General features: G+C 40.9%; 2 protein-coding genes across 2 annotated transcripts; one reads left to right on the plus strand and one right to left on the minus strand.

The window, feature by feature from the left end:
- Positions 1-11,380: 11,380 nt before the first annotated feature.
- Positions 11,381-11,845, minus strand: LOC145127497 (uncharacterized). Its single transcript, XM_079062685.1, has one exon. It carries the CDS (start codon positions 11,843-11,845, stop codon positions 11,381-11,383), a length of 465 nt encoding a protein of 154 aa, XP_078918811.1.
- Positions 11,846-28,731: 16,886 nt separating this feature from the next.
- LOC145127498 (reticulon-like protein B8) lies at positions 28,732-32,748 on the plus strand. The gene is made up of 10 exons (XM_079062686.1): positions 28,732-28,912; positions 29,092-29,272; positions 29,344-29,485; positions 29,582-29,651; positions 30,786-30,802; positions 31,203-31,352; positions 31,448-31,498; positions 31,567-31,637; positions 32,400-32,478; positions 32,563-32,748. The coding sequence occupies exons 1-10, from the start codon at positions 28,732-28,734 to the stop codon at positions 32,746-32,748; spliced, it is 1,128 nt and encodes a 375-aa protein (XP_078918812.1).
- Positions 32,749-72,089: the final 39,341 nt, after the last annotated feature.

Genomic DNA, 72,089 nt, shown 5'->3' on the forward strand with positions numbered 1-72,089 from the left:
ACCATGCAACTCGTCGAGTCCCTTCAGTCCATTTCTCATTCAGATGATTTTAAGCTACCCCAAAGCTCCATATTGCTGATCTAACCTCCTAGGGCATGGTTTCCACGTAAAGTTTCAAACTTTACGTACATGCATGTCCTAAATGCCAAAACCAAGCTAAGGGAAAGGTTTAAACCAATAAGAAGAGCCAAAGCTTGCTAAATCTGATAACTTTATGACTATAGGGACTTAGAGGAGTCCAAATCTGAAGTTACAACTTCAGATCTTGCCCAATATCCGAAATAACCCACAACCAACTAGAAAATGGCCCTAAACCTTTACATGAGGAGATCTAGCTAAAGATAAGTCAAGGTAATGACTTGTTACCTTCAAAATGATAACAAAGATGAAGTAGAGTCAGATCCACAAGCTTCTCTTTGCTCCAAGCTCCTTAGACTTCAAACTGTCTTCACAAAACCACCTTCCAATCTTCTTTACACACAAAATGGAGAGTATTTTAGATTAAGGTTTTCTGAGCTCAAGAGGGACGGTAAGGGAGGCTGAGGGAGGCTAATGACCCTTTAAATAGGGTGCAAAACCCTGGAAATTAGGGTTTCATTATCCAGCTCCTACTCGTCGAGTTGGGGTCCTCCAACTCGTCGAGTAGACCCCTTAAATGCATGCGGTTTGAATTGTTTCTACACAATGAGTTGGGGCATCCAACTCCTCGAGTAGGTCTAAGAACTTGACTAAAACTTTAAACCTTATACCTGGGAGTCGGGATTTTACAATTCTCCCCCACTTGAACTAGACTTCGTCGTCGAAGTCTGCTGCGATAAACAACTCGGGATAATGCTCCCGCATCTCAGCCTCCGACTCCTACGTCCACTCGGATCCCCTCCGGTGCTGTCACTGTACCTTTACCAAAGGTACTTCCTTGTTACGTAGAACCTTTACCCTCTTTTCAAGAATGAACACTGGCCTTTCCACATAATTCAGACGCTCGTCGACCTGTATATCGTCTAATGATACCACTGCCTCCTCATCTGATATGCACTTTCGCAACTGTGACCCATGGAAAGTGTTGTGGACCTGAATAAGCTCCTTCGGAAGATCCAATCTATATGCCACCTTGCCAACCCTGGCAATGATCCTGAATGGCCCAATGCATCGGGGATCCTATTTCCCCCTCTTCCTAAAGCGAATCACACCCTTCCAGGGTGAGACCTTCAGTAGTACCATGTCTCCCACCTGAAACTCCAGCTCAGATCGGCGCCTGTCGTCGTAGCTCTTCTGCCGACTTTGAGCGGTCTGCAGCCGCTGTCTGATCTACTGAATCCTCTCGGTAGTCTGCAAAACTACCTCTGTCCGTCCCATCACCCTGTGATCGATATCACCCCAACAGACTGGGGTGCGACATCTCCGTCCATACAATAGCTCATATGGTGGGGCACCAATACTGGAATGAAATTTGTTGTTGTAGGATAACTCTGAAAGGGGTAGGTAGGAGTCCCATCTCCCACCGAAGTCAATAACGCAGACTCTCAGCATATCCTCGAGAGTCTGTATGGTCCGCTCATTCTGGCCATCTGTCTGTGGATGATAGGTTGTACTGAAGTACAGTCGTGTGCCCAGTTCCTCGTGGAACTTCTGCCACAAACGGGAGGTGAACCGAACATCGCGGTCTGATACAATAGAGATCGGCACCCCATGGCAAGCAACGATCTCGCGGATATACACGTCGGCTAGCTTCTCGGCCGATGAACTCTCCCATATCACTAGAAAGTTAGCACTCTTGGTTAATCGATCCACGATGACCCTAATAGCGTCGAAGCCCTTTGCTGTTCTCGGCAGTTTGGTGATAAAATCCATCGTGATCTGCTCTCATTTCCACATGGGTACCTCTAGAGGCTGCAGATTGCTATGCGGTCTCTGTTGCTCGGCCTTGACCATCCTGCAGGTCAGGCACCTCTCCACATACCAATCGATTTCCTGCTTCATGCACATCCACCAATAACTCAATCGCAAATCCCGATACATCTTGGTGGCCCCCGGGTGAATAGAGAAGCAAGACTTATGAGCCTCCTACAGAAAAATCTGTCTGACCCCACCAGACATCGGAACCCAGACCCGACCGCAACATGTCAATAATCCCCGGCTATCCTGCACAAACCGGGTGTTCTCACCCCTTAATGCTCTCACGCTTCCAGTTCTCCTGACACATACCCTCTGCATGAGCTTCCCTGATCAAGCTCACAAGTATAGAATCCACTGATATCCTCATACATGTAACTGGGTTAGAAGATCCAGCTGACTTGCGGCTCAGAGCGTCCGCAACCACGTTTGCTTTACCTGGGTGGTAAAGGATCTCACAGTCGTAGTCCTTGACTACATCCAGCCACCTGCGCTATCTCATGTTTAGGTTCGTCTGATCCATGATGTGTCTCAGGCCCTTGTGGTCCACGTATATGGTACAACGGACCCCATAGAGGTAATGTCTCCAAATCTTGAGAGCGGATACCACCGCTCCCAACTCCATATCATGAGTAGGGTATCTCGTCTCGTGCAGCTTCAGCTGCCGCGACGCGTAGGCTATCACCCGTCCTCTCTGCATGAGGACCGCTCCCAGTCCCGTGATGGATGCATCACAGAACACTACAAAATCCTCAACTCCCTCCGGGAGAGTCAAGACTGGAGCCTCGCATAGTCGTTGTCTGAGGGTCTCAAACGCCCTCTGCTGCTTGGGGCCCCACCGAAAATCCACCCCTTCCTCGTCAGACGAGTGAGGGGTACTGAAATATTAGAGAAATCCTGTATGAATCTCCGGTAGTACCTTGCCAATCCTAAGAAGCTCCTGATATCCGAGGGAGATTTCGGAACCTCCCACTGCATAACCGCCTCGATTTTGGCCGGATTGACCAAAATCCCCTCCTGGTTAACGGGATGTCCAAGGAAGTGAACCTCTCGCAACCAAAACTCACACTTCGAGAACTTGGCATATAGCCGTTCTTGTCTCAAGATTCCCAATAGCTCCTGTAGATTCTCCTCATGCTGCTCTCGGGTCTTGGAGTACACCAAGATATCGTCGATGAACACGATGACCGAGCGGTCGAGCATCGGTCTGCAAACCCGATTCATCAGGTCCATAAATACTACCGGCGCGTTGGTGAGCCCAAACGGCATCACCACGAATTCGTAATGTCCATAACGAGTCCGGAACGCGGTCTTCTCCACGTCCTCCTCTCTAACCCTGACAGGATGGTACTCGGGCCTCAGGTCTATCTTGGAGAACCAAGATGCTCCCTGCAACTGATCGAAAAGACCATCTTTCCTCGGGAGTGGATAACGGTTCTTCACCGTCAACTTGTTCAACTCCCGGTAGTCAATGCACATCCGGTGTTAACCATCCTTCTTCATGACGAAGAGAATCGGCGCTCCCCACGGAGAACTGCTAGGACGAATGAACTGCTTGCCCAGTAGTTCCTACAGCTGTGATGACAGCTCCTGCATCTCTGGTGGTGCCAATCGGTACGACGCCTTGGCGATAGGGGCCGCACCTGGCACTAAGTCAATCCTAAACTCGACCTGCCTCTCTAGAGGCACTCCGGGTAACTCCTCCGGAAACACGTCAGCAAACTCCCTGACTACTAGAACTGTAAGTCCCCAATCTGCTTGTGTATCAATCAGATCCGTTTGATGGTGCGGAATCCCAATCAAACGGATGATGCCAGATCAATAGAAGAAGAAGGAGAAGAAGAAGACGATGAATCTTGTATGAATTGATAAGAATGTAGATCCAGATATAAGAGATTCACACACACAATACTTCTCTCTAGTTTCTCTCTCTAGAATATGCTCTCCTTCTCTCTAGCCTTTTCCTCCCACTTCTCTAGCCTCACACTCCCTCTCTCTAGCCTTGCACTCCCTCACTTCACATGCACTCCTCACTATATATATAGTAGACATGGGCCGTGAATGGGTATACGACCGTAAACCTGTTCACGACCGTAAACACAGCCGTAAACTCATATACAGCCGTAAACACCAAGCTGTTTACGGTCCAAGACATACAAATACAATTGTCTAGAAAAGCAAAGTATAAACCATAATTTAGACCCAACAGGAACCTTTGATACTGAAACCTGATCCCTGACCCGCGTATCCACCATATACGCTAGATAACCCGCACAACCGTGCTGAATGTACTGTCGAGCCCTGGCAGCTGAACAAAACCCTGATCCCAATATGGTGCCCTCGCTGTAGACAATCAGCTCTCCCCCACTTGGGGTTTGAACTACCTCTCGCTGACCCTCGCAGTCGATCATGGCACCAAAGCGACTAAGCCAATCCATACCCATGATCACACACACACGTCCCGCATGGGAATCGGAATCAAGTATATTGGGAAAGAAACCCCGAAGATCTCCAACACAAAATCCCAATAGACTGAAGAAGCAGAAATCCTGTGTTCGTTGGTGATAGAGACTCGCAACAGACACTCTAAATCTCCTACTAACACACCGAACTCCCTACTAATGGTCTGAGAAACAAACGAACGAGTCGCCCCCCGAGTCAAATAATACCAAAGTAGGTAAGGAGTTCACTAAAAACGTACATAATCACAGGTACAAACATATAAGCATAAAACAGATATAATCAGTAAGATAAGGGATAGAAACATACCAACAACCACGTCTGGTGCTGCCCTAGCCTCCTCTGCTGTAGCCGGCGCTGGAGCCTGCGCCGGTGTGTCTGCGAGCTGTGGACACCTGGTCTTTACGTGACCAACCTAATGGCAATGATAGAAGATCCTCATATCCTGAACCGGGGCTGTCTAGCGACAATCCCTCATAAAATGCCCCTCCTTGCCGCATTTGTGGCACACACTGCTTGATCTACAAACCCCCCGAGTGACCCTTCCCGAACTTTCCACAAGTGCATCCCTTCTGTCCTCCTGTCCTGGAATCAACGGTCTTAGACCGCTTTAGCGCCGGCTGTGACTGTGCCGGGGCCTGCCTCTGCTCTCTCAGCTGTAACTCAATCTCAAGCTCCCGCAGCCTAACGGACTCCTGTAACTCCAACAAAGTATCACATCGCTGGGTAGCAACAAATTGATGGATGTCAGTCTTGAGCATGATCAGATAACGTGTCATCTGAGCCTGCTCAGAAGCAAACTTCGGGCAGAACATCGCCCTCTCCGTGAACATGCGTGTGATCTCCGTCACTGTCTCACCATCCTGTCTCAACTCCAAGAACTCCTGAGCTAACCGTTCCCGCTCGACCTGTGAAATGTAGCACGCGCGGAACATATCCCTGAACTGCTCCCAAGTAACCACAACTCTCTGATCATCAGTGTAAGACCCACTCATCAACCTCCACCAGTCCTTTTCCCCGGACCTCAGCAGGTTCAGGGCACATTTGACCTTCTGGTCAGTAGGACATGAGCACGTGAAGAAACAACCCTCCACATCAGACAACCACCTTATGGCTCTGATCGGATCCTGAGTCCCATCAAATGTAGGGAGCTTCATATTATCGAAGTCCCGGTACTGAAAAGCCCGACCATCTCCTCCCCATGCTGTCGTAACAGCTGATGTAGCTGCTGCGACAGCCGTCTCAGCAAGGGCTGCATAGCGCTCATCGAAATACTCAACCATGGTGGTCTTAATAGACCCAAACATCTATGGCAGTTGTGACCGGAACAGAGTACCAACCTCATCATGCAGGATCTCTCGAATCTTGGCGTCAAGCTCATCCGACCTCATCTAACCAATGACCTCGGGCACTGCCGGTCCCTCCTGACCCCCATCTCCTGATCCTGATCCGGATCCAGTCACAAAGTGTCTCGTAACCACCATACTAAAAATATACTAGGAAAATATCAGATAATCCGCATAAATAACGGGGAACCAACTCCCAACTAAACCCTAGGGGTTGTGACTTCCTTGCTACGCGTATGGGTCCTGTGCTTTCAGTAGTACGGGCCCATACTACCTTCCACACCTACCCATATTTGTCTCAAGTATCATCACAACACCCTAACAATATACATAAACATAGAGAGCGCTCAATCTTCACTCCTAGAGGAATGCTAAACATCTCATACTGGCCTACCGACCTCGCACAACCCACCCATGAAACTTCCACCAACCCTGCAACACTTGTGTATGCTAGCCATACATAACGCTGGACCCTATAGACTTTCAAATACCTGATCCTACCCTGAGCCCTTCACCAAAAAAGAAGAGGAAATAAGGCCAAACCAAACATTCTCAGGCTATAAGATCTTAATTATGTACGGCCGTGATGCATACACTAAGCAACTACAGTCATGATGTCAATTTCATATAAGGAAAACCCTAGGCTATCAGGCATCATACAATCAGGCAATTCTATCATGCAATTGCTGAAGATCCCTAGCCTAGTACTAGCATGCTGTTCTAACATATCACAAAATCAAAAAACCTGTAAGGTATTCTAGGGTCTATTCGCGAGCTCTGTCTGATCGTACACTTGCATCTTCCTTTATATTTTTGAAAACCATTTGAAAAAATCATTTTAAAATCTGGTCCTTAGTTTGAGACTGGAGACACACGAGTGTTTCCTCCAATTCACTCAAACCAAGGCTCTGATACCAACTTGTAACACCCATAAAAATCAAGCCAAATTTGAACATTTTAAAACATTTCAAAACCAATGATTATTACAAAACTTGTTTTCAAAATAGTATAGTGTCAGAGTATCCCAAAATCAAATCATGAAAACATAAGGAGGTGTACGATCACGCCTTCGCCTTCCCGCGATCATCAGAAGTACCTGAAACAAAATCAACAACTGTAAGCCCAAAGCTTAGTGAGTTCCCCTAAAATGCCAACGCCATACAGTCATAATCATATCATATAAACAACGAGAATGCATAATGAGCCATCAGCCTGACTGGACCGCCTTGCAGGCCTTTAGTCTATCTGGACCGCTCTCCGAGCCTTCGACACGTCTGGACCGCCTCTCAGGGCCTTCAGCCTATCCAGACCGCTCGCCGGGCCTTCGGCCTGACTAATATGCCCTCCCGGGTCTGCAGTCTATACGGTCCGCCCAGGTTATGTTGGCCTTTAGCACAAAGCAGGTCCGCCTCAACCCAACCCCAATCAAACAATCATGTGCACATAAATATCATACGCTAGCATGTATATAACAGTCAAACCGATCTAACAGATCACTAATCATAGCAACATCCTATAACCAGGATACCGACCTAACCGGTCACTAACATAACATTATCCTATATACCAGGATACCGACCTAACCGGTCACTAACATAACATTATCCTATATACTAGGATACCGACCTAACCGGTCACTAACATAACATTATCTTATATACCAGGATACCGACCTAACCAGGTCACTAAGCATATCACCATCCTAACTACCAGGATGTAAATTAATAAGCATATCATGCAATAAACCCGGATACAAATCCGAAAAGGGCCGGCATTGGTGCCTTCGACCCTGTTAGTATAGTGAGGACAACTCACCTTACAAGTAGCTCGGAATGATAATGTCAAACTTCTCCAAATACAACTCCAACTCCAACACCTACATCCACCAATGATCCACTTCCATAAATTCCCAAATTACTAAAATACCCCCAGAAGTCAAACTGGTCAACCCTTGGTCAAGTTCAAAGTCAATGGTCAAGGTCAACAGACCATGTTGACCCCACTCGTCGAGTGCAGTTCACTGACTCGTTGAGTCGTTGAGTCCTTCCAGAACTTGAGAAATCGTGAAAACCCTAGTTGACCCGCCGAGTTTCCAGACAACTCGTCTAGTCCATGCGTGTCCAAATGTCGGGAAAACCCTAACTGACTCGTCGATTCGTCTTACTGACTCGTCGAGTCCATGCAGAAACCAACAACGACCAATCTTCATCGGACTCGTCGAGTTGACCATGCAACTCGTTGAGTCCCTTCAGTCCATTTCTCATTCAGATGTTTTTAGGCTACCCCAAAGCTCCATCTTGCAGATCTAACCTCCTAGGGCATGGTTTCCACGTAAAGTTGCAAACTTTACGTACATGCATGTCCTAAATGCCAAAACCAAGCTAAGGGAAAGGTTTAAACCAAGAAGAACAGCCAAAGCTTGATAAATCTGATAACTTTATGACTATAGGGACTTAGAGGAGTCCATATCTGAAGTTACAACTTCAGATCATGCCCAATACCCGAAATAACCCACAACCAAGTAGAAATTGGCCCTAAACCTTTACATGAGGAAATCTAGTTAAAGATAAGTCAAGGTAACAACTTGTTACCTTTGAAATGATGCCAAGATGAGGTAGAGTCAGATCTACAAGCTTCTCTTTGCTCCAAGCTCCTTAGACTTCAAGCCTTTTCCACAAAAACCACCTTCCAAGCTTCTTTACACACAAAAACGGAGAGTATTCGAGATTAGGGTTTTATGAGCTCAAGAGGGACGGGCGGTAAGGGAGGCTGAGGGAGGCTAATGACCCTTTAAATAGGGTGCAAAACCTTGTAAATTAGGGTTTCATTGTCCAGCTCATACTCGTCGAGTTGGGGTCCTCCAACTCGTCGAGTAGACCCTTTAAATGCACGTGGTCCGAATTGTTTATACATGACGAGTTAGGGCATCCAACCCCAATCAAACACATCACTAGTTAGGTTTTCAAACCTTAACTCTTTTTGGATTGATTCCACCATGGGAGTCACTTTCTAAGTTTGATTAAAGCATCTAAACACTCTCATCTACATCGCAGTCAAGCTATAGGTTGATCAATTCAACCAACCTACACAAAATAACAATTTCACCGAAAGTAGGGAAATCAAACCTTAATGGAGAGAGAGGATGAAAATCCTTATCAAACTCCATCTCTAGCTTTTCTTGCCTTCATTTCAACACTAAAATTGCCAACATTTAGCTCTCAATAGATTTGGGGTGTTTAGATTCGGAAATGAGGCTCTAATAGGTTAAAACCTGTATTTAATCTTTGATGCTGCACCGCGGTGTGAGCTCTTTATCTGTGGTCAGCCTCTTGCTGAGTCGCGATGCCTTTGTCCCTTAGCATCCTAGTTTGGCCACCGCGCTGCGGCACCCATATACCACGCCACATGGAAAAGTACATTGCCTTTCTCTTAAGACGAGAAGAACTTCGTTTAAATCCTTATCATCACTCACCGCTCCGTGGTGAGATAGCAAAGTGCATTGTTGATTCCATTCCAGCTTTAGGGACAACTTTTCCCCCAATTTCTAACACACATATCTTCTTCTTTCTAACTCGTTTTCAATGAATTTTATATCCGTACGAAGGTGGAATATACTTTACAAATTTGTTAAGTCATTTATCACTGGTTTAATATGGTTCTTAATCTATTAAGTCACAAAGTAGGCCCAAAAAGCATAAAAATACACATTTTACCCTTTCAGCCAAAATAATATTCTCATGCATTCTTTCTCTTGAACTTACTTATCTAAACTCGTCTTAGTGACTTAAACTTATCTTGACCATTTTCATGAAGTCACAATTTCATAATCTCATCTTTTTATCTTTACTGACCAAACTGTCCTTTTGGTCAATATAGTCAAAAGTCAACTTTCTCTAAATTTTAGGTTTTTGTAACAACTACTCCCATTCTACCACTATAAATTTATAAAACTGGGGTGTTAAATGATAACATAACTTACTCTACATGGCCGAGAAGCAGATCAACAAAGTCGTTATGTTTTGGCACATTTGGTCGAGTAACACAAAAAGGGTGTCATACTAGCTAAGGCAAGCTCAATAACACAAGGGAGGTATGCTGCAAAGGATACGTCATAAATCTCATTCTTTTGTTTCATTAATAAAACTAGATTGTATTTCGTACACTTCATTTAAGTTGCGAAAGGAGGCAACATTCTACACTTAGGTGCTGTTTGTTTTTTGTAAAAAACCTCTTCAGACCTCTTATTGATGCGTGGTGCAGCACACGCGCAACACTTTAAATCTCGAAGCTGTTTCTTTTTTAGAAGTTTTCTGAGTAAAAAAACTCTGCGCGTGTTCTGTTTGGCGCATCACTTGTATTGCCTCTTCCAGTCTCTTTCAACCTCTTGTTATTCTTTTTTCTTGCTAAAATTTTGATTATATGTTGCTGAAATATTTTTTACCTTTTTTCGTTTTTTTTGTTTATTCTTGTTGAATTTTTTTTTCCATTTTTTTATATTAAATAATGATAATTTCTTGATGAAATATCATTATTTTTTGCTAAAATATCTTTATTTTTTTTTGTTAAAATATCATTATTTTTTTGCTGAAATATTATAAATTCTTGCTGAAATGTCATACATTATTAATTTTTCGGTATTAAAAAACTATTTCGGTTTATAAAATCAGTGTATTTTATTTTTTTAATATCTGCAGCAGCATGCAGATGTTAAAAAAACAAACACGTTTCTTATTACAGTTGGCAGCCGTTTGGTCCACCTCTTCTACTGCAGAGGGTTGCAGAGGTGGTCCGCAGACTTCATGAATTCTTGCTTCAAAAAAACAAACAACACCTTAGATTGCTTCCAACACTAGACCAGTTTCTACGCAAACAATTCCCACCCTACCGCTTACCATTTCGAAAAATTCTTACATGACCGATTTACACTCGAACAATTTCTACTACCTGGCCGGCCAATTTCCACTTGGAGATATATTTATTGGAAAATTATTTCTAGTCTTGACATATATACGGTGGTGCCATATTCTAAAAGAAAGAACGGATAATATCCTCAAAATGTCTCACATTATAATTACTATCGTCAAATTCATCTTTTAGTCGCCATAAATATCAAACCAAAATAGTCTTACTTAAATGCAAAATCCATGTCATAATCACACCGAATTTGATGTTATATACCGACATAAGTGACCTTGTTTAAATGATTTTATTGAGAAAAGAGAAGTGACTTTCTCTAAGAAACGACCAATGCCCTTGTGTTTATTTAATTATTAGTCAATTATCCTCTTTAAGAAAAGAGAAAGAAAGTATTAGTAATTGGTTCTTGCTGTTAGAAACATGAAACATAAAAAGAAAATAAGGATAAAAAGAGAGGTGGTCGGCAGATCGCGGAGGAGTGTAAGGAGAAAGAAGAAAGGAAAACAGGTGCCCACCACCGGTGCACCGACCTTGAGCCCACTTGAAAATTTCCTTAGATACGCCATTGATAATATTGCATAATTATCGATTATAATTAACACTAAAGATTACAACTTTTTGTAACGACCATTTGTGACACGAACATATATAAACCAACTCCTTTTTTTCGACCACTACAATAACATATTTAACTTCCATATCCAAAAAAAAAAGAAAAAAGAAAAAAGAAGAAAAAAACTATTTTCCAGTGCCACGTGTGAAAATCATCCGAGCTTTTTCAAAGCCAACTGGAAATCCACCTTGTGATTTCGCCTAGCATTTCTCTTACTTTTACGCCGGTCACTAAACGACGCCGTGCTCTCCTTCTCCTTCTTTTCCGCTGACCTTTTAAGCGCCTTGCTGGCTTGAATAGCGAGCAAACAGAGTTCATGTAAAGAAAGTAGTCCCGTTGAGATTGAGATCGGAAGAATGAAGTAGAGTTGACCCGGCTGGAGTTCTTCAGTTCCGGGGACCCGAGGCACGTGACAGTCGACGTTCATCTCCTCGGAGTTGCAGAGGAACAAGGTGTCTGGGTGGCCGGAGAGAACTTCACTAGCCTTGATCGGTTCTTCGAATTCTTTCAGGCTCCCATCGACTGAGTTGATCACCTTTATTGTTGGTGTTAACTCATAGGTGATCAACAATTGACCTTGAGTTTTTGTAGACTGAGTCGATGCACAGATACCCATGTCGATCGATGATTATGTTTTTCTGTATTGTTTTGGTTCAGTATTTCTCTTTCCCGGCCGATCGATTAAATCAGCATCGGCAGTGGAATTAAGATCAGGATCACGTGAGTGAAACTGGTTGTGACTTGTGAGTTCTACAGGGAAAGTGTAGGGGGTATATATACAAGGGGATAGAGCGTGTGTCTGTGTGTTGGAGACTTGGAATAGCAAGTGATTTCTATTTTGGATTGGTAATTTGTTATTGGACGTAATAAATATTATAATATTGGAAATAAAAGTATTCTTTGATTTATAAGACTGAAAAAATGAAGTCTGAGTCAACAAAATGACCGAAAACAGATAGAAAATTAATTATGTTTGGGAGTACGGTTATGTAGATTCGGGTTTTAAGTATGACCAGTAAATATAGTGTTTAATTATGTTTCGGAGTACGCCTATGTAGATTCGGGTTTTAAGTAGGACTAGTAAATATAGTGTTCTCTTGGGTTCATATGGGGTTAACTATTAAAATGTTTATCTGTTTAATTTTTGTAGTATGCCGTGTCAATATGTTATTTAATTGAGTTAAAATATCTTATCCAAGCCCATTTATTTCATATTGGGTTAAAGAGTTTAGGGTTTATACCCTGTGAATGTGTCGTGTATGGAGTTGAAACACTAAATGAGTTAAAAAGAGTTTGACTCTAATCTTACCTATTTAACTTTTGTGTCGTATCGTGTCACACGTTACTTAGGTGCTCATAGTGGTGGTACTTTGGGGTGACTGGGCGGTGGTAACGCCGGTGAGACCATTTGTAACGCCCAAGTTTTTAATACAAATTACACCTAAATTTTTTATTTTCAAATCATAATTCATTACAAATCCGATGTACAATCGTATCACAAATCAGTGCAACTAGTTATCAAGAGGATCTTATAAGAATCTAGTATAAGATTCCAAGTAGGGGGCAACCAACTCCTATAAATTAGTTATAAAACTAAATATATCATCTTTTTTTTTCTCAATCATACATTCATAATGTGTCTTTCAAACATTCAACATACTCATAAGACATTACTGACACTAAGTCTGCCATTTATTATCCATACTTGACTTACAGTCGCTTTAGCTACTATTAATTCCAATAACCTATCTTGGTAGTAATTAATACTACATAAACTATTAATTCATCCAATAATGGTATTACAGTCACTAAGACTACCATCACTCTTCCGCAACAAATCCTTCAAATAAAGCGTTACAGCCACCTAGTCCGCCATTGACTAGTATTTCTCCACTGATGATATGACAACCACTAATGCTACCATCATAAACTAATAATTCTAATCATTACCACGGTTATGCTACTTTAGAACTTCTAACTACCCATTACCAATTTCTATTTCTTAAAAATATACAAGAATAACGTTCAGACATTAAGTCTGCCATTACCTTGTATTATCCAATATCAATCTACAATTATAGCGTTCCAAACACTAAGTCCGCTATTGACCTGTAATTCTCCGATACTAACTACGATTCTGACCTCAAGCTCTTTACCACTTCCCAATCCATCACTTGTTCAAGCCTAATTGGATAATATATCAAGTACATTAGAACTTGTCTAAATTCACCATTATATCAACCACAACGATCAATTACCTGATCAATAACTAAATCCGGTAACCATTTGTTACCAAACTAATCAAGTTTCCAAATACAATCACCTAAAAGACTTAACCACGTAAACCATTAGCACAATCGACAATCTCAGTAAACTAAGGTATATAACTCTAACCGATCAAATTAAACATTTAACTAATCACCAGGTTTGTAATAGCACCATATCACGAATTCTCGTAATACATACTCGGGTCTAACACCCCTCTACAAAATCTTACATGAAAGTATTTATGTAATGACAAGATAAAAGATACCTCTACAATCTCATAACTCAACCCTCGTATCCATGTATGCTAGTATGACTCTACGGTAACAATTCTCCGGAAACACCTCCTGAGGCTCTCCCCCGATCGTGTGTGCCAAAACTCCACAAACGACACAAAACACATATATTTATACTAGGGCTAAACTGCGTCGCGATAGTCAAGTGGTCGCGTCGCGACCACGTTCTTTTATGAAAGAAAGTCGCTTGTCGTACTCTTTCGCCACGTGTCTCGCACAATCACCATGTGTCTCACTGACTTACTTCACTCTACGTCATGATGAGAACTATTTCGCGCCACGGTGAACCACAACTGACAATTTGACTTTACTTTCATTGACTTTCTCAAAATAGCAACGTACTTTTATCCCAACTTCAAACGGTAATGACTTCATACAAACTCTGTTTTTGACGATCTTTATATCCACAAAATCGTCTCAGAGTAAACTATCACTTTCTTTCACTAATTTCTTACTATTCTTACACAATAATACATATTATGAAAAACATGTGTTACAATCTCTCCCCTCCTTAAGAAGATTCCATCCTCGGAATCTCGTCAACATGCTATGACTAGGTTGTAACAACATAATCTATTACCCCCTTACATTCAAATGTAAGTATAATCACTTCTATACCGATAATTACTATAATCTCTAACATGCTTACAACATCCGACGTACCTTTCTTTATTCTTACTCTACTATCATACATGTTAACCAATGGTATTGCAGTCACTAAGACTACCATGATCAACAATTTTCAACGTAGTGGTATTTCAGTTACTAAGACTACCACTCAATCCAAAAATTCGTATCCGGGATATTATGGTCACTAAGGCTACCCCAAAGTACGAAACCATCATAAACCTTAACATTACAGTCACAAAGACTGCTAGGTTCTATCCTCCATCTCAGTTCATCATACGTATCTTATCGACCAAATTCATATCCAAGTAATAATACTTGGGTAGTATTATGATTTAGGACCAATCTCATTCATATAACCAATCATTCCCAGCTAACATCTAGTATTTGACTTACAACTTACACTAAGTCATGAATAAATAACATATGCAGCTTACAATATATGTTATACCTACAATTTCTTTCCTCAAGATATCATCTTGATATTCCATACTCTCGATTTACAACGAGATTTTTATGAATACTAACCTGAAAGATTGGTAACCTTTCCTTCCTCGCTTATTCAGGTAACTCTACCCGTTCTCATACCCTTATAGAGTTCATTTCTCCTTCCATATCATCTTTTAAACAATCAATTCCTTTTCCTCAAGTATAACTTTTATCAATAATCACCTCATATTTGTTCTCAATCACACTCATCCATTCCATACTAACAAGGTGATTAATTTCTACACATATTCAAAGGTACCTATCAAGTAATCAATAACATTCTATCGTGGACTCAATCACTACGTAGTACATATTGACACTTAATTCAACAATCAAAACATGAATCAATTTATATTGATCCTATAATCAACACTTACTTATTACTGGGAACCTCGCCTCAGTATAATTTTTCTCATCCCAATACACGATTATATACTACTATCTACTAATGAATTACAAAACCAACACTTGTACAATGCTACTCTAATCCTTCAGGTAGCCTTATCACTAAGGATACCGCCTCATAAAACTTTTCTATCTCATAACATAAACATTCATCTATGTCACACCCCGAGACCAGATGGCGGAAACGTCCGGAGGCGGGTGACTTCATTGTGCAATATCATAACGATTGAGTATAACTGAAACATAGCAAATCCAAACATCATACATTGAGAATACAAGCTAACACTGTTTTACATCTTGTTCATGTTCTTGAATTACATAAAAGAGACAACATCGAGTACATATCAAACTACTTCAAAATAAACTTGGTTCCACGTTCCATTAACCTGCTTGTTGATTTCCTGAGAATACAAGTCGTTTGAAAAGCGTCAACATAAAATATGTTGGTGAGTTCATAAGCATTTTCGTATAAAATTTGATGATAGTTTAGAAATCCAGAAAAATCCAATATTTTCTTATCAATGGTTGTAAGTCTTGTTTCAAATCGAGTATAGTTGCATGTGTGTCTTAGTTTATCGTTTTCGAAATCGTAATAAATCGTTTTCTCCAGAAAATCCTATATTTTCTGATATATAAAATGGCGGTCTCAGACCCTAAGACTGGTGTGGTAAAAGCTTCGTTTGTAGTATCCAAATCAATAGTCGTTTATAATCGAGAGGTGCAGCTTGAGTACATTTCTAAAATCGTACTGTTATATTCTAAGTGAGTCGTCATAACCATACTAATATGACGGAGTGCCTGTTCTGACGTTCTTCAGGCGTCGGTTTTGTTTAAGACATTTGTCACCCTAGACTGGCCGGTCTAGCTGTAGCGAACATCGAAGGTGCGGGTTGTCAACCCCGTATAGATCTCTACACAAATTCCCGCTCCCCCTCCAGAAGACTCTGGTTATAACTCTTACAGGACTTAAAGCGTACACTATTATTTATATATACATGTACTGTGAAGATTCGTCTGACTAGAATACTAACAGAGTTTTCCTTGGTGCAAATCGTTGAGATTCGTTATTTTATTAAATAGATAACAATAGTTGTACTTATTGACTATATATTTCGTTTCATTTCACTTGGTTTATCGAAAATAATCCACTTTGAGTATTTATCAAAATGACCCAATTTTGTCGGAAAGTGTCAAGTTATGACTTGTGTAAAACCATGACTTGTGTAAAGCTATGACTTGTGTGAAGCTATGACTGTAGGTTTATGACATGCGTTTTTTTAGCTTCATGACATCCAACTTATTACTTGTGTTTCTGAAAGTTTTATGACAGCAGTTTTATGACATGTAATTATTTCTGTCATAACAGCCCTATTTTGTACATTTTCTTGATAAAATTATTTATATTAAATATTTATATATAAGAAAATCACTAATAGTTTGCAAGCAGAATATTCCTTATGTTGTGACTAAAATATTGTCCTAACATCATGGGGTTTGTAAAATTTCAAGTTTATGAGAAATTATCTTGAAATAACGTTTTGACACACACACACTTATACATACAAATACATGCAATTATCCAAGGATTTAGACAAGATTTGACTTGTATTCTCCCCCAAAAACAATAAAAACTCGAAAAATAGGGGTATGAAGCTCACCTTGGTTTAGCTTGATGTGTGATTTGAAGAGGTGTTAAGGAGTTTCAAGTTCCAACACTTGGAAGGTTTGATAACTCTTTGAACTTTAGAATATCCTAAGAATATGTACCCATAATTTTTATGTGTAAATATAATGAAGTTTTAGGAATAATGTGGAGCATCTCTAGTCAAAGAAGATGAAATACTTACAAAAATCTGGAAATTTTCTCTGAAGGAATGGGACTTGGAGCTTGAATAAGTTGAGAGCACTCTTAGGTTAGGAGTTCACAAGTTGAGGATGTGAGAAGTGGGAAGTGGAAGAGTAGTTCACGTATCTAAATGGAGAGGATAAGGAGTGATTTGACACTTGCTTGGAGAACTGGTGGACAAACCTTATTATCTATGGTTATTTGCATGGGAAAATGGGGGATTTACATCACATCATAAAGTCAAACCCCCTTATCTACTTAAAATCCCTTTATAAATCTTGGGTATTATTTTATATAAACATGTTTAAAATAATCAATTTTGGCATAAAATAGGGGTTTAAGGGGTCTAAGATATGAAAAATGCGAGTTTGGTGGAATTCCCGACGTCAAAATCTCCTAAAATAAAGAAAAGGTCCGAAATGGACAAAAATCCGGAGTGTAGTCCGGAATCTGCGAGGGTCCGAAGTGCTTAGGGAGATGTCCGGAGCCATTTAGCAAAAATCCAGAGTCATTTACTCAATTCCGGAGCATTTTCTCAGATCCGGAGTCAGATACGAAGTCCGCAGGTCCGGACCGGAGGTGCGAAGCCGGCTGGCAATTCTGAACGAGGCGAGGTCTTCCGAAGCAGAACCGAAGGATCAGAACTAGGGTGATTCCGGAGCGAAACCTTCCGGGGTGAAGGTGTTCCGAAGTGAGCAAGGGTATTCCGGAATCCATCAGAAGCTCCGAAGTAGGGAGGGGTTCCGGCCCAAGAGGGTTCCGGACCAAGAGGGGTTCTGGACCAAGAGGGTCCTTTTGGGTTTTCTCCTTCGGTTTTGAGCTGTTTTCGACTAAGGAAGATACATAGAGAGATTTGAGATACGTGGAGAGATTTAGGGGATATTTGATGTTCATGGAGAATTTTGGGAGAGAGTTGATATTCATGGAGAGATTTGGGAGAGATTTGATGTTCATGGAGAGATTTGGGAGAGATTTGATATTCATGGAGAGATTTGAGATACATGGAGAGATTTGGGAGAGATTTAAGATACATGGAGAGATTTGAGATACATGGAGAGATTTGGGAGAGATTTGAGATACATGGAGAGATTTGGGAGAGATTTGAGATACATGGAGAGATTTGTGAGAGATTGAGAGATACATAAATACTTTGCATTATAAAAATACATGGTTCATTGGGACCCATAATATAACCCTTAATGCATTGATACAAGCCTTACAATAATTGGTGCTTACATGAGAGCAGAATTTTCTGGCTAAAAAGGCTAGTTGTGACAATCTAGGTTATTCCCAACCTTTCCAATACAATAGACTTGAACATTGAAAATTCGATGTATTATACTCTAACGAAGTCTCTAATCTCTCTTTTCTCTTAACTTACACAATTATTCAATTCACAAGTGCCACACAGATGAATAGAATCTTTGGTTTAAACTCATTAAATTTCCACTACATGACTTCGAGTATATAGGTAACAATTTCACCAATTCTTGAGTCTCAACCTTATTCATATAACAACGTATCTCATAAAAATGATTCACTCTATCTAGTATTCAAATAAACGGATGTCATGAATGCCAACATTATCACATAAATTAAAATATGCAGTCTACTTTCTGCTTCACGTATACTATTATGTTCGCGTCGCGGTCCAACTGCGTCGCTACTTCGTACTTCCACGCCTTGATCTCATAGTATTCCTGAAACTTCCTATCTGTCATTAAAGGTGTTGTTAAGAAAGGTTATAACAATTTACTTCCAGACTGTGTCATGGTTATTCTTGTCGCGCCATGTAACCCCAAAGTACGTTGTTGTTACTATCCATTTTACGTCAAACAAATCTGCATCCCGCATAGCGACCCATAGATTGTCATGCCACGATGTACTTGCAAGCCATACTTTTGTTGGGTTATGAGCATTCTAACACTCCTAAGTGTACATGAAACCCTAAATACCTTGGATCTATGTTTTCTCTATTATACATACAATTATGAACATCCAAGGTATTATCCTAATCTAGCATACAAAATAATAAATATAACAAGATAGAATACATACCTCTTTGATGTAGAATGTCTTCATGAAGCTTGAGTGCCTAGTGCCCCAAGTGTGACACCTCAAATGGTTCACACAACACCAAATATACTTGGAATAACTTGAGAGAAACTTGAACACTCCTTGAAATCGTCTAGCCCTCACACTCACACATTAGTGCACGATGTCTTGAGCCATGTGATTCTTTTATATGGTAGCTATTAGGGTTACACCATGTAACTCATAACTTTACCCATTCCTTATGCTCCATGGATTTTAACCTCCATGGAGTATCCATGGGTCACCCCATGGACTTAGTCCAACATAACGAATCTTGGATCACAAGCCCACATATATAAGAATGAATGATTTACACAATCAACCCATATATTTAATTAGTCTCCTTTTGATCACTTAATTAATTCCAAATTAATTCTTGATCAATACTAATTAAATAACCTTATTAATATATTAGAACTTATAATATATTAACCAACCTTAAGTTTTATTTCTCTCATTATAGTCTATCCAAATGCATGATGCCATGCAACCCAAATGGACCATGCCGGGTCGGGTCAAGTCTTACCAATTATAGTTATGGACTTAGACATTAATCCAACAGTCTCCCACTTGGATAAGTCTAAAACTATTATTGCGTATAACTTCAGGAACCGATCAGAAATCGTAGCTCTCAAAAGCTTATGTCGAACTCTGACCTTGTCGATGAACTCTGACCTTTGTCAATGACTTGTCCATTAGATAAGGGATCATATATTCCTCCATTCTAGATATCATATGGACTGAGACATGGATTATCAATCATTCTCTCTGTCCATTTGTTGTTTCCCGATTTCCGATTCATGATGACTGACTGATTGAACAAATCAAATCAGTCCTGGCTTGGCCAAGCACTCACATGTATCATCTTTAAATCATCGAGGGGCCCACAGATATCGCTTTTATCCCGAAGGTAAAAGGAATGGATAAACTTTGACTCATATGGCTTGTTCTACTACTTGTTGAATCATACACAAAGGCACATTTTATAACATCGAGTTACCAATGCGTTTTCGTGCAATCAATGTATAACCAACTCATAGTAACAACTCATATCTCTAGGTTTGAAGAATATAAGATATTATCGTCTCATGATCACTCGTGATAAAATCCATGAAGTGATTCAAATAAGCGCGGGTTGAATCCAATACTCAGAACTTATGAGCACTCATGAGTGTTGTAGCACCACTTTGTCCACCAACTTGGACCTCTACAAACCACCCCATGACAGTCTTGATTCATATCTACTTCCAACATATGACCGACTGTGGATGGTTTGAATAACTTAATCATTCAGGAAGAGCGACTTAGTTATTCTGGAAGTCAAAACATGCAAAGTGAAACACAAGAATAAATGAATCAAATATGGTATCAAACCCTATGAATATAAATAAACACTTTTATTTATCACCATACTGATTACTCATTATTCATTGTTTCGGTTTTATCAACTTTATACTTGAATTTAAAACAATAGTTGTCCCATGCTCCAAGCATGTACACTATGTTTTCTAAACACTAGTCATGCCATACACCAAGTATGCATACTATGTTTGTCTATGATCTTTACTTTGTAAAATAGATCAATTGAACATCACTCCAATGATCCTCTTTTCACAGTCCCAAATCCTTACTGCAAATGCAAGAATTCCAAATTCATGCCATTTACTGAAATCTGTTAGATTCTAAACTTATATGCATTGATCCTCTTAATGATTATGCACAAAGTCAGAAAGACTTGACAACAATCATTACAGAGCATTCCAAAGGAGATCAGCTCCTTGGAAACATCCTTCTTTCATTAAGTTTCCTAATCTTACACAGATTGAATAATTTCTAACTTTGAAACATTTCCATATTCCATTTTGACTATCACTTCTGAACAAGAGTTGCCTCCTTACAGATTATGTCAATATGGTCCTTCCAGAATTAACATTATACTTCCAACTGTCCTTGAGCAACCAATCTTTGGTAAACCTTAGATTGTCCTCGACAATTGCTTAATCATTTTAGTCATATCCAATTCTAGACCTTTTCCCTTCATAATGCCCCAGGCATTTGGAAAATTTTAGAAAGGATGAATATAGCACATGTAATCGATCCTATATCCGAAGCATATGGGACACGATTCATGATGTCTCACATAAAGACTAAACCAGTCTTTTGCTATAATATTTCCATTTCAATTTGCCAAGTTCTCAAAATTCAGATTATGAAAAGGGATGCCGTAATCATAATCAAATTTTAGAACGCAAATAATGGACCCATATATAGAATTTCCTTATCTTGAGCCATTCCAACATGAAATTCATACATATATCCTTGATTAAATACGATTAAAATCTCAATCTAATCTTTTAGAATTGAAATGAAGTATAATTTCCTCTCCCTTAATTATAGCAAAACAACTTTTTCAACCCCTGCAACCTCACGAATTGAAACTTTTGTTTTCTATAATTAACATTGCTAACTTGCAACCTTTGTCATAATTATCATGCTCCCACTAACATGATGATTATTAGCATAACACTTATGCTCCCACTAGCTTTGACATGTACTCAGAAATCAGCTGACTTTCTTACGAAAGTTCAGATTTCTGATACTAGATTGTTTTGATAAAACTTTATCAAAATCATACACCTCTCTTAGATAGCTCACATGTGTGTCTAAACAATTTTAGAACTATGAAAAAGGGATGCCGTAATCATAGTCTCAATTGTTTAGACATTTGCCACTTCTCACAAGTCCATGTTAGTGTGCCGGTAAACCACACACGCTCCACTAACGACTTTGAGAATGCAAATATCACAATTGCTATCTAGCTAAAATCTACTTAGTGAAAGTGTTTCCTCACCATCATTTTCATGAATCGGAGAGAAACCTTATGACACTTAGATTTAATAGTGTATGTGTTCTTATCCATGTGAATTTGTCAAAACCATAATCACAAGACAAGGTTAGTGACAAATCCAAACTCATATTGATTAAACTTGTGCAATCTTAAATTCTTGCCATTTGGCAGCTCAGGTGCCTGCCATTGCTTCCAAGTAGTTGTGCAACCAATTGAGAACTCTCAGAACTCCTATGCAAAGCCAACTTGAATAGGCACAAAAATTTCAACACGATAGGTTATAAACCTCAAGTCGTGTGCTAGTGAAGGACTTTAGGTTTTACTTTTGATTAAGTCTTGAAACTTTCAAGAGCTTTAAGACTCCCACTGTCCTCTTGACATATAAGACTCCCTTGTCAAATATTCAAGAGATAGTGCAGATTCTTTATCAAGACTAACACTTTACACAATTGGCCTAAGTTGGTCTCTGTTTTATCCAAAAGATCACAACTTACTAACTTCAAATGTACAAGAGTAGGACACTTTTACTCTTACATTTGACAAGTGTTATAAACCTTTCTTTAAGATATGCCACTCAACTTATAGTCTTGGAGTATGACTCTAAGGCTTGTTTTGAAACGAAGTATGACTCATCTTCTTGATTTAACCATTTCAACAATTCATGACTCCTCTTCTTAGTCATAAGAATGCACTAAGATGTCCTTAGAAGACCAATTGTGATGTGGTTCTTAAATCATTAATATGATCACAAAACATGATACTAAAGTACTCTCCCATCTTTTCAGATTTGAGAAAACTTTTATCTTTCTGCCTAATTTGATTCTTCTCATTCGTTCTGCCATACATTGAGACTTTTCCAATGTTTCAGAATTATACTTAAACTTGTAAGTATAACCATATTTACTAAACTTTAGTAAATCAAATAGTCTTAACGAGCTTTGTGGTGGACATGACCAGAGCACAAGAATGTGTACTCGATCCCTTTAGTCCTTCCCTTATTCAGATAAGGAATTAGTCTTAATTTTCCAAGCTGAAAGTTCTCATTCATCATACTATACAACTTGCATGATTCTAAGTTTCGGTCCAATTGAACCTTGGGTGATGAGAATCTTTCCTTATTTGGTAATATTCGACACTACCACAACCGAAAGAATCAAATCCATTTTTCCAATATTGCTATTAATGGAATCTTATTAGCAACAACTTTTCACAAATGCCATTTAAGGATAAATAAAATCAAAACCTTTTTCTTTTATTTTAAAACTTTGCGGAAAAACTTATCCTTACAATCCATATGAAAACCTTGTTGTTATCTATTCCTAAGCAATATAAATATCATAACTCTTAAGTAATAGCCCAAAATTCTGATCACCGAACCATGCGATTGAAATCCATCTTCGCGATCAGAATCAGCATGTACTTAATAGAGTTAGACAATGGACTTTACCTGAAGTAGAGCCAAACTTATTGACTTTAACATCCTTAGGTAAATTTGGCAGCTTCGTAACCAATGCCCCTTCCTTTGGCAATAGTTACCTATGGACCCTTGATAATGGGACTATCTCAGACTTCGCCTCTCTCTTTACCATTGGGTCAACCGAGTTGACTATGGCCGATCCCTTTCCATTGGGAAGAGAGAGTTTTACTGGATATCCAATGTCATCATTGTCAATGTCCATAGCGTTTTAGGAAGTTGATCTTAGCAAATAGATAAGATCATTAAGGGTCTTGTCTTAGTCTGTTTCATAGGATTCCCAAAAGAACTCACTATGTGACTTAGAAAGTAGTTGAGCTACCAACTTTCTCAAGACTTTGACACCCAACTCTCCCGACTTGTCAATATGTGACTACATCTCCAAGATGTGATCACACCTAGACCTTGCCTTGCCAATAGGGCTTGAGTGACCTTAAACTTTTTAGGAACTTGTGGGTTAGGGAGAATAATTGGAGGAGGTGAAAGAAGTATGATATCCATGGGACATCATCTTCATTTAGGAAAGCTTGTTTCAAGAGATTTGGGAAGATCATAAATGTCTAGACCAGAAATCTTTTTGGGAGATATTCAAGATAGTTGATTTAAAGTCCTTAATATGACACCCAATATGAAATATTAAGGCTAGGACCCAACAAAATATTTTATAACTTAGAAGAGGGATGCCGTAATCCAAGCTATAAAATATTTGAAGGTAGGTGAATGACGATTCACCAATTTCCACCATGAAAAATGAAATAATTTATTAGGTTTTAATTGGATTTGAAAGTCCTAGATCTTTGAGATTCATTGAACTGTTCAAAGGCATGTTTCAATCTCGAGTGTGCCCTTCAGGTTTTGTGACTGGGATGCCGAGGATCACAAAACAAGGTGTGAATAACCATGCAAATATACTTGGTACCCTTAATATTTACCCCTTAATCAGTGTGCCGGTTAACCACACACGCTCCACCGATACTATGATAAATATTAAGTTACCCTTTGCCTACCTTGTTAAGTCCAGGTTAGTATACCGGTTAATCACACATGCTCCACTAACGACTTAAGCAAAGTGCAAAGTGTAATTTCATGGGTTAGCACCAAATTCACATTTTCCTAAGTAACTAAGATTGGGTATTAATAAGAGTTTAGTTACTTAGTATTTATCATTAATACTTTTAATGAAAGGAGAATTATAGTCCTTGTCCTACCCGTTCGGCTAACGACCATCCACCAGTCAAGGAAGCGGTGGGCTCGATGCCAGGCGAGGACTGATGAGAGTGTTGGGCGGGGCCCATGTCATGTTATTGAAAGATCCGTACCGACGGGCCCAATGTATGACATGCAAGGCCCATTGTATGTACGGTATGGGGTATTTTAGGGGAACTCATTATGCTTTGTGCTTATCGTTTTTTATTTATGTTTTAGGTACTTTTGGTTCGAAGGGGAAGGGCTCGGGATGATCGCATCGTACACACTATGATTTTCCTCATTACTTGACTCTGATGTATTTTGGATAATTATTGATACACTATGATTTCCTTATGGTTTTGATAAACATGTTTGGTTGATGTTTTATTTAATATTAAAACAAAATTTTTGGTTATAATTTTTGGGATGTTACAAGTTGGTATCGGAGCCTTGGTTTGAGGGATTCAGGCATACTCTCGGGTGTGTCTGAAATCAAACTGAGGGCTTGGTGGATTTTTTATAAAAAGAAATGTTTTATTAAAGGTTTTTCTAATAAAAGAAAGGGGTGTGATGCATGCAACCGACCGAGTTCTAGTAAGTTTTCCCAAAATACCCATATATGTTCTATGTGGTATTCTTTGAATAGTGAAATTGTGAATCACATGCTAGATTAGGGTTAAGAATCTGCTCAAGATTGCATGGTAGATGTTAGGAGAGATGCCTTTATATGGCTACTATATGAGCTTGTACACTTGCATGCTAGTATTGGATCAGTCAGTTGATAGGATGGTCTGTTTGGTTTATGCTTTGATTCAGATTACTCAATGCTCGAATGTTTCTTGCTTTATGCTTTTAGGAATTCCCATTAATAGGGCTAACTAGTAAGTGAATGCATTAAGTTACATATTACTAACATTCGATAATTTTAGAAGGTTAGGTTTAACCCTATTGCGTTGCTTTTGTTTGAGTCCGACCGTTGTAATGTGAGACCTTTATGTCAAAGCATTATCTGGTGTCGGTGATATGTAATTGTGTTTTTAAGCTAGTTAGATGGTGTTAGAGAGAGTTCCTTCTGCAACTGATGGTGCAGAGTGGTGTGATGGTAGTCCTAGGAAAACCTAGGAGGTGATTCAGTGCGGTGAACTTTGATTGCTAGAGATTTTCTGGATTTATAAGGAAGTAGCTTGGGGATTCAGGGCAATCCTTGAGGAAAGTACGAATAGATGTGGAAGGTAGCATTGGGACCGTACTACTGGAAGCAGAGGATCCATACTCGAGTCAAGGAAAGTCACGATGATGTCGGGGAGCTTGTAGAATGTGGGATTCTTGGAGTACATTCTGATGGTTTGCATGGTTTATTTTCAGTATGTTGGTCACTCAAGGTAGTTATGGTGGAGATATGGGGGCCGATACTAGTTCTAGTGCCGGTGATGGTTCGGGTTCGAGCTCCGGGGTCCGGTTTATGGACAATCAGATGCAAGAATTCATTTCATCAGAGATTACCCGTAGTATTATTGAGCAGACTCCTGTGATCTTCGGTAAGATCAAGGAGGGTATCATTGAGATTCTGGATGAGCTCTTGGGCACTTTTTATTATGAGATGGTGGCGATGATGGGAGCTCGCACTTTGACTTTCTGTGAGTTTTGGGCATGTGGGGCTGTAGAGTTCTTTCGGAAGAAAAAACCAATTGTGAGCAGGAGTTGGTTAGCGGATGTCACAAATGCCTTCAATACTAGCCGCTGCCCCGAGGGGGACAAGGTTAGACTTCCATCCTGTCTTTTGAAAGATAGAGCTCGAGACTGGTGGGAGGAGGTTGGTCGTGCCTTGGGAGGCGAGGCGGTTGAGTCGATGACGTGGGAGGATTTTGAGACGAGGTTTCAAGCTGAGTTTGCATCGGTGATAAAGGTACAACAGTTGGCAAGGGTGTTTCAGTACCTTCGCCAGACCGGTGAGACTGTGGTGGAGATCACTGCTATATTCTGAGAGAGGGCGTTAGTGGTTCCGTAGTATGTGGCGGATGAGGATATGAAGAAGGCGAGATACCACGATATGTTGAGCGGCGATATCAGAAAGTTTGGGAGATGATCCAGTTGTAAGACACTGGATGAAATGGTGACGCAAGCCAAAGAGAGGGAGATTGACCTGGAGATGGAGAAGAAGAGGAAGCCGGATCAGGTTTAGAGTTTTGAGGGTTCGGGAAAGAGGCTTAAGTTTTTTGACTCGAGATCGAGGGGCCAGCAAGGCCGGGGCCGCTGCGGCAAGTGTGACAAGATACACGATGGGGCTTCCAGGGTGGGTAGTTTTGTCTGCTTCAAATGCGGTGGGGCGGGTCACTTCAACAGGGATTGTATTGCCACCACCACCGCCCATGTATCTTATATGATTTGCTTCCATTGTAATTAGAGGGGCCTTAAGAAGGCCAACTGCCCAAGTTTAGCAGCAGGAGGACCAGTTGCAGCGCCCGCTCCGGAAAACTTGAGGATCATTGATTGCCGCCAAGGCAAGGCGGAGGCTCCTGTTGTGAGGAGCAAGGCATTTCAGATGACACCCGAGGAGGGTCGTGCGACACCAGATGTGGTGACGGGTATATATCTTCTCCTTAAACCTTTACTGATTTTGATTTTCCTGGTTATATATGTGTTTTGCTTTTAGGGTCATTCCTTGTGAATGGTATCTCCGCTCTGTGTGACATCCCCAATTTCACGGCAAAAAAAGGTCAATTTGTTTATGCTTTATTTAAATTCAAAGTATCATTTTGAATAATAATATTGCAGAATTTGTTCCCAAAATATGATAAAGATATTATAAAGTCATTTACAAGAAATGTATTTTAATTATATTAAAAACATTGGGATGTCATCGTCAATACATTACATAAGCATAAATGGAAGTAATATAGGCGTTACAATAATCTATTATTCTACTGGCCTATAATCCATAAATATCTCATATAATCATTACAGCTGTGCTCTTATGCCACTACCTATAATACAAGAAACTGAGTGGGTCAGGCGTGGGAGCCTGGTGAGCACATAGGGTTTTCAACCCACAATAATTAAATTCTTTATTTTCATCAAATCATTCAACTCGATTTCCCATTCCCGTTATCCTCACTTTTTATCCCTAAATCATATCATTAAATTCACTACTAGAAAAATACCCTTTAATGACGCGCAAACCATGACACACGTTGTATTACAATACGCAAAAGTGTGTGCCCTAAAAATAGTGTTAGATCTCCCAAAATGTGAAGGATTTAGGACGCGCATTTTTGCGTGCCCTAAAATTAGTGTTACAAAAAAAACACGGAGGGCACCTATCATAAAAAGCGCGTCGTGAAATCATGTCGTTTTATATTTTTTTTAATGAAACACGCACATCTTCGTCTTTAGTAGCGGGAAAAGGAATTCCCAAAAAAATTAGAAAAGTTGAAAACCCGCCATGGCGATTTAGCTCTGGTTCCGTCTCCATCTCTCGTTCACTTCCATCTCCACTTTCTCTTCCATCGATAATCTCTCTTCCATCACCCACCTCGCCGACGATGAAGGTTTCTCGTGATTGTTTGTTGTACTTACAAGCCCTAGGTCCGATTTCAACAAAAATCTCTTTCGATTAACACAATTCATTAAACCCTAGAATCGTAAAGGAAACCTAGCCCCCATAGCTTTCTTCACAGTTCACCTACTCAAAGATCCTATCGGTAATAAATCAAATTATTATGCCCCAATTGTTAATCCATCCAAGTGATTCCAACTTAGGGCAGGATGCGTCAATCCATCCCTCACCAGTGTCTTCACGTGTACATAGGCCCATCACTCGTGTAGAATTATAAAGATATGCGATTTCTGGTTTCTCTTTGGCGACTCATTGAAGATAGAGTACGCACAATCTGTGAAATTTTTTCTTTCATAATTCAAAATTTTGCAATATGTTACGATGATCGTGATTTTATTTATAATATAGGAAAATATGGTAGATCCGGCCGTTGAAGACAAGATAGTGGCGGCGACGGAGAATAGATTTGAAGAATTGCCGGTGGAACAAAAGCGCAAGCTTAATTTGGATGAGGAGGAGACAAAATCTGGTTCCGGAAGGCGCCACCTCTTTGGTCGCCGGAAACCTCTGCACGCTGCTCTCGGTTCTGGAAAAAGTAAATCTCCTCAATCTTATTTTAGTTTTAGATCAAATCATATCTTTAATCTGTTGTCGATGACAATGGAATTTCTTTTACATATGACATACGTATTTCTTGATATAAATCATGAAAATATGTAATGGACTCAATTCAGAATTTCAGATATCTTGATCGGCTTAAGTCTCTATTTTCAGCTGCTGATATTTTACTCTGGCGACAAAAGCAAATGTCTGGTGCCATTCAGGTCTCTGCAACTGTCATATGGCTTCTCTTTGAGAGGATAGGCTATCATCTTGTTCCATTTTTGTGTCACTTTCTAATACTTGCTCTTGCGATATTGTTCTTGTGGTCTAATTTTTCTTCCATCGTTAACAAGTGAGTGGCTATTTTATAATCAAGTACAAAAATCTTGTACATGAATATATGAATGCTTTTTCTTTTAATAGGTCTCCTCCAAACTTCCCTGACATTAGATTGTCACAAGAACTGTGTGATTGTGTTGCTCTCTTGCTGAAAGATCAGATCAATCAGGGGTGCTTATACTTGAGGCAAATGACTACAGGGAAGGATCTAAAGAGATTTATGAGTGTATGTATCTACCTACCCACTTTTGAGGTTCCTTATCATTAACATGGATGAATTTTATGCTACTTTTAACTACAAAAACAACTTGTGGGCATGCAGGTCATTTTTACCTTATGGATTGTCTCTATCATTGGTGGCTGGTTTGAGTTTTTGACCCTTGTATACATATGTGAGTTAATTGCTTTCACATCCTTAAGGCTGCGTTTTGTTACATAGGACTTTAATGTAATAGGTTGGACAGGATTGGATGGGATTAGATAGGCTTTCTAAGTATATTTTTGTTTTATAAGGATTACGAGGGCATTTATGTCTTTTGAATAAATAGGAGATCAGGAGTGACTCACTGTCCGAGTCCTATCCCACGACGTTTTTTTGATATGGACACCTACACTAGTCTAATACATATCAAACATATTATAAAATGCATGTCATGTCATGTCGTCATGTCTTATACTATATAGCAAACATTCTAATACTAAATAGTTGAATGAATAGATTAGATAAGAAGATTGACTCTGATTCAAATCGGTTCTTGGTTCACAATTTGATGTTGTAAAAGTAGGCTCTAGAGGCCCAGGTGATGCTACTCAATCAATTTCATATCTTCTATCCAAATATAATCATGTCGTCCTATGTTGTGACCTTTGTTGTTTAACCCACATGTCACAATACCACATTCATTAACAATGTAGTAATAATGAATCAAATTAATTTAATTAAATAAACAAATCAATTTGTTATTTGATGTTAATATCAGCAACAAATATGTTATGACAGATGCAGGAGATAAAAATCTTTAAAGTCCCACTTTCTTCTAATTCATGCTTAAGTTTTTAGGTATTGTAGAAACAAGAAGCAGTGAGCATAACATTAAAGACCAAGGGGCAGTCAAGGAACAAAGTGGATAAAGCTACTGTTAGGATTTTTCTGTGGATTTTTTCCAATGAACCATTCGGCTCTGCATACAGATTTGAAGTAACTGTGGTTTATTCCTGCTTTTGATTCCCTTTGGAATCAACCAGTCCCTTCTGATATGCAGGTAATTATTATAATATTCAAAATATCTAATTATTTCTTGTTTTGAGTCTGATTTTTTAATATAAAATTGGTTGCAACATACGTGATAGTGGATGGATTGCTTGCTGCATCTTTAGGGATATACAAACTGCCAACCAGATTCTAAGATAGACCACAACTCACTTGCATTGCCGATAGTAAGACATTTAATCTAAATAATAATATGAAATACAAATTCATTTATTGGTTTGCATATGATTATGTTATTATGTATGTGAAACTACAGCAATGGGTTTACAAAGGGTAATATAGTAATATATGTTATTTCATTTATTACCAACATTAGTTTAGAAAGGGTAATATAGTAATATATGTTATTATGTATGTGAAACTCCATCTAATTGCCCATCATACACTGTATATGTTGCCTTAACTCCACTGAAGAATGTGTACAGCTAAGCAACTTTATATCTGGTTGCAGGAACCAATCTGGAAGGTGAAATCTAGCCGATTCTTGATATGTGTTGTGGAACAAAAGATAGGGACACTTTCTTTCATATATTGTCCATGTAGTAGGGGACAGTTTGGACTTCCGGGGCCTTCCCAGCTTGAGATTGATCATGTTGAAAGACCAAAGGACGAGACTTTGGCATCTTTATTGGCGATAAACACTTGTGATCCATTTGGTGTGGAATGAATATAGATTTGTTCCTTGTGGGTGAAGCCAATCCTCACTTGCATCCGTTGTGGCAGGGGCAGACAACTTAACACTTTGGTGTTGTGTGCACTGTGCACCAATCAAATAGAAGAACAAGTCACCCATGTGGTTGCCATTTTTCTTGGAACTGATAAGGTAGGTACCTACTACATTTTTGAATAGTTATTTTGTAATGTAATGTTATGAAATGTATTTCAGGTGTTGATTTGTGTGGTTTTTGATATAATCAGGTGAATTGGGCACTTGCTATAGTAAAACATGCTGTGCATCTTGGCTGCTATGTTTGTTTTTTAAAAGAAAAGAAAAAATCTTGTTAAAATGAAATTAACAAAACTTGTTTATAAAATAGGGTGGAAGATTGAAGGAACTAGAAGTTGTATATATTTTAACTGACCAAGTTACCCCTGGAGATTTTAGCTGGTAGGTAGTCTGAGTTTCTAACCATGTATGACTGACACATTCTGCTATATACGAAAGAAAGGGTATCTTGAATAATTTCTTCTCTTTTCAGATCTTAAGTTTTTGGGTAATGACCAGAAAGAATTCCCACTATTTGAATAATAACGAGTGGACAGTAAGGGTATTTTGGGAAGGTTTTTCCTGGATTTAAGTGTATACACGGAGACAATTAATGAAAAAAAATTGTTGTGTAATGACTTGTAAGAAGTAAAAACAGGGGGTCTGACCAAGTATGACAACCTGGAGACGAGTCCCAACGATTAAAAAAATTTTGGTTGGTAATGGCGACCTTTAAGTAACTAGTCAATCACGATTCACGCACCAATATCCTATGTCTATTGCAACGGTAAAAAACCCAAATTTGGTTCTGATTCCTATTCAATTTGTGTATTTCGATTTTGATCCCTCTCTATTCTGTATAAATTGGAAAGACAGAATTTTAAAATTCTAGTATGTTTTTTTTCTAATCTTGTTGGGAGGACCTTTAGTTCAAATGTTACTAATTTAAAATTTGTTTTTGGATCTGTGTCTAGGCGTCCCTTTGATATAAGGACCTGTAATTTGAGATTGGTTCATGCCTTCCTGGGACATATGGTGGTTCACATGAACCTTTCTTAATCTTTTTCTTTATCAGTTTTTTGTTTTTTTATGGACAAGATCATTTATATTTAATGTTTATTATTATTATTATTATTATTTGCAGATATAGATTAAATTTTTTAGGATTTACATGCATGTGCCTAATGTGATTAAGTTGGCTAATGAAATGTCCAGAGACTTCAAATTGCTATATGAAAATGAGGTTCGTTTTAATTTCATACTTTCTTATTTTATTTTATTTTCATTCTGTTAAAAGATTTAGATTGGAAGGTTATTGTTAATGCAGGTAGCGACTATGTTTAGGAAGTTTCATGAACTTTGCATAAACATAAATCATATTGAAGAAATAGATAAGGAGCTTGTAAAACTTTTAACTCTAACTGAAATACCCAAAATACCTTGGGAAACTGGAATATGCATGTTATGTGGGTTTCAAAGAGTTGATACAAAAGTATTGTTATGTGATATGTGAATGCAAAGTGTCACACATACTGTCTGATTCCCCCTCTTTTTGTCTGATTCCTCCTCTTTTTGAAATCCTTGAAGGTTGCTGTTTTGTCTTACTTGTGTTCCTCATAAGGTCAATGAATCAGAAGGCAAGTGAGTAGGGTTTTCCCTCCACATGTGGCAAGCAAGTAATGTCCTATAATTCTATCAATATCTCATCTATACAAACTGGAGAAGTGAGTTGAAGAGCTGACATGGAGATTAGACTTTGAAAAGCATTTGAGGGTATATTTTTTTTATATTTCTTGTATCTAATTAGTTTGTAAATTTTTGTTGCAACTTCTATTGATTTGTTTTATCTTTCCATGTAACAATTATTTGTATGACATTAAATTTTATGCAATGGATTGTATTTTTTTTATATGATATTTTATTTTCTATTATGAGATATTAAATACAAATTTAATTTGAAAATTAGTAAATCTATAAATAATATTTTTTTAAACATTTAAAATTATGATACGCAAAAATGTGTGTCATCTTCATTTATGACATGGCCTTTCTTGACAGAGGCTTTAATGATACGCAATGCGAGTCGTAAATGCGCGTCGTAAGGTTACGACACGCAAATGCGTGTCATCTTCCTTTATGATAGGGCCTTCCTTGATACGCAATGTGTGTCGTAATTGCGCGTCGTAAATAGACGACGCGCAAAAGCGTGTCGTCTCTCGTTATGACAAGGCCTTCCTTGACACGCATTTGCGCGTCGTCTGAGCGTTTTACGACACACATTGCGCGTCGTAAAAGGCTGTTTTTCTAGTAGTGAAAGGGACATATCCTAAGGATTATCTTTGGGATAAAAAATAATGTTTAGGGGTTTCCTTAGCAATATATGTCAGTAAGGAAACCATGGAGGGGATGGAGTACACCTGCTGAACAATTAGTTCAAAAACACGTACAGGTTGCGAGGCTGCCTGCGTTCCACTCGACTGTCTAGAATAGTTCGTGGTCACCATCTACACTCCGCTAGACGACTGGATCATCTTTAAAGTCAAGTCCTCTTATCATTTATCTCATTTTTCATCTTTCATCATCTATATCATCTTTCATCTACCCATCTGTACCCAACATAATTATAGGTATAAAATACATATACAGTTTCAATCAAGTAAAACATGTATAAATTGTTCATCCAACATAGATATCAGAAACACAGATAGTAGGCACATATAGCATGAAATTTATATTAAATACTTCATATCTATGTGTAAGATGAAAGTAAATATGCATTCGCTTCTAGCAATTGTCTTTTCCTTTGACGTAATCTAGTATTATTATCACTAAGTCTTAGTCTAATATTTATTGTGACTAATTATTAGTCTAGATTCATCATTAATTCAAAGACAACTTCAAGATCTATCAAGTAAGGATCAACCAAGTAGGACAGTTGGGAGGCAGTATCATTTCGGCGTATAGTTTTTTTGAAATCCAACATGACCATTCTAAACACCTCTCCCGTAAGTAGATCAATCAGTATAACGACTTGAAATTACCGAAACATCTTGTTTATAGGTTTATAATTGCGATAATGAATTTAAACATAAGTTATACTTAAAGCACGATACACATAACTCTACTTACAGGTGGTTTAGTGAGAAACTGGATTTTGCGCAGGCAGAACTTCGTTGTTGAATCTTTTTTCTAAAAAGATTCTTTTAGCGCTTCAGTGCTCACATTTCTATACTAAAACTACAGACAAAGAAGTTGTATCATGAGGGACCGAAATGCTCAGGAATAAGAAGAAAAAGACTCTTGAATCAAGAGAATGATGCAAGAAATATGAGAGTCTAGAGCCTTATATTTATCGGAATTGAATTTTCAAAAACTACCCTTTATAGTTACTTAAACGACCTTTTAGTTATTTAAATGACCAAACGCCTCTTTATAGTACTATTTAAAATATATTTAAAGATATTTGTACTAAACTAAAGTCGAAAGTATTCAATATTAGTCTTATAATGATCGTATCGTCGATACCTTTCTAATGATATATAAATATGTATACATATTTATGATTTATACTTTATTATAATACGTAAATATGCTATTATAAATTATAACTTGTTCATGCAAACTTTGTTTATGACGTTATTTATATCCACGCGTAGCTATCGACGAGATCTACAACTTTCGTTTAGACTCCGTCGACTAATTTTGATTTTATTTTCCATCCATATTTTTATAAAATTAAATTATTTTGCCAAAACCATAACTCTCTCGTGCGGACTCCGTTTTTGGCATTTTTTTTCTCAAAATTCCTATTTTAAATTGTACTACCATTTTCTATTTGGTGACTTTAGCTTAAAGTCAATCATTTTCTTCGTAACTTTTTACGTCACAAATTCCTTGTGTGCGACTGACTTTTATATTTTATAAAAATAATATCTAATTCATATGGAGTCGGATTTCTACGAGATTTATATTTTTGGGATCGGGACGATGTATACTTATATATATATATATATATATATATATATATATATATATATATATATATATATATATATATATATATATGTGTGTGTGTGTGTGTGTGTGTGTGTGTGTGTGTTCTAGCGCACTTATTTTACGATTTACGGGTGATTCAGAAGATTTTTCTTTTTTATTATATTATAATAATTATGAAACACATAATATTCACATAATTCTTCTTTATTACATCAAATCGGTTACAGTTGTTGACCCTAACTATTACATCATCTTATTAATGCTTAGCGAAAAACGCGAGCGTTACAATTCTCTCCCACTTAGGATGATTCCGTCTCGGAATCATGCATCAGTAAACATATGTGGATATCGACTCATCACGTCACTTTCTGTCTCCCTGGTGAGGTTCAACCCATTCGACTGTTTCCATCGCACTAGCACTAATTCGACCATCCTGCGTCACAACTTCTTTGTCTTACGGTCGATAATTGCTTCGGGCTCTTCGATTTACCTCTTATATTCATCAACCCTTAACTCCAAATTTGGAATTATATTGAGAATTTCTTCTGTGAACTTCCTTAAATAACACACATGGAAAGTACTATGAATACCGTCCGGTTATTTTATTAATTCCAGCTTGTAAGCTTGGTTCCCAATCCTATGAAGAACTTTGAATGGCCTAATAAATCTTGGACTCAACTTTCCTCTCTTTCCAAACTTTATAAGTCCCTTCCATATTGAGACTTTGAGCAACACTGAATCTCCAACTTCGAAAGTCATTGGTCGTCGTTTCTTGTCAGCATAGCTCTTTTGGCGATCTTGAGTTGCTAACATCCTTTCTCTAATCACCTTTAGCTTTTCAACAGTTTGATGGACCATTTTGGGACCCATAAACTGCTTTTCTCCAGCCTCAAGCCAACAAGACGGCGTACGACACTTCTGTCCATATAAGGCATTATAAGGTGCCATCTTAATGCTCGAATGGTAACTATTGTTGTAGGTAAACTCTACCATGGGTAATGCTCATCCTAGTTACCATGAAATTCTAGGGTACCTGATCTTAACATGTAACATCCGGTTTTCCAGGTATATTATTTTCATTATTTAATTTGAGAATCTTGGAGAGACTCGACGAGTTGACGCCTCAACTCGTTGAGTAGGGTCGTGACTTGTGACGTGTATTAATGAATGGACTCGACGAGTCTGTGATCCGAATCGCCGAGTCAGCACTGTTGAGGGAAACCCTAATTTAGCAGGCATGTGGCCTATATAAAGGAACTTATAGCCTCCCTTTGGCAGTCACACTTCGCTGAGAAACCCTAAACGACCTTGGAGCTCATAGAGTGAGAGAGAGAGCTAACTTTGAGATCTTTGGTGCATTTGTGGAAGGGAGAAGAGAGTTTTCAAGCAAGGAGTAAAGGAGGGGCATTGGATCTGCTAATACTCGTCCAGGAGCTTCTGTTAAAGGTATCAAGTTCAAACCTTTCCTTCTGATTAAGTAGATGACATATTTGGGAGATTAGGGCTCCTTTTTGTATATTTTGGGACTTGAAAGCTTTGGGGTTCATGAGGAAGCTTGAACTCCAGATCTGGACAGAAGAAGACCCTTAAAATCTAAAGGTTCAAGCTTTATTCTGATTTGGTGAAGTCCTTGTGAGAAAAACCTTTGTTAAGGCATGATCTTGGCATTTCTTGCCCAAAATGCCATGCATGGACGTAAAGTCTATGACTTTACATGATATTTGAGCCCTGAGAATGTGGATCTGGAGTTTGAGGAAATGTTCCGCCTTAAAATCGTCTGAATGCAAGGTGAGTTTTAATAGACTCGCCGAGTTGATTAGCCGACTAGGCGAGTAGCTTAGGGTTTGTCCCGGTGAGTTGAATCGCGCTCTAACTCGACGAGTTAGGGGTTAACTCGACGAGCTGGACCTTCCCGAGGTTACTGAGAAACGATGGGACTCTACGAGTCACACGAGTGCACTCGACGAGTCGCATGAGTGCACTCGACAAGTCTGGTCAATTTTGGACTGTTGACTAGAGTTTGACTTCTGTTGACTGTAAGGTCTGGTCAAATGAGTAGTAAAAGTCAGGGAGGGGTAAAATGGTCTTTTACCCATTTAAGGGGCTAAGAGTGTAAGAGAGATCAACGAATAGTGTAATTGAGTGTGAGGGGAGTATTGATTAGAAATATTATCCATGTGATAGGCGGAGGCTAGATCGAGGATTTCGAGCACGAGATTTTACTAGCTAGCTTACGAGGTGAGTCTTCTCACTATAATTTACCTTGAGTGGTATTTATGTGTGACCAGAGGGTCTTATGTGCTTACTTGAGTTGTGCTTTATTTGTGTGATATATATTATGATATATTATGAGAGGCTGAGACCGGGCCGGAGGGTCCAACGAGCCATGGGACTGGAGGGTCCCAACCAGACCGGACCGGAGGGTCCAACGAACCGTGAGACTGGAGGGTCCCACTGAGACACATAGACTGGAGGGTCTTACAGTGTTATAGCCTCGAGTGGCTAATATGTTGAATGTGGTATTTTGGGGAACTCACTAAGCTTTATGCTTACAATGTTATGTGTTATGTGTTTCAGGTAGTTCTGACGATCGCAGGAAGGCACCGACATGATTTTACAGACTGGCGAGAGATTGTTATATGATTCTAGGATTTGATTTTATATGTGTGGAATTGTTGACATTTGAGATACTTATGATTTTGAGAATATAAAACTGAGTTTTATTGTGTTTGAAAATGAAAATTTGTTTGAAAAATCACGTCGTTACAAGTTGGTATCTGAGCCTTGGTTTGAGGGATTCGGATGCACCTTCGGGTATGTCTGGACTCAAACTGAGGATTTGAGAAGAATTTTCAAGAAAAATGATTTTTCTAAAAACAAGTAAGAGTTTCTAAGAGAAAAGCGAAAAAGAGCAGTGTGTACAATCAGCCAGCGCCCGAACGGTGATTTCCCAAAATACCCTTACTTTATGTGTTATGAGATATTTACGAGGTGAGTATGAGATATTATGCATGCTAGTGAGTAGGCTAGGTATTTCATATCTTAGGACTAGAGTGGCCTGAATTATGATGCTTTAGCCTAGGAGTTACTGCTACCGTGAGTTGTTTGAGTGTGAGTGGGTAGCAGATAGGAGCTTATGAGAGGTCTACTAGAGAGTGGCCTGTGTCTGGAGAGGCATAGAGTAATTGCAACCTGGAATCCTAGGAGGAGGACTTGGGGTGGGTGCTGATGCGGTGTGGAAGGTAGTATTGGGCCCATACTACTGGAAGCACCGGATCAGTAAGCAGCCCAAGTAAGAATCCTTAGGATGCTAAGGAGCAAGTAGGGGCGAGTGATCGAGTGTGAGTATACTCGAGCGAGTCTCTGATGATTTTATGTTGTATTTCAGAGACCTCATGGTGGGTACGCGCCACAAACCAGGAGGCGGTGGTACCAATGGTACTAGTGACGAGGAGATTCGTAGGATGATCCACGAGGAGGTGGCCGCAACCATTCGAGCAGAGATACCGGAGATGTTTGGGTCTATTAAGACCGCCCTGATTGAGACGTTTGATGAGAGATATGCTACTCTTACCGAGGCCACCGCTGCTGCAGCCACTGCAGTTGTCGCTGCTGCCAGGCCACCGGGAGTTCAGCAACACGAAGCCACCAGAGTTTGATGGGACTTAGGATCCGATTGCTGCGATGAGATGGATCTCTGATATCGAGGGATGTTTCTACACTTGTTCCTGTCCAGAACATTTGAGGGTACGGTTCGCGCTGAACCAGCTTCCCTTGGGGGCGAAGGACTGGTGGCAGTTTGTGACAGCCAGTTTCACTTCTGCAGAGCACACTGCAGTGACATGGGAGAGATTTACCATGATGTTTTGAAAGGAGTATGTTCCCCCAGTGGAGAGGGAACGGTTGGCCCAGGAGTTTCTGTCCCTCAAGCAGAGGACAAAGTCAGTGACAGTGATTACGAGGATGTTCCATGAGAGGGCGTTGTTCTGCCCTGAGCACGTGTCTACCGAGTAGGCACTTATGAGCCGATATTTGAGCATATTGAGGAGGGATATCCGCGAGTTCGTGGCGAACTCGACTTATCAGTCATTTGCTGAGCTTCGGGCAAATACCCGAAAGAGAGAGATTCAGCTGGAGACTCAGGCCAGGGAGGAAGCTGAGTCTCAGGGGAGGGATCGGCGGCCGACATAGTCTCAGCCGGCAGCCAAGCGGGCGAAGCCCGCTGATTCGAGATCTGGAGGCCAGAAGGGCCGCACTTGTGGGAAGTGCGGCAAGAGTCATAAGGGGGTGTGTCGAGCGGGTGTTTGCTACAAGTGTGGCAAAGAGGGGCATATCGCGAGGGATTGCCCCAAGGGATTTGCAGTCTGCTTTCACTGCAACCAGACCGGCCATCGGAAGGCCGAGTGTCCCCAGCTGCTTCAGGGATCAGCGTAGGGATCTGCACCTGCTGCTGTGCGAGCTACAGAGAGTCGGCTAGCGAAGGCCGAGGCACCGAAGGCTCGTGGGACAGCCTTTCAGCTGACAACGGAGGAGGTCCGCGCAGCACCTGATGTCGTGGCCGGTATGTATTCTTTTACTTATTTTATTCGAGTTATTTTGTGCTTATATTGTGTTATGCATAGGTACTTTTCTAGTGAGTTCTGTACCTGCCTTGGTGTTATTTGACTCTGGTGCGAGTCGATCCTTCGTGTCATTAGGATTTAGTCGTCACATCAGTATCCGACGAGAGGCGTTGAGTCAACCTATGAGAGTTTCCATAGCCGATGAGCATGCGGTGCTTGCGACTGATGTTTTTCGAGGATGCACGATAGAGATTTTCAGAGTCGAGTTTGGTGAGGGTACCTGGTCTGGGTCAACATTTTTCTCGGCCGCCAGAGCGAGACAGAGTCTACAACAGGGTTGTAGGGGTTTTGTAGCGTATGTGATGGCTACACGAGTTGCTGCTGAGAGACTGAGTTCTATTGCTGAGGTTGCGATAGTGAGTGAGTTTCCGTATGTTTTTCACGAAGAGTTACTGGGTGTGCCTCCCGAGAGGCAGGTGGAGTTTCGGATTGATTTGGTTCCGGGAGCGGCGCCTATTGCCAAGGCCCCTTATCGCCTTGCGCCACCGGAGATGCAGGAGTTATCCTTACAACTTCAGGAGCTGTTGGGGAAGGGGTTCATCCAACCGAGTAGCTCGCCGTGGGGATCGCCGATCCTTTTTGTCAAGAAAAAGGATGGTTCACACCGGATGTGCATTGATTACCGGGAATTGAACAAGCTGATGGTCAAGAACTGTTATCCACTTCCGAGGATCGACGATCTATTCGATCAGTTGCAGGGTGCATCTTGGTTTTCCAAGATCAATTTAAGGTCTGAATATCATCAGATGAGAGTCCGCGAGGAGGATATCCAAACTCGATATGGGCACTACGAATTCGTGGTGATGCCTTTCGGACTCACCAACGCACCGATAACGTTCATGGATCTCATGAACAGGGTGTGTAGGCCTATGTTGGATCGGTCGGTGATCGTGTTCATCAACGTTATTTTGGTGTATTCGAGATCCAGAGAGCAGCACGAGGAGCGTTTGAGAGAGATTCTGGGGGTATTGAGATCGGAGAGGCTTTATGCCAAATTCTCCAAGTGCGATTTCTGGTTACGAGAGGTCCAGTTCCTGGGACACCTCGTTAACCAGAATGAAATATTGGTCGATTCGGCCAAGATTAAGGCAGTTATGAGATGGGAGGTACCGAGATCCCCTACCGAGATCAGGAGTTTTCTGGGTTTGGCCGGCTACTACCGGAGATTCATCAGAGATTTCTCCAAGATTGCCGCCCCCCTCACCAGGTTAACTCGGAAGGGCGTTACTTTTTCTTGGGGTCCCGAGCAGCAGACCTCATTTGAGACTCTTTGCCAGAAGCTGTGCGAAGCCCCAGTGTTAGCTCTTCCTGAGGGGATGGAGGACTTCATGGTTTATTGTGATGCATCTATATATCTGAGTTGGATGCGGTGCTAATGCAGAGAGGGTACGTGATAGCGTACGCTTCGAGGCAGTTGAAGCCTCATGAGATGAGGTATCCCACCCACGATCTAGAGTTGGGGGTGATGGTGTTCGCCCTCAAGATCTGACGCCACTATTTGTACGGGGTTCGGTGTACCATATACACGGACCACAAGAGCCTGAAGTATCTTATGGATCAGCCCAACCTGAATATGCGTCAGAGGAGGTGGTTGGATGTAGTGAAAGACTATGATTGTGAGATCTTGTATCACCCGGGCAAGGCTAACGTGGTAGCTGACGCCCTGAGCCGCAGATCAGAGAGTGCCCTGATCCGAGATGTGTGTATGAGGATGACAGTGATGACTCCAGTTTTGGATACCATACGAGAGGCCCAGGCGGAGGCCGTGAGACTGGAGAACCGCAAGAGGGAGCGGGTGATTGGACAGGTATCCGAGTTTGTGACGGATAGCCGAGGACTTATGACCTTCCGAGGGCGGATTTGGGTGCCCTATACAGGCGGAGCTTGGCGTATATTGATGGAGGAGGCGCACAGATCGATATTCTTGATGCATCCCGGGGCCACTAAGATGTATTTGGACCTGAAGAGAGATTACTGGTGGCCCTGTATGAAGAGGGATGTTGCTTGGATAGTTGAGAGGTGCTTGACTTGCCGTCGGGTCAAGGCAGAGCACCAGCGACCACATTGTCCATTGCATCCTCTGGAGATTCCCCAGTGGAAGTGGGAACAAATTTCGATGGACTTTATCACCAAATTACCGAGGACTGCGTGTGGAGTCGACGCGATTTGGGTAATGGTGGACCGACTGACGAAGAGTGCTCACTTCATTGCTACAAGTGAGAGCTCTTCTGCGGAGAGGTTGGTAGAGATTTATGTGAGAGAGGTGGTAGCACAGCATGGGGTGCCGATCTCTATTGTGTCAGATCCAGACGTGCGTTTCACTTCCAGGTTTTGGAAGAAATTTCATGAGCAATTGGGCACGTGCTTACATTTCAGTACTGTGTATCACCCACAGACAGACGGGCAGAGTGAGCGGACGATCCAGACGCTTGAGGACATGTTACGAGCGTGTGTCATGGACTTCGGAGGAAGTTGGGACACCTACATACCGTTGGCCTAGTTTTCTTACAACAATAGCCACCATTCGAGTATTGGTATGCCTCCTTTTGAGCTTCTTTATGGGAGGAGGTATCGGACTCCCATTTGCTGGGGAGAAGTGGGTCAGAGGGTGATGGGCAGCACGGAGATAGTGCTGAAAACGACTGAGCAGATTCAGCTAGTCAGGCAGAGATTGTTGACGGCCCAGAGCCGCCAAAAGAGTTATGCGCACAGGTGACGGTCCGAGCTGGAGTTTCAGGTTGGAGATTTCGTGCTCCTGAAGGTATCCCCATGGAAGGGGGTGATCCGGTTCAGGAAGCGGGGCAAGTTAGGCCCCCGATATATTGGTCCGTTCAGAGTGACCGCCAGAGTGGGTAAGGTAGCATACCAGTTGGAGCTACCCGCGGAGTTGAGTCAGATTCATAACACCTTCCATGTGTCCCAGCCAAGGAAGTGTGTGGCCGATGAGACGACAATGGTACCGCTAGAAGACATTCAGGTGGATGCGAGCCTGAATTACATTGAGAGGCCGACCGCGATTCTAGATCAAAAGGTGAAGGTTCTGAGGAACAAAGAAGTGCCCCTGGTTCAGGTCCAGTGGAAACATTGGAAGGGATCCGATTTGACTTGGGAGCCGGAGTCAGAGATGCGGGAGCAGCATCCTAAGCTATTTGCGGAGCATGACTTCGACGACGAAGTCTGATTCTAGTGGGGGAGAATTGTAACATCCGGTTTTCCAGACATATTATTTTCATTATTTAATTTGAGAATCGTGGAGAGACTCGATGAGTTGACGCCTCAACTCGTCGAGTAGGGTCGTGACTTGTGACGTGTATTAATGAATGGACTCGACGAGTCTGTGAGCCGACTCGTCGAGTCAGCAATGTTGAGGGAAACCCTAATTTAGCGGGCTTGTGGCCTATATAAAGGTATTTATAGCCTCCCTTTGGCAGCCACACTTCGCTGAGAAACCCTAAACGACCTTGGAGCTCATAGAGTGAGAGAGAGAGCTAACTTTGAGATCTTTGGTGCATTTGTGGAAGGGCGAAGAGAGTTTTCAAGCAAGGAGTAAAGGAGGGGCATTGGATATGCTAATACTCGTCCAGGAGCTTTTGTTAAAGGTATCAAGTTCGAACCTTTCCTTCTGATTAAGTAGATGACATATTTGGGAGATTACGGCTCCCTTTTGTATATTTTGGGACTTGAAAGGTTTGGGGTTCATGAGGAAGCTTGAACTCCAGATCTGGACAGTAGGAGACCCTTAAAATCTAAAGGTTCAAGATTTATTCTGATTTGGTGAAGTCCTTGTGAGAAAAACCTTTGTTAAGGCATGATCTTGGCATTTCTTGCCCAAAATCCATGCATGGACGTAAAGCCTATGACTTTACATGATATTTGAGCCCTGAGAATGTGGATATGGACTTTGAGGAAATGTTCCGCCTTAAAATCGTCTGAATGCAAGCTGAGTCTTAATAGACTCGCCGAGTTGATGAGCCGACTCAACGAGTAGCTTAGGGTTTGTCCCGATTAGTTGAATCACGCTCTAACTCTACGAGTTAGGGGTTAACTCGACGAGCTGGACCTTCCTGAGGTTACTGAGAAACGATGGGACTCGACGAGTCGCACGAGTACACTCGGCGAGTCTGGTCAATTTTGGACTGTTGACTAGAGTTTTACCAACATTGTAAGGTATGGTCATATGAGTAGTAAACGTCAGGGAGGGGTAAAATGGTCTTTTACCCATTTAAGGGGCTAAGAGTGTAAAAGAGATCAACGAATAGTGTAATTAAGTGTGAGGGGAGTATTGATTAGAAATATTATCCATGTGATACGTGGAGGCTAGATCGAGGATTTCGAGCACGAGATTTTACTAGCTAGATTACGAGGTGAGTCTTCTCACTGTACTTTACCTTGAGTGGTATTTCTGTGTGACCAGAGGGTCTTATGTGCTTACTTGAGTTGTGCTTTATTTGTGTGATATATATTATGATATATTATGCGAGGCTGAGACCGGACCAGAGGGTCCAACGAGCCATGGGACTGGAGGGTCCCAAGCAGACTGGACCGGAGGGTCCAACGAACCATGGGACTAGAGGGTCCCATTGAGACACATAGACTGGAGGGTCTTACAGTGTTATATCCTCGAGTGGCTAATATGTTGAATGTGGTATTTTGGGGAACTCACTAAGCCTTGTGCTTACCGTGTTATGTGTTATGTGTTTCAGGTAGTTCCGAGGATCGCGGGAAGGCACCGACATGATTGTACACACTGGCGAGATATTGTTATATGATTCTGGGATTTGATTTTATATGTGTGGAATTGTTGACATGTGAGATACTTATGATTTTGAGAATATAAAACTGAGTTTTATTGTGTTTGAAAATGAAAAATTTGTTTGAAAAATCACGTCGTTACATAACATATCTTCGATTGTTTAAATTGCCCTTTCTCTCTAACCATCAGTCTGCGGATGGTAGGCTGTACTTAAACACAACTTCGTACCCATTTCCTCTTATGACTATTCCAAAATCTTGATGTGAAACGACTGTCACGATCCGATATAATTGTTAAGGGAACACCGTGAAGTCTTACTTTTTCTTTCACATGCATTTGCAAGCTCATCAATGGACCATCTCTCTTGGTGAATCGATCCATAACTACCCAAATCATGTCATGACCGTTCTTCATCCTGGTAGTTTAGTCACAATATCCATGGTGATGTCTTCCCACTTACCCATGGGTACATGTAAAGGCTCTAAACTCCCATACAGTTTCTGATGTTGCGCTTTTACTCTCCCACGTGTTACACACTCCACCACATACTTTGTAACGACGAGCTTCATCGCCGGCCACCAATCGTATCGTTTCAGATCCCTATACATTTTAGTGCTGTCGGGATGAATCGAGTACATGGTCTTGTGAGTTTCTTCCACAAGAAGATCTCTTATTCCACCCATCTTAGGCACCCAAATACTATTTTGGAATACCTTCAATCCTTGACTATTTATACCGAATACCAATGTTTTGCCAAAATATTCTTCCTTTCGATCATTTTTCTCCAAAGTTTCTTCGTGAGCTTTCTTAATGCTTTCCACAATTGTTGAGACAACTTCTATTCTTAACGCTCTTGGACTTTTTCTTTCCAGGTTTACTTTTCGAATCAGAGAACCAGCTACGTCATTTGACTTAGTACGGTGGCAAAGTATCTCACAGTCGTAATCCTTGAGTAATTATAGCCAGCGTTGTGGTCTCATATTCAATTCCTTTTTATCAAAGAGATACTGGAGACATTTATGATCAGTGAAGAGTTTCCACTTTTTTCCATAATGATAATGCTTCCACATCTTTAATGCGAATACAATCGCCTCTCTGGGTCAGAACACAACCTAGCCTAACTCCATATGCATCGCTATAGACTACGTAGTCTTCAACTTCGTCAGCTAATGAAAGAAACGATGCTTCACACAACTTCTTCTATGCTTCTTCATGTTTCTCACTCCATGTATATGTAGCTCCTTTATGGGTCAAAGCTGTCTATGGGGAAACTATTGAAGAACAGCGTTGGATAAACCTTCGGTAATATCCAGCTAATCCCATAAAGCTTTGAATCTTGGTGGGACTTTTTGGTCGTTCCCATTTCATAACAGCTTCAATCTTTGCTGGATCAACCATTATTCCTTCCTGGTTAACCACATGAACCAAGAATTTGACTTCTCGAATCTAAAAATCACATTTGGAGAACTTCGCATACAGTTTCTCCTTCTTCAAAACATCTAATACTTCTCGCAAGTGCTTGTCATGCTCCTACTGTCTCCTTGAGTAAATCAGAATGTAATCTATTGTAACACTCGTGTATCTAGCCTAGGCATTAATATTAAGGTGATAGTCTAGGTTAACCTTTGTAACTCATTTTGAAGAAATGAAAAAGGAATTATGTGAATTCTATGTGTTTTATGTGTTTTATGCTTATTTACTAGGAGTTAATTAATTAAGAATAAAAATGAGCGTCAAAAATTAAATTTTAGATAAAGCCGATATCTATTTAGAAACTTGTGGTGGGCGTGACAAGGATTACGGATAAATAAAGAATGTCGAAATCCGAGTTATAACGAAGAAGTTATGACCTGTCGAAGTTTCACGACAAAACCGGCTCGGTGCTGAATGTCGTAAAAAGTGAGTTTTTGATAAACTACTTTTTAGCCTTAGTAATCTAAATGAAACTCGTAGTATTCATTAAACCGAGAATTCCGATAAAAAGAACGCCCAAATCTGACTTCGTATGAGGAAGTTATGATTTTTCGAAGTTTCAGCTTAGCAATAGACAGCTAAAAACTCGAATTTTAGATCGAGTGATTTTTAGCCGACACGACCTAAACGAGAATCGCAGGTCTCGTAAATAGTAGCACAACGGTAAAAAGTCTGACGAAAACGGACGTCGGATGAAGAAGTTATGAATTTTTAACGGATTTCCTGTCCTGGTCTGTTAAAAATAATAATATAAAAATTAAACTCAAAATTAGCCAAGGAAGTCTAAACGGAAGTTGTAGAGCGTAATTTTACCTACGCGTGCATATAAAGAACGTCAAAAACGGAGCTCGTATGCGAAAGTTATGGATTTTAGAAGTTTTTGCACAAAAACCGAGAAAATTCGCATAGTCACGATTTGCCACGTCACCCTCGCTTAGAACGTGCCACGTGTCCGAAATGGGTGAGTCAGGCGAGCCATGTGTCCGAGCTGCTGAGTCATCCGAGCACCTGATCTGATCCGAAGTGGTCCAATAGCGGTGCGACACATACTCTCTTGCACGAGACCGAACCCTCGCAGCATGCCACGGATTCCCCCTACTTCGGACTAGACCTCGGTCCGATTAGGAGAGGACAGCGAGGCCTTCGCATGTGCAGCCACCTGCGCACCCTCGCCTGCAGACCCGACCACCAGAACCGACTTCGGACCCCTATAAATAGAAGGGTCCTGCGAGCCTTCTCGGGTACTTTTGGGATTTCACCATCTTTCACCCCTTTCTTCATATTTTCTTCATCTTAACATTCCTCGAAGCCCCGGTATCAATTATACCCCTCGGAATACGCCAAGAAGTGGCCGAGAAGCCCGAAAAATTTATCTTTTCGGTTTTGAAGCCCGACCTGTCGCAGATCCCGGTTTCTCAATAAAACTCCCGGTTTTATTAGAAACGATCGTTTTAGGAAACGAATTGCTGCCCGATTTTCATTAAATCAGGTGAGTGTGTAGTTACTTTCACCTTACACATAGATATGAAGTATTTTACATAAAATACGTGCTGTGTGAATATTTATTGTTTGTTTATTTGAGTTGGATGTTGAAGGTGTGATTTATACATGTTTTTAAATAATTTAAACTGTATATGTATTTTTATCTACAAAAATGTTGGGTAAAACATGGGTAGATGAAATAATGGGTGTGTGATGATAGGTGAGTTGGATAAAGGAGATGATCAGTAATATTGATCATGAGTTGAGGGTGAGTGGTGAAATTTGAGAGAATCACTTACCCAAAATGTTGGCCCCCGTCATTCAGCAGAGTAGGGATGACAACCATGGACTATTCTAGATGGTCTGTGGAACACTAGCAGGCCCGCAACCTGTAGGTGTAATGAACTATATGTTCATTTGGAGTACTCTAAAAACCCATTGACATGTATGACAGGGGTGAATACTGTCAATAATACTGTCAATAAATAAGAGCTATGAATTTAGCCCCTGTTGTATAAACCCTGGTGATGGTTTGACGTTGTGTCTATTCCTTAGGATGAATCCTTAGGAAGGAGTGATAGTTGATTATTAGGGTAAACCCTTAAGAAATAAATAAGATAATGGGGTTGGGGTAATTTGGTTGATTGATTGATGTTTAAGTACAATAAATTTATTTATTGTGGGTTGAAAACCCTATATGCTCACCAGGCTTCCAAGCCTGACCCACTCAGTTTTTTTATATTACAGGTAGTGGACCCCGAGCATAGTCGGATGATGATGATGAATGATTTATGAATTATAGGCCAGTAGTTATGAATAACTGTTGTAAGGCTTATAATGTCTTGTTTATGCTTTTGATCTGTATCGGAACATGACATCCCGAGGTTTTGATATAAAAGGAAATTATATATTTCTTAAAGAAAGGTTTTGACAAACTTTTATCATGTTTTTTTTGGGGACCAATTCCGCAACATCTTTTAAAAAGATTCTCTGATTTTATTTTAAAAAGCATAAATTAAATCGGTCTTTTCTGGCCGAGAAATTAGGGGATGTCACAGTTGGTATCAGAGCATTAGTTTAAGCGAACTAGGAAATTTGTAGGATTTTTAGACTTAAACTTAGAATGCTAAGAGATGATTGTGAGTTGAGTGTGTCTATTATATTTTAGGTAGTACACCTAAATTGACATGAGCACTAGTTTATTTTAGGAAGGATGCCTAAAATGCTTTTATGTGCTAAATGTTTTGTGTTATAGCTATAATGATGCTATTATTTGTTCGGATCTATGGTCTGTTGCCGACCGGATCTGGAAACCTTATGTGTGTAGGATTCTAAGCGTATGATTACGAGATTAGAACTAACATGTAAACGTTTCGGAGTAATAACGAAGATTTAACGCCTATCGAAAATAAAGATCTAAATTCACCTACGATTGGTGTATAGATCGAAATGGCGAGTACTCAAAGTGGATTCGGAAACGATAATCCACAGCCTGAGCCAATCACGATGGCTGGGGTGCAGGAAATGGTGCGCACGATGTTGGATCAACAGATGGAAGAAACAAAACATTTACTTCAACAAAGTAAGGATGAACTTACTGTGCCAGTACGTCAGGCACTTACTTTGGAGGCAGCTATCTGGGCTGCCAAGTCTGTTGAAGATATGATTAAAGGGAGAGCCGCCAACAAGGTTGAAGTTGGCGAGAAAACAAAGTTTGAAAGGACTTTAGGGTCCAACGAGAAAAGAAAATTCTCGAAGTATGGAGGAGGAGAAGGCGAAGCAAAATGGTGCGAGAGGTGGAAAAAGAAGCACTTCGGGAAATGTAGTGAAGAGGTGACCTGCTACAAGTGTGGAAAGACTAGGCATTATGCCAACGAGTGTCCGTCCAACAAGAGGATGTGCTATCGATGTAACGAGGAAGGGCACATTTCGAAAGACTGCCCAAAGAAGAAAGAGGCAGCAATGCCCAATGTTCCACCAAAACCAAAACCAAAGGCATTCCAAATGATCCTTAATGAAGCAGATGGAAATATAAGGGATCATGAGTAAGGACCTTATATTCCCAAAACTAAGACATAAAGTTGCAATGTAGTTAGTAACAAGTGGCTTAGCCTATTAGAGGCATAATATAGGGTAAACTTGAACCTTTGTGTAATCGTTTCAAGGAAATAATATAAACCCTGGTTTTGTCATCTGATGAATGGAATGGTTGGTGTAATTCTTGAAGTTGTCCCAATCGTCTGGAATTTCCATCACCAACCAAGTTGAAGCAGAATTGATGATTGAAGATACGTATGGAAGAAGTCCTAGTAGAGTCTAGGAAAATTTTATGATTAATTAGACACATTCGTATGTGTTAAATTGTTTTGTGATTTAGGACTTGGGGACTGCGAGACAGTACTTGGGACGAGTATGAGTAGGTGTGAATAGTAGTAGAGATCTATACTACTGGAAGCACAGGACTCACACTTGGATCAGGGAAAGTCACAAGGTTACCAAGGAGCTAGTAATTGATTCTGTCTTATTCTAGTCTGTTGTTACCATCATTTCGGTAATGACTAAGAAGATGATTGTTATTCCGACCTTAGAGGTCATATCGAATCGAGTCCGACTAAGATGAGTTTATTATGTGGTTCAGAGAACCAAGTTCGATGTAGTATTTGACTTAAGCCAAAAGATTGAAGTGAGAAATGATCAAAGCGATCAATAGAAGTATCGCACTCATTGTTAAAGAAGTAGGTAGTTAGAAATGATACATGTTGAACTCTGATTGTATCACATTAGAACATGAAGGAAGGTATAGTTTGCTCCGAAATTTGTCCCTAGGAGATCTGAGTCTAAGTAGTGCAGTATACAATGAGAGATCATTAGAACATGACCCATCGGTCTGTTACAATAAACGAAGGAAAATACGTATTCTAAGAAGAAGAAGGATTCCTCAATAAGGATTTATTTTGTAACTCGAAGGTTACGATTGAAAGTCCTATGGAGATCTGAAGCTTTTTAGGATTAGCTGGATATTATCGCTAATTTATCCAAGGCTTTTCTTCGATCGCGACTCCATTGACAGCTTTGACCCACAAAGGAGCTGTCTGTACTTGGAATAAGAAGCATAGGAAGCTTTGAGAAGTCAAAGAAGAAGTTGTGTGAAGCACCGATTCTTTCGTTACCTGAAGGAGTTGATGACTTCACCTTTTATAGTAATGCCTCTGGAGTTGGGTTAGGTTGTGTTCTGACCCAAAGGGATAAAGTGATCACGTATGCATCGAGGCAATTGAAAGAGCATGAAAAGAACTACCCCACTCATGGTCTGGAGTTGGCAGTGGTAGTATTCGCCTTAAAGGTATGGAGAAGGAATTGAACATGAGGCAACGGCGCTGGCTAAAGTTACTCAAGGACTACGACTGTGAGATACTTTACCACCCTGGTAAAGCAAATGTTGTTGCTAATGCTCTCAGTCGGAAGGTAAATCTTGAAAAGAAAAGGCCAAGAGCCTTGAGAATTGAAGTTGTCTCGACAATTGTGGAAAGTATAAAGAAAGCTCAAGAGGAAGCTTTAGAGAGAAATGACCGAAAGGAGGAACGTTTGGGCAAAACGTTGGTGTTTGATACAATCGGTCAAGGACTGAAGGTATTCAAAGATAGGATTTGGGTACCTAAGGCGGGAGGAGTAAGAGGTCTTATGATGGAAGAAGCTCACAAAACCATGTACTTGATTCATCCCGGTAGTACGAAAATGTATAGGGATCTAAAACCCTATTACCGGTGGCCGACGATGAAGCTCGATGTTGCAATGTGGACGAGTGTGTAACTTGTGCTAGGGTTAAGGCACAACATCAGAAACTGTATGGGAGTTTAGAACCTTTGCCTATACCCATGGGCAAATGGGAAGACATCACTATGGATTTTGTGACTAAACTGCCCAGAACAAGGAACAGTCACGACATGATTTAGGTGGTCGTTGATCGCTTCACTAAGAGTACGCATTTCATAGCAGCCAACGAGAAATGGTCTATGGATAAACTTGCGAATTCTTATGTGAAAGAAATTGTGAGGCTTCACGGTGTTCCTTTAACGATTGTATCCGATCGTAACAACCGTTTTACCTCAAGGTGTTGGAGGAGTATGTAAGAGGAATTGGGTACCAAGTTGTCTTTGAATACGGCTTACATCCCGCAAACCGATGGTTAGAGCAAACGAACAATTCAAACTTGGAAGGATATGCTGAGAGCATGTACCCTGAATTTCCAAGGTAACTGGGGTAAACACTTACCTCTGGTAGAATTTTCCTATAATGATAGTTTCCACTCGAACATCTAAATGGCACCTTATTACGCTTTGTATGGGGAAAAGTGTTGAATGCCGTCATGCTGGCTAGAAGCTGGGGAAAAGCAGTTTATGGGACCTGAAATAGTCCATCAAACTGCTGAAAAGTTGAAGGTGATAAGAGAAAGGATGTTAGCAGCTCAAGATCGACAAAAGAGTTATGCTGACAAGAAAAGACAACCGATATCCTTCGAAGTTGGAGATTCGGTTTTACTTAAAGTCTCGCTGTGGAAGGGACGTATAAGATTTGGTAAAAGGGGAAAATTGAGTCCAAGGTTTATTGGACCATTTAAAGTTCTTCAGAGGATCGGGAATCAAGCTTACAAGCTAGAATTACCGGAAGAACTGGAGGGTATTCATAACACATTTCATGTGTGTTATTTGAGGAAGTTCACGGGAGATATGCCCGACATAATTCCGATTTCTGAGTTAAAGGTGGATGAAAACAAGAGGTTGATTGAAGAACCTGAGGCGATCATTAACCGTAAGACTATGAAGTTGCGACGCAAGATGGTTGATTTAGTTCTTGTGCGCTGGAAACATACGAATGGGCCAAATCTCACCTGGTAAACGGAGAGTGACATGATGAGTCGCTACCCGCAGTTGTTTGTTGGTGTGTGATTTCGGGGACGGAATCATCCTAAGGGGGAGAGAATTGTAACACTCGTGTTTCTAGCCTAGGCATTAATATTAAGGTGATAGTCTAGGTTAACCTTTGTAACTCATTTTGAAGAAATGAAAAAGGAATTATGTGAATTCTATGTGTTTTATGTGTTTTATGCTTATTTACTAGGAGTTAATTAATTAAGAATAAAAATGAGCGTCAAAAATTAAATTTTAGATAAAGCCGATATCTATTAGGAAACTTGTGGTGGGCGTGACAAGGATTACAGATATATAAAGAACGCCGAAATCCGAGTTATAACGAAGAAGTTATGACCTGTCGAAGTTTCACGACAAAACCGGCTCGGTGCTGAATGTCGTAAAAAGTGAGTTTTTGATAAACTACTTTTTAGCCTTAGTAATCTAAACGAAACTCGTAGTATTCGTTATACCGAGAAGTTCGATAAAAAGAACGCCCAAATCTGACTTCGTATGAGGAAGTTATGATTTTTCGAAGTTTCAGCTTAGCAGTAGACAGCTAAAAACTCGAATTTTAGATCGATTGATTTTTAGCCGACACGACCTAAACGAGAATCGAAGGTCTCGTAAATAGTAGCACAACGGTAAAAAGTCTGACGAAAACGGACGTCGGATGAAGAAGTTATGAATTTTTAACGGATTTCCTGTCCCGGTCTGTTAAAAATAATAATATAAAAATTAAACTCAAAATTAGCTGACGAAGTCTAAACGGAAGTTGTAGAGCGTAATTTTACCTATGCGTGCATATAAAGAACGTCAAAAACGGAGCTTGTATGTGAAAGTTATAGATTTTAGAAGTTTTTGCACAAAAACCGAGAAAATTCGCATAGTCACGATTTGCCACGTCACCCTCGCTTAGAACGTGCCACATGTCCGAAATGGGTGAGTCAGGCGAGCCACGTGTCCGAGCTCTGATCCGAAGTGGTCCAATAGCGGTGCGACACATACTCTCTTGCACGAGACCGAACCCTCGCAGCATGCCATGGATTCCCCCTACTTCGGACTAGACCTCGGTACAATTAGGAGAGGACAGCGAGGCCTTCGCATGTGCAGCCACCTGCGCACCCTCGCCTGCGGACCCCACTACCAGAACCGACTTCGGACCCCTATAAATTGAAGGGTCCTGCGAGCCTTCTCGGGTACTTTTGGGATTTCACCATCTTTCACCCCTTTCTTCATATTTTCTTCATCTTAACATTCCTCGAAGCCCCGGTATCAATTATAACCCCCAGAATACGCCACGAAGTGCCCGAGAAGCCCGGAAAATTTATCTTTTCGGTTTTGAAGCCCGACCTTTCGCAGATCCCGGTTTCTCAATAAAACTCCCGGTTTTATTAGAAACGATCGTTTTAGGAAACGAATTGCTGCCCGATTTTCATTAAATCAGGTGAGTGTGTAGTTACTTTCACCTTACACATAGATATGAAGTATTTTACATAAAATACGTGCTGTGTGAATATTTATTGTTTGTTTATTTGAGTTGGATGTTGAAGGTGTGATTTATACATGTTTTTAAATAATTTAAACTGTATATGTATTTTTATCTACAAAAATGTTGGGTAAAACATGGGTAGATGAAATAATGGGTGTGTGATGATAGGTGAGTTGGATAAAGGAGATGATCAGTAATATTGATCATGAGTTGAGGGTGAGTGGTGAAATTTGAGAGCATCACTTACCCAAAATGTTGGCCCCCGTCATTCAGCAGAGTAGGGATGACAACCATGGACTATTCTAGATGGTCTGTGGAACACTAGCAGGCCCGCAACCTGTAGGTGTAATGAACTATATGTTCATTTGGAGTACTCTAAAAACCCATTGACATGTATGACAGGGGTGAATACTGTCAATAATACTGTCAATAAATAAGAGCTATGAATTTAGCCCCTGTTGTATAAACCCTGGTGATGGTTTGACCTTGTGTCTATTCCTTAGGATGAATCCTTAGGAAGGAGTGATAGTTGATTCTTAGGGTAAACCCTTAAGAAATAAATAAGATAATGGGGTTGGGGTAATTTGGTTGATTGATTGATGTTTAAGTACAATAAATTTATTTATTGTGGGTTGAAAACCCTATATGCTCACCAGGCTTCCAAGCCTGACCCACTCAGTTTTTTTATATTACAGGTAGTGGACCCCGAGCATAGTCGGATGATGATGATGAGTGATTTATGGATTATAGGCCAGTAGTTATGAATAACTGTTGTAAGGCTTATAATGTCTTGTTTATGCTTTTGATCTGTATCGGAACATGACATCCCGAGGTTTTGATATAAAAGGAAATTATATATTTCTTAAAGAAAGGTTTTGACAAACTTTTATCATGTTTTGTTTTTGTTGGGGACCAATTCCGCAACATCTTTTAAAAAGATTCTCTGATTTTATTTTAAAAAGCATAAATTAAATCGGTCTTTTCTGGCCGAGAAATTAGGGGATGTCACATCTATGAACACTATTATGTATTTATCGAGGAATGGTTTACTAACCCTATTCATCAAATCCGTAAATGTTGTTGGAGCATTGGTTAGTCCGAACGACATAATCATAAACTCATAGTGTCCATATCTTGTTTTGAATGCGATATTCTCAGTATCTTGCTCTCTCACCTTCAACTGATGAAATTATGTCCTAAGATCGATCTTTGAGAAATAGATCGCACCTTGCAGCAGATCGAACAGGCCGTCAATCCTTGGCAAAGGATACTTGTTCTTCACCATTGCCTTGTTTAGCTCTCTATAGTCTATGCACATCCTCATGCTCCCATCCTTCTTCTTCACGAATAACGTCGGAGCTGCCTAGGGTGAAGAACTAGGTCTAATGAAACCGTTGTCCAACAACTCATGAAGTTGCATCATATGCTACTTCATCTATGTCGGTGCTAATTAGTATGGTGCTTTCGATATTGGCGTTGATCCTGGCAACAAGTCTATTCGAAACTCTACTTTTCTATCAGGGGGCAATCCAGGAAGATCTTCGGGAAAGACTTCCGAATAGTTACACACCACTGGTATTATTTGCATCTCCTTCTTTGCGTCGATCACAAATACCAAGTATGATGTACATCCTTTGGACAAACACTTTCTGGGTTTTATCAGGGAGATGATTTCAGAATTCACTCTACGTTTGTCCCCGTACATCATAAATGAATCTTTTTTGGGTGGGTTTACTCTCACCATTTTCTTTCTATATAGTATCTCGGTATCATTCGTACTATGCCAATCCATTCCTAGTACTATGTGGAAATTGTTCAACTCAATGGGTAACAATTCCTCATGGAATTTTTTCCTGTTCAAGTCGATGATGATGTTTTTAATGCAATCGCTAACAGGTATGAATTTTCCACTAGCAAATTCTACAACTAGAACACTATCTAGTTTATCTACAGGCAATGCTAATCTTCTACCAAATTTATGCGATATAAAGGAGTAATTAGCTCCAGATTCAAAAAATATATTGGAAGGAAATCTATTTAAAAGAAAGGAACCTAAAGCGACATCTGCTTCATCCATTGTTAGTTCCAGGGTCATCTGGAATGCTCTTTCCTTTGGCCTTAACGAAGCCCTAGCAATATGCCCTTCTTTATTACATCCGTAATACACCTTCTCGTTGGACCGGTTTTTTTCCGCACTTGAAACAAATCAATTCCTCACCATATTTCCCAGAGTTCTTCTTCTTGCACTTCTCACACCATTTTGCATCTCCTCCGCTTCCAAACATTTTGGAACCAAATTTTAAAAATCTACTCTTCTTGTTGGACCTTTAAGATCCATCAAACTTCCTTTTCTCTCCTACATTTTTCCTTTCCAGACCCTTCTCCTAAAGTTGGGTCTCCACATTCTTGGCTGCTCTGAAGGCTGTCTTCAAAGTAGTTTCCATTTTTACAGTTGGACCAAATATCGCTGATAATCCGTTAGCAAGCCTCTCTATCTTGGAGAGTTCAGTAGGCACCAAGTAGAAGTTCTAGACGAGAATATTAAGATAGGGAAATCTTTATTTATGATAGACATATAAAGCATGATAATAGCATGATAAAGCATATAAGGCATTTTACAGCTATAATAGCATGATAAAGCATAAGACATTTTACAACTATATGTCATTAATTTAGCACATAAAAGCAATTTATGCATCTTCCCTAAATAAGCTAGTGCTCGCGTCTATTTAGGCATACTTCATAAATATAGCTGGCACTCATCTCACAATCATCTCCTATCATTCTTAGTTTAAGTCTAGAAATCCTATAAATTCCGAGTTCGGTTAAACAAATGCTCTAATACCAACTATGACATCCCCTGTTGAGAGATAAACTTTGATAAGAGTTAGTAACGAGATAATAAGTTGCAGAATAATAAGTTAATCTCAATGGATCTTGTTAGCTCAACAATAAAAGTTAGATAAGTTAGATTGCGAAAATGTAAGGAAATTAAATAGCAGCAAGTTTATATCAATAAGCATTAAACAAGTAGACACTCAGTTGAATTGTAATGAGGTTTGCATGTAAAAACAAATTAGAATATGATGAACAACATAAGTGAAGAGGGACTAGATTTAAGTATCAGTATGATAACTTGTGACATAGAGATGAAAGATCTTATATTGATGAGCTCTGAAGTGGTAATAATACATGAAGTGGGAAGCTCTCTTTACAGAGTCCCAAAAGTTGCATGAAAATAGTAAAATAACATAAATAAACTGACTTCGGTGACCTTGAATGGTACACCGGATAATACTACGATTACAAGCAGAGTCAGTAAAAAGGTAACTTATAACAGTTTTCATGTAAGGTTCATATGCGGGTCTTCTTCCCGTCTCTGGGTTCACATAATGACAAAAGCAGTCTCCAGGTAAGTCTTCAAGGATTTGAGGTCCTCGGGTCCATCTTAGCTGAAGAGGGTCACTTTCTTATTTCAACGATTTCCCCCAAAGTGACCTCTCAGCTAAGTTCTTCATTGATTCATCTTGAGGAACTTAATGGCGATCCACCAAAACTTCCTGAATTCAAAAATCCATTTGATCCTCCTTGAAATTTCAAACTTTAATTCTTCAGAGGTATGTTTGGACTTTTGTACCGAGGTGAAAGTGATATGCAGTTGCTTCACGTTAAATGGTGAACTTATGTAACTGGAACGAAGAATTTTGGACTCTCTTGAGACTTCTAGTATACTATGCCGAGCTCTGGAAAGCTTGTTGCACCAAGGTTCATCTCTTTAAATCCTTCAGTGATAGTTGGAACGTGATCAAAAGGAGGAAAATCGAACTTGTTAGCAAGAACAGGATGAATCTTTGCATCTATCTTTCCAAAATCACACACAAGAGCTTGAAGGAATTCACATGCCCTTTCGAAAGCAACTTTCATCATGGGATATTTTCTTCCTTTAACTGGAACACCCTTGCAATCAGAAAAATATCTTCAGGATTCATGCAAACGAAGTATGCTTGTGATCTGACATAATCACATCCTCTTCTGGACAGAGTGTACTGGAAAAATTCACACTTCATGAATTTCCTAACTTTGTAATTTTTCACCCCTTCTGGTCTGTCGTTGGACCAGATGTCTTGGAATTTTCGACCATGTTTAGCATGGAAAAAAATTCAATTGCTCAAATTTCATGGGGGGCCTTCTGTCTTCGGGTATGGTGAGTTTAACGGATTGGAATATTGGGAAGTATTTGGAGTTTGGAGAGATTGGAATATCCCAGTAGCCATCAGAATGCGGTTCAGCATACGTAAGAACTAGAATGTTGTCGGAGTCTAAGAGTCTGTGGGTAGAGTTTACCAATGACTTGATTAGGGTTTCATTGAAGGTTGTATGAAACCCTTATGCTCTCCAGATCTCATCTTCGAATTTCGCGGCTGTCCAGTCTTGTTTCTTTTGAGCTGTTGCGGGGGAGCCATCGATTTGATATGATGACATTTCTTCCTCTAGATTCTTCAAGTGAGGAGGAGTTAGTTTTCAAGGAGAAGACCAAGGAATTGGATGTTGAAGAGAACCCTAAGGAGTTGGTTCTTTGAATTTTACTGAGAAGGGTGGATCCTGAGGAGGAGTAATGGAATGGTTAGCTGATGAAGTCTTCGATTTGGATGATTCAGAAATCGTTTCAATTCTTATTTCATTTTCCTGATCACTTCCCCCTTTTGAGGATGCAAGTTCCATCTGCTCCTCAAACCAACGCTTCAAATCATAAATCTTTTGAAAAGTTATTTTGAACTGCGTTTCCATTTGGGCACACACGACTATGTTGGTAGGAATCTGCGGGTTAGAAAGTGTTTGATAAATTTCTTTTGTGAGATGAAGAATTTCATCAACACTTGCTTTGGCAGATAAGGAACTCCTTAACCTTTTGATTGTTTCTTGAAGAACCGAAAACCCTGATTCATAAGCAGTGTGAGTTTTATTAATGAGCTGCTTGGATTTGCCTTCTTCGGTCTTCAGGGTTTGTTGAAGTTTGGTCGTGAGCTCTTTCACCTCTTCGGTAAGATCCGTGGCTTTGGAGATAAACTCTTTGTGATCCTTAGTACGTTGATTATAATTTGTCTGATTACCATTTCTATGCGAAGAAGTGTTCTTTCTGCAGTGAATTTTTCTTTGGTTTCCAATACTTCAAGTTGATCAATTAGAGATTGTGGATTGGGGACTTCAGTTGTCTACGGGGATGCAGAAGTGACTACGACCAAGATCTGATCAACTTTGAAATGAAGGTCAAGGAATTCCTTTCGAGATATAGCTAACTTCTTCTTCTTTTTCTGTTTTGGCTTAGAGGTGGAGTGTTGTGAACCACTGGACTCTTCGTCATCCATAACCATGAAGAAGTCATATGAAGGGAGAGGCTGTTGGACTTCATCAATATTGTTTTCATCCAAGCCAAAGGCTGGTGCAGAACTAATCTCAATGGCAATGCCATCTTCATTTGAATCATGGACTTCGCTGTACGGGGGAGGCTTTGAAGGACCAACAACATTTGCCATCTCCTGAACCTTTTTCACGGTGTTTTCCATATCTGAAATCCATTTCTAAACTGAAAGGACATCATTCATCGTTTTTATGTTGTTGATCATAGTGTTCCAATATTTAGCTACTTGGAGAATGGATTCTTCTGTCTGTTGTTGATGTTGGACATGTTGAGCTTTCCTTGCCTGAAGAATCCGTTTAAATGCTTCAAACTTCCTCAGCCCTGATTCCGTTGTTGGCGATAGTGGGACCATGAGTCATCGGATGCATAGCCGTCAAATCCTTGTCTCATTGAGGTGTCCCTCGGGTTCATGGAGCCTTGCACATTTGTTCTCACCATGCCTAAATCGATTGTATGTAATGTTGGTTGAGCATGATTTTGAGAGCTTCCTCGATCTCCTTGGTCTAAAACTAAGTTTGGCATCGGCTTTGTTCTGGCTAGGGCCTCTAAAAAAGGACCCTACTATGCAACTTGTGTTTGATGTGTTTGTGTGACATGAATAAGAATGGAGTTCAACTCCTCGGGAGAGAGAAAGTACACACATGAATCCCTAGAGACCTTAGGGCGAGAAACGACATTTGGATCCACTTGGAATCCATATTGGTTTTAGTCTCCATGTTGAGATGAAACTGATACACTTATTGTATCGGAGTGGTTTGGTGGGGTAACTGTAGGTGAGTCAACGGGGACTCGAATGTCTACGGGAGTCTTTTGAGAGACTCCGGCATTGGCCTCGGTTTGCTTTTGGCCTTGACTGGGGGTAAGTTTCAACTTTTCCTCCTAAATACATCTCTAGAATCCGAAGGCTCATTTAGACTTTCCTTGATCATATTCACTAGAGGATAATGAGCCTTGGATGGAGAAGTTTGATCCTGAGGTGTAAACACTACGGGAGTGGCTTTTCTTTTCTTTGGGGCACCCGCACCCTTTGCAACAACGTTTGTGGGTCTATGCTCGTATCCATGATATGACCAAGCACTAAGGGTGTGGTAAGTCTAACTGATTGAAGAATATGAGAGGGGAGACGTCTAACAGGACCAAAGATGGATTGGTCTTTAGATAGAGTGTACCTTTTAAGATCTCTTGCGGAGAAGAGATTGGTGTCGTTGCCAAGACTTAGATTGGCGTCCTTGTGAAGATCCACCAAGCATTAAGACTAGAAGTAATCTGAGTCATTCCTTCCTTCATGGCAACTTTGGACACGTACTGAAGAAAGTCCTACTAGAGGATGTGCCCGTAGTTAACTGGATTGCTAGTGAAGATGCTCGAAATGAGGTCAAGAAGAGGCTTGCCCATGTTATCTGTTCCTCCGTTTTTTCCTGAAAGACTCCTAATCACATAGTGAAACACATATTGCCAAACAGCAGGCAATTTTCCCTTTTTGAACTCTGCAACTCCTTTGAGCTTTGCTTGGTACCCCATATAGTATGGTGTGGAGAAGATGTCGTTGGTACTTGGCGAGTAAAACTCTGTCAAGGGAAAACCCGTAAATTAATGGCTTCAAGAAACTTTTCCTTGGTCAGGACAACCAGGGAATCATCGATCAATCGGAGATGGATTTCTTGGGGTTTGTCAACGGGCCTAAAGGCAGAAAATGCACATTTGAAGAGAGCATCTTGAGGAACAATTTTTGTAAACGAGTCAAATGGATCAAACAAAGGATGAGTTGGGTGAAACTTGATCATGATCTTGATGGAGTCAGTGTAGGTATCATGATCATAAAATATCCCTCGATAGTTAGTTGCAACAATCGAAGGAGTTAAATCCTTGATTGTGGACCCAGATCCAGTGGTTTTTGCGGAACCAGACGCCTTAGATTGTTTCTAGGAAATTTCGGATTTCACCATTGTTGTAGAAAAGAGTTTTGAAGAACTTGATTGAAAGAGTTTTTGCAAGAGAGATGAAGAAGAATAAGAGTGTATGTAAGAGTTCCGAAAGCGTAAAGCTTTCTTGGGGAAGAAGAGGAGTTTTTATACCTCCAAATTTCAAAAATAATTAATAACAGTTTAATTACAGCTGTCAAAGCAAAAACCTTTGGGTTTTTACCATTATCAGCTAAAATTAAATCAAATTAAAAGAAATGTTTTTTCGGGAAAAGATGAGCATTTAATGAGTTGCAGGCCTATTATGACATGTCGTACAATCGTGGGGTGAAAATGGTTATATCCGTCGAATAAAATGGGGAAGTGGAACAGATGTGACCCCAACAGTTGCTTGATGTGATAGGTTAAGTGAAAAAGATTTTCAAAAAAGATTTCGTTTATGGAAAATCAGTTTATTTATCCATTATCCAAAAATAGGCCTGACTGAGGAAAGTATTTTGAAAGGTAATCTGAATTATCATATGCGACAAATTGAATGCTGAAGAATATTTCAACATCATTAATTAGCACACAATGACATTTAAAGCCTCTGTGGAATGATGATTGTAGGTTGATTAATACTTCTGCGGGAGACGAGAGTTGAAAGCGAACTTGATCATAAAGGTTAGAAATAAAAGAAATAAGGAGACCCGAGGAGTATATCAATCATAAATGACTTCAGTTTACAGAGTATACCGAGGAGCAATCTAGAAAGAGATAAAATGAGTAAAGTGCTTCGAGAATTTTGATTTGATAAAAGAAAAGAAGCAATTTTACTCACACCCGAAGACCTATGAGATATGCGGTATATATCATTTCAAGAAGAACTACGGGCATGGATTCAGCATCCCTAACATTTCCAAAAATCCATTATGTTTTGTGAAGTCAAGTGCCTTGCTGAAGATATCAGCTTTTTCTCATGATTTGCAACAAAAGATGAGGTCAATGTTACCTTTGAGGATATGGTCCTTAATGAAATGATACCGTAGTTCTATGTGTTTCGTCTTCGAGTGGTGATTAGGATTTGTGAAGTGGATATCGCACTCTCTGAATCACAATAGATTGGAACCCGCAACATCCTGTACCCATAGTACAAAAGTTGTGACTTCATCCAGGGAACCTGAGAGCAGCAACTGCATGCGGCCACATGTTCAGCCTCTGCGGTTGAGAGTGAGACACAGTTCTGTTTCCTTGAGGACCAACTTACTAATCTTCCACCCAGAACCTGACATCCTCCCGAAGTTCTCTTTCGATCAAGTCTGCACCCTGCATGATCTGTGTCTGTGAATGCCTACAAAATAAATTCGTTACCCGTAGGGTACCAGATACCCAAGCCCTTACTCCATTTGAGATACCTGAAGATCTTCTTGACTGCAGTCAAGTGGGATACTTTGGGATCGACCTGGTATCTAGCACATAAACCCATAACGAACACAATATCTGGTCAGCTTGCAGTGAGGTACATCAATGAGCCAATCATTCCTTGGTATATCTTATGATCAACTGACTCTCCTGTACGGTCAGCTGAGATTTTATAGTCGAAGGCCATAGGGACCTTTGACAAGGAGCAATTATCCGTTGAAAATTTCTTCAACAGCTCATTGGTATATTTTTCCTGATGAATGACGATCCCTTGAGAGATCTATTTGACTTGAAGACCTAGAAAAAAAATTAATCTCTCTATTCATGCTCATTTGAAACTTATTGGTCATGATCTTTGCAAAATCATCCACAATTCGTTGATCCTGTAACACCCAAATTTTCAAATAATTTTTCACAAAATTAAAAACACACTTTCATTCATAGTTGTTATAAAAATATCATTGTATCACATAATCAATTCATAACATCACATCCCAAGATCATAATATGTAAAAGCTCCTCATGTGTGTACTGATCAAGCCGGCGCCTTCCCGCGATCCTCACTGGTACCTGAAACACATAACACAACACTGTAAGCATAAATGCTTACTGAGTTCCACAAAATACCGCACACAACACATATTAGCCACTCGAGGCTATAACTCTGTTGACCCTCTAGTCAATGTGTCTCAGTGGGACCCTCCTGTCCCATAACTCTGTGGGCCCTCTGGCCCTAACTCTGTGGACCTTCCGGTCCTAACTCTGTAAACTCTGTAACATACATAGCATAAATCACATAGAAATCACATCATGCAAAAGCATACAAAATACTCTGCCACATAACTCTAATTACCACTCTAGGTAAAGTATAGTGAGAAGACTCACCTCGGGTAACTCGGTAATCTCGAACTCTGTAAAATCTGGCCTAGCCTCCGCCTAATCATATGAAATAAATACTCTTAATCAATACATCTTTCAAGGCTAGACTATTCCCTCTCTTGGTACTCTCAGAAGGGTAAAAGACCATTTTACCCCTCTCATGGCTCAAAGACCCTAAAGTTGACCAAACCCTAAAAGTCAACAAAAGTCAACCCTCCGGGTTACGCTGCGCGTACCAAACATGTACGCTGATCGTACCCGGCGTCCTCACAGAAACGGGGTGCGCGACCCCTTACGCCGCGCGTACTGGGATTACGCCCCGCGTAACTCCCGATTTCAGACTCTTATGCTCTTGAGGTCTTAAACAGTTAAGACCCACGTCCAACTTCTAGATCTGACCATTTCTAAGCCTATTAATCCATAAAGTTGGTGACTTTAAGCCTTTGCATGGCTGGACAAGTCACCAACACCCATAACATTCCATTTCCAATCCCTAGAAAGCTCCTAACTCAAGCATGACCTCATCACAACGACCAAGTTGGGATTTTTATGGATCTATAACACAATTATCACTGAAATGGGACAGATCTAGGTCCATGGAGTCCATTACACTCATAAAGTCTCCACCTTTGGGACTTTTAACCCTAGAAATGGTCCATGCAACATCAAACCAAATAAAGAGGAAAGTTTTGAACTTTATACCTCTAGATGAAGCTCCTTTCTCTGAAGATCTCAGATCCAAACTTGCACTTCAAGCCCTAGCCTCCACAAGCTCCTCTCCTTCTTCTTCACTAACACACCAAGACACTTTTAGCTCCAAAACACACACACTCAAGCTAAGGACGATGGAAGGCTCTCTTAGGGTTTCACTCTCTGATATGGAGGCTGAGAAATGAGCCTTAGCATCCTTTAAATAGTGCACAAGCCAAAAATTTAGGGTTTGCATCTGGACCCGTTATGCCCAGCGTACCCAGGCGAGTCCGAGTCCAAATTAAGCGCATGAGTACGCGCAGCGTACTTCCCAGTACGCCCAACGTACTCATTTGCTACAAGAACTCACTCAAGGGACTAATCTTGACAACTTGACAAGATAGAAGGGTTAAACATCTTTACCTGAATTTCGGGATGTTACAATTCTCCCCCACTAGAACCAGACTTCGCCCTCGAAGTCTCATGCCGAAAACAACTCCAGATGCTACTCCCGCATCTCTGACTCCGGCTCCCAAGTCAGCTCGGACCCCTTCCGATGCTGCCACTGGACCTGAACCAGAGGCACCTCCTTGTTCCTCAGAACCTTGACCTTCCGGTCCAAGATCGCGATCGGTCTCTCAACATAATTCAGACTCGCGTCCACCTGGATGTCCTCCAACGGCACCACTGCCGACTCGTCGGCTATACACTTCCTCAGCTGAGACACGTGGAAGGTATCATGGATCTGGCGCAGCTCTGCAGGTAGCTCCAAACGATATGCTACCCTGCCTACCCTCGCAATCACCCTAAACGGTCCAATGTACCGGGGCCTCAACTTGCCCCTTTTCCTGAATCGGATCACTCCTTTCCAAGGAGACACTTTCAGGAGTACAAAATCTCCAACCTGAAACTCGAGCTCGGATCGACGCCTATCCGCGTAACTCTTCTGGCGACTCTGGGCCTTCAGCAACCTCTGTCTAACCTGCTGTATCTGCTCTGTCGTCTGAAGCACTATCTCAGTGCTACCCATCACTCGCTGCCCTACCTCTCCCCAACAGATGGGAGTCTGACACCTCCTCCCATACAACAACTCAAAGGGAGGCATACCAATGCTCGAATGGTGGTTGTTGTTATAGGAAAACTCAGCCAAAGGCAGATACGTGTCCCAACTCCCTCCGAAGTCCAACACACATACCCGAAGCATGTCCTCGAGCGTCTGAATCGTCCGCTCACTCTGTCCGTCCGTCTGTGGGTGGTAAGCGGTACTGAAATCCAGCTTAGTACCCAACTCCACATGGAACTTCTTCCAGAACCTCGAAGTAAAACACACATCTCGATCTGACACGATCGAGATCGGCACACCATGCCGCGATACCACCTCCCTCACATACACCTCTGCCAGCCTCTCTGCAGAAGAGCTCTCACTGATAGCAAGAAGATGAGCGCTCTTTGTCAGCCGGTCGACGATCACTGTCACACCCCAAAACCGAGAACGGCGGAAACGTTCTGGGGCGGAGGACGTCATGTAATGTATCACAACAATGTAAAGTAGTAAACAAGCAACAACATCATCCATTGAATTAATAGTATAATTTTACTTACAAGTGTGTTCTTTCATAGTATAAAACAACATAATGAATACTCAAAATAAAAGACGAGTCTTGACTGCTTCGTCTTCTCGAAACCTGGTCGTCGTACCTGTCTATTTGTGACCTGAGAATACAAGTTATTTTGAAAGCGAGAATCAACAATAAAGCTGGTGAATTCATAAGTATTTTAATGTCATTGATTTGTAAGTAAAACTTGTAATAAAAGACTTGTAATTGTTTTGAGGAAAAGTTTGTATAAGTATGAAACCCTAGAAAATCCCATATTTCCTACTAGTATAAAAAGTAGTCTTATACCAAGACTCGACTGTTTTGAAAGTAGTCTTCTACCAAGACCCGACTGTTTTGAAAGTAGTCTTCTACAAAGACCCGACTGTTTTGAAAGTAGTCTTCTACCAAGACCCGACTGTTTTGAAAGTAGCCTTCTACCAAGACTCGACTACTTTGAAGGTTTGCACCTCTACATAAGTGAAGGTTTTTCCTTGTACAACTATTATTATTCAAATCTAATCTACCTCATCGATTATGTGAATGTGACACAAAGTAAAGGTAATAAGGAAAATAATATAATAACTGAAATTGTATCCTTTTGCACTAGGATATTCAAGGCGTGGAAACTCGCCGAACAATACAACCGTAGACACCCGTCGATGTGCATTTTCCCTACTGTAGCTAACAGCCTTGGGTGTGGAATGGTAAGTCCCAAAACGTATGTAATAGTATCTATGTAAACGTATCTCTGTAATTGTCTCTCTTGTAATTGTATATCTCGTAATTATATGTCTTGTAATTGTATGCATTAGTATCTCCTCATATAGTATGTAATGTATTAGTATTGTATCTCTTTATATAGTATGTAATGTGTTCGTATTTCTGTAATTGTATCTCTTCATATAGTATGTAATGTATTAGTATAGACTCATGAATGAACTGACTCTTGTGTGATTCCTTGTACTTGGAATAGTAAGTAGTATCTCCTAACTATACCTATTATAGTTACTAGCAATATACGTGTATAACCGAAAGTATGCCTTTGCTACCCAAAGGTACTGAACTGACTGATGGAACCTTTATGTCTATATATGTATACATGATATATAACTAATATTTAGACGACATTCGGACGAATAACCGATACCCTAAGGCCACATCCAAACGAGGAAAAGGAATTAAAGAGAGCTAGCCGTCCTAAGTCCTTTAAACATTGCTTATATAACTATACATATATAGGCATGCATTTGACAATATAAAAGTATAAAAGAAGTTTTGTAAAACCTTTGAAAAGTTTAATAACTAAGAAATGATGACTTGATGTCAGTTTCTAAAACGATTTGTAAACAGTTTGTTTGATGAGAACAGTTTTAAGTATAAGAAAAACCTTTGTTTGAAACACAATTGTAACAGAGTTTGAAAGGAAACATACAGTATGTAAGACAGTTTGATAAAGAGTTTTAACATGTAAAAACGTTTTGGGAAAGTCCTTTGGAAGTAGTATACTGAGTAAACAGCTAAAAGCGTAGTAATCCATTTGTATGCTAGTTATTAATCACATGTGATTGATGTACTAACTAGCATGATTCAACTTGTATCCCCCCCATAAAGGCATTTATAAACATTTAAAAGGTTAATTAAGGGGTATGAACTCACCTGTAGTGAGTGGTTTGGATGAACAGAATGTATAGGATGCTAGGTGTCAAGTGAAGACTTGTACACACACAATGATCCTAGTTAACATATAATAACACATATATGTATCCAATTAGTCTTTAAACAACAAATTAACAAAGTTAAGACATCCTAGGACATGTAAAACACCTTATATAAGTGTTATAAGTGCTAAGGATTGCATCTAAGTGTTGTAGGACATTGCTATTGAGTTTGGGGTTCAAGGGTAAAATCCTTTTGAGTTTACGATTTTGTGACCATCACTCAATGAGTTTACGGTCATAAACCCATGAGTTTACGGCTGTAAACTCATGGTTCTTTGACCATGTTGTGTTTTGAAGCCTTAAAGATCATAAGAAGCATTCCTACTTCACGGTTAAGCCTTAGGAAGTGTTTAGGGCACCATTTCACTCCTTTGTGGAGTTTACGGTCCTTGGACCATTTGTCTTTGGGTTTACGGCCGTAAACCCAAATGGTTTATGGTCATTTTGATGTTTCAAGTACTAAGCACATCAAGGAAGGGTCTAGGCTAGTTTCCAAGGCTTGGTAAGGGACTAGGGCACCCTTTGGCACCCTTTTTAGGGTTTACTGTCCAAGGTGTTCTTGGACCGTAAACACCTTTGATCCTTTGATTCTTTGGTGTTTTCTTGATGATTAGAAGTGTAACAAGCCTTATAACACACTAGGGTAAAAGTACTTACTAGGTAGAAGCTTGAAAAGGTGCTAGAAGTCCAAGAACACTAGTGTGTGTTCTTGGTGTTCTTGGTGAAACTTGAAGATCTACACTTTTGTAATGGTTTCACGGATAGAATCATGTAAGATCACTAGATTAAGCAAGATATCAACTTTTTAGGGCTAGAAATATTTACAAAGTTGAAGATCTTGAAGAAAAGTCGGATGATACTTGAGAGAGAAATGAGTTTTGGATCTTGAAAATGTGAAAAGTGGTAAATAATGACTAAGTGTCATATTTATACCCTCTTTTAGGGTTTACGGCCGTAAACACCTTTGTTTAGGCCGTAAACTCCAAACTCTTGGAGTTTTGGGGCATTATTGTTGCACAATAAACCCTAAGGCATCCTCTCTCCTGACATCTCTTGAAGTACTAACTTTAAAACACTCAAACTGACTCCAGAAAGCTTGAAAGTTAGCAGAAACAGTTCTGACTTCTATTGAAGTGAATGGTTGTACAGAATAGAAATTTCGGGTTGTCACAATCACCCAAATTGCATCGACGCCTCTCGCAGTCCTTGGCAATTTGGTGATAAAATCCATGGAAATTTGTTCCCACTTCCACTAGGGAACCTCAAGTGGCTGCAACTTGCCATGAGGGCACTGGTGCTCGACCTTAACCCTGCGACAGGTCAAGCACCTCTCTACAAACCACGCCACATCCCTCTTCATACAGGGCCACCAATAGTCTCTTTTCAGGTCCAAATACATCTTAGTGGCCCCGGGATGGATCGAAAACCTCGACCTGTGCGCCTCCTCCATCAGAATGGCACGTGCCCCGCCCTCAAATGGCACCCAAATCCGGCCCTAGAAGGTCATAAGCCCCCGACTATCGGCAATGAACTCAGATATCTGACCGATCACCCGCTCTCGTTTGCGGTTCTCCGGTCTCATGGCCTCTACCTGGGCCTCCCGAATGGTGTCCAACACCGGAGTCATCACTGTCAACCTCAAACAAACATCTCGCAATGGGGCACTCTCTGCCCTGCGACTCAAGGCATCGGCTACCACGTTAGCCTTGCCCGGATGGTACAGGATCTCACCCTCATAATCCTTTACCACGTCCAACCATCTCCTCTGACGCATGTTCAGGTTGGGCTGATCCATCAGATACTTCAAACTCTTGTGGTCCGTGTATATGGAACACCGAACCCCATACAAATAGTGACGCCAGATCTTGATGGCGAAAACCACAGCCCCCAACTCCAGATCGTGGGTAGGATACCTCGTCTCATGAGGCTTCAGCTGCCTCGATGCGTATGCTATCACATGCCCTCTCTGCATCAGCACCGCACCCAGTCCCGATATCGACGCGTCACAATATACCACAAAGTCCTCCATTCCCTCCGGAAGGGCCAACACTGGGGCTTCGCACAATCTCTGGCGAAGTGTCTCGAATGAGGCCTGCTGCTCCGGGCCCCAACTGAAAGCCACGCCCTTCCGGGTCAGTCTCGTGAGAGGAACATCAATCCTGGAGAAATCCTGGATGAATCTCCGATAATAACCGGCCAACCCCAGGAAACTCCTGATCTCCGAAGGGGATCTCGGCGCCTCCCAACTCATCACCGCCTCAATCTTGGCCGGGTTGACCAATATCCCATTCTGGTTGACGAGGTGTCCTAGAAACTGGACCTCTCCTAACCAGAAATCGCACTTGGAGAATTTGGCGTAAAGCCTCTCCAATCTCAAAACTCCGAGGATCTCCCTCAAATGCTCCTCATGCTGCTCTCTGGATCTCGAATACACCAATATATCATCAATGAACACGATCACCGAACGATCCAACATCGGCCTGCACACCCTGTTCATGAGATCCATGAACGCCGCCGATGCATTGGTGAGCCCGAAAGGCATCACCACGAACTCGTAATGCCCATAACGAGTCCTGAACGCTGTCTTCTGGAGATCCTCATCATGCACCCTCATCTGATGATATCCAGACCTCAAATCAATCTTGGAGAACCAAGACGCTCCCTGCAACTGATCGAACAGATCGTCGATCCTCGGTAAGGGGTAACGGTTCTTGACCGTCAGCTTGTTCAACTCCCGGTAATCAATGCACATCCGGTGTGAACCATCCTTTTTCTTGACAAAAAGGATCGGCGCTCCCCACGGCGAGCTACTCGGCCGTATAAACCCCTTCCCCAGCAGCTCCTGAAGCTGCGAGGATAACTCCTGCATCTCTGGAGGTACGAGGCGATAGGGCGCCTTGGCGATAGGCGCTGCCCCCGGAACCAAATCGATACGGAACTCCACCTGCCTCTCGAGAGGCACTCCCGGCAACTCCTCGGGAAAAACATCCGGGAACTCACGCACTATCGGGACCTCATCGACCAACCTCGGTCTCTCTGCACCTGTTCTCGTATCCACCACACAAGCCACAAACCCACTACAGCCCTGCTGTAGACTCTGCCTCGCTCTCGCGGCTGAACAAAATGCTGACCCAGAACGGGTACCCTCGCCATAAACCGTGAGAACTCCCCCATTAGTGTCTCGTATGGTCACCAGCTGTCGCTCGCAATCGATAACCACTCAAAATCTACTCAACCAGTCCATGCCCATAATGACACAGACATATCCCATAGCAATCGGGACCAAATCAATCGGAAACTCCACGCCGAAGATCTCGAGTACACATCCTCGAATCACATCAGTGGCGTACACTGCTCTCTCGTTAGCTATGGAAACCCGCAAAGGTCGACTCAACGCCTCACGACGAATACTGATGTGCTGACTAAAGGCTAACGACACAAAAGACCGACTCGCACCCGAGTCAAATAACACCAAAGCAGGTACAGAACTCACAAAAAATGTACCTACGCATATCATAATATAAGCATAACACCACAAACTCAAAATAAACATATGAAAGAATACATACCAGCCACAACATCTGGCGCTGCACGGACCTCCTCCGCTGTCAACTGGAAGGCTCTCCCGCAAGCCTTTGGCGCCTCGGCCTTCACTGGCCGACTCACGGTAGCTCGAACAACAGCAGGGGCAGATCCCTGCGATGCTCCCTGCGGTGACCCCCGCAACTGCGGACACTCGGCCTTCCGGTGTCCGGTCTGGTTGCAGTGAAAACAGACTGCAAACCCCTTGGGGAAATCCTTGGCCATGTGCCCCTCCTTGCCACACTTGTAGCAAGACCCTGCTCTACAAACTCCCTCATGACCCTTGCCGCACTTCCCAAAAGTGTGGCCCTTCTGGTTCCCTGATCTCGAATCGGCGGGCTTAGCCCGCTTGGCAGCCGGCTGGGACTGTGCCGGTCGCCGATCCCTCCCCTAAGACTCTGCCTCCTCCCTGGCCTGAGTCTCTAGCTCAATCTCCCTCTTCCGGGCACTTGCCTGAAGCTCGGAAAATGTCCGGTATGTCGAGTTCGCCACGAACTCGCTGATGTCTCTTCTCAAAATACTCAAATATCTGCTCATGCGTGTCTGCTCGGAAGACACATGCTCAGGGCAGAACATCGCCCTCTCATGAAACATCCTGGTGATCACCGTAACAGACTCGGTACCCTGCTTGAGGGTCAGAAACTCCTAGGCCAAACGTTACCTTTCCACCGGGGGAATGTACTCATCTCGAAACATAGTGGTGAACCTCTCCCAGGTCACCGCAGCGAGCTCTGCAGAAGTGAAGTGTGCTGTCACAAACTTCCACCAGTCCTTCGCTCCCAAGCGAAGCTGGTTCAAAGCGAACCGTACCCTCAGATGCTCCGGACATGAACATGTGTAGAAGCACCCCTCAATGTTAGAGATCCATCTCATCGCGGCTATCGGATCCTGAGTCCCATCAAACTCTGGTGGCTACGTGT

Source organism: Lactuca virosa, chromosome 7, assembly GCF_052849685.1.
Source record: "Lactuca virosa cultivar CGN04683 chromosome 7, Lactuca_virosa_CGN04683_v6, whole genome shotgun sequence".
Classification (NCBI taxonomy): domain Eukaryota; kingdom Viridiplantae; phylum Streptophyta; class Magnoliopsida; order Asterales; family Asteraceae; genus Lactuca; species Lactuca virosa.

Excerpts from the sequence above, each read along its gene's own strand:
- LOC145127497 (XM_079062685.1), bottom strand. The coding sequence starts at position 11,845 with ATGGGTATCTGTGCATCGACTCAGTCTACAAAAACTCAAGGTCAATTG.
- LOC145127498 (XM_079062686.1), top strand. The coding sequence starts at position 28,732 with ATGGTAGATCCGGCCGTTGAAGACAAGATAGTGGCGGCGACGGAGAAT. Across the intron at positions 28,913-29,091 it reads TGCTCTCGGTTCTGGAAAAA|CTGCTGATATTTTACTCTGG; the intron begins GTAAATCTCCTC and ends CTCTATTTTCAG. Across the intron at positions 29,486-29,581 it reads ATCTAAAGAGATTTATGAGT|GTCATTTTTACCTTATGGAT; the intron begins GTATGTATCTAC and ends GTGGGCATGCAG.